The sequence below is a fragment of the Homalodisca vitripennis genome, chromosome 3 (genome assembly GCF_021130785.1).
Source record: "Homalodisca vitripennis isolate AUS2020 chromosome 3, UT_GWSS_2.1, whole genome shotgun sequence".
Taxonomy (NCBI): domain Eukaryota; kingdom Metazoa; phylum Arthropoda; class Insecta; order Hemiptera; family Cicadellidae; genus Homalodisca; species Homalodisca vitripennis.
Genome location: NC_060209.1, coordinates 78717442 through 78789530, shown reverse-complemented (window position 1 = coordinate 78789530; position 72089 = coordinate 78717442). Strand labels below are relative to the sequence as shown.

The window sequence follows — 72089 nt, the reverse complement described above, 5'->3', positions numbered from 1 at the left end:
TACAGAAATGTTGGAATTTTTCTGAAAAACGGATAAAATATTTAAAAACTGAAAACTAACATTTGGATGCATTATGATTATATCTAATATGAAACTACTACCAAACTTTCACGATCCATAAGGGCGTTAGTGTTTGAAGTTTTAGCATTGTTCTTTGGAATGAAAACAAGATGGCTGACAATACAGCCGGCCCTTGATATTGGGGCTTAAGGTAAAACTGCTGTTAGTCATTAACAGAATCTCATCTATCTTTATACTTCCAAAGCGTGAGATGGAATTATGTGAATGTTTTTATAAAAAAACACTCTCTGTTCATGTTCCAGGTGATTCCCCTTTTTCAATGATGATAGAGGATAGCCTGTATAGATTGTAGCTCTTATAAATTACAAGTTTTTAGTTCTTAAACATATCAATAATATGTCTATATAGACTAATTACTTGATCGACGGGGCACCACCTGAAATCCTCGTATTGATCAATCACCTGGCGAAGGATGATCAGGAAGAACATCTCCATTTTTATTCGGGAGGTCGTTCCTTGTGCTGGGGTTCATTGAATCTGCCTCGCGGAAGTTTCTTTATTTGTTCTTGACGAAAGCGCTTTTCACTTTTATAAGCGCAGAAATATGTTTTTGTTTCGGGGTAGAAGATACTCAAAAAGGGTTTTCTCTTTTAGATGCTTTGATAACTTATGAAAAAGATGAATCTCGAAACACGAATTTAGTGTAAATATCAATTTAAAAGACACTCGTTTCCTTGGAAATAAACCAAAATACAACAAATATTTCATAATTCATCTTTATTAGTTTCCATGGATTTACTGACTGTAGAGGGGCAATGCCCAGATTTTGGGTTTCACAACAAATTATGAATAGCTTAATAATATTATATTGTTGTAGTTTTTAAGAAGACTGCTTGCTTAATTCACATATTGAGAGATTTATGAACAATGGAGAAGAATACGAGTGGAGTGTTACACTTGCATTTCTGCGTTTAATTATAAATAATGATGGAGATATTGTTTTACCTGGCAGTGTTACGCCCCACTAACATTTAGATTTTAAGTAATCAAATCTCAGAAAGCATTTTACCAAAAGTCATAAAACAGAGGCAGTCTGAAAGAGAAGCTCAACCCGTGCAAGAACCCTCCCCCCGAATCAACTACTACCCGCCCATTCTTTTATAATCCCACCATCATAATATTTGTTTATACGATACATTAAATACTTTTTCAAGGATACCTGCTCCATAACGATCACACCACCAAACCCTCTAACAGATAAATTAGTTTTAGCACAATGTACGGGTACACTGTTTGTTATTCATGAAAAGTGGAGAAAAAGTTAATAGCACGTAATACACAGGGCCGGATTTCCGCATATGCAGTATGTGCATCTGCACAAGGCGGCAAATTGTCTCAAAATATACCGGTAAATTTTTAGCTTTAGAGTGGTGTTATTTCGGTATTATTACGAATGAAAATAAATAAGTGACGTCTTTTTTCGGATTGTGTAGAAAGGGTAGGCGTACACTGAGTCTGTGCTACTCTCTACCGCCCGCTCATAACAACGCAACGGTAAGCAAAGCATTTTGTTTTTTTTTTTTGTTTTTTTTTTTAAGCAGAGGGAACCTTCAAAAGGTACCGGCGTCCCGGTTATGTGGGATTCTTACCGCACTAACCCAGTCTGCTGCCACGTCCTTCGTGGCCGTACAGCACCTGAACTCTAGGTCCACTGGCTGTAGATTGAAGCGCTGTAACATAAAATTTTCTAGAGTCGCCTAATTAGAAGTCGATGTTTTTGAAAACAAAGTAATAATTTAAAAAGAAAAAATTGAATTTTAACAACTGCGTCTTAAGTTGTGATCGCAGGCTCTCTCCTATGGTTGAATTTTGCTACGGTGGGTCGTCCAGGATGGTGATGGGGCGCCGCCTGTAGTCGTCCGGACCATCGTACGGCGCTGTAATTGCTGCTATGTGTTGATGTTCCGATGCTGCTGCTGTCTGGAAGAACTTCTCAGCCGATGTTCTCGCAAACACTTCTAAGGTTGGAACTTCTAAAGATTTTCTTATGGTTTCGTTTCGCACGAACCATGGTTGCCGGGTGATGGATCGGAGAGCCTTGTTCTGGATGGTCTCGAGTGTCTTGCGGTTAGATCGGCTACAGTTGGTCCACCAAGCTGAGGAGGCATACATTATGACCGATCTAACCACAGCGAAGAAAATTGTGGCCTTTACGCTCATAGGGAGGGACGAGCGACGGTTTATGAGTGGTCCTATTGACCCTGCGATTTTCTTCGCCTCCTCCGCCTTTTTCTTGGCGTGGGCTCCAAAGTTTAAAGTAAGCAAAGCATTGCCGCGCCAAAACAGAGTTGAGTCGATTAGCCGCTCGCTGGCGTCGCCGCGCCTGCGCCTCGCCTGTATGCTGTCACAATGTCCCGCGCCCGCCAGTCGCGTTGTATCGTCGCAGTGGGATGAGTCATTATGTAAGCTTCAGACTCGGTCCCATCAGTTTTTTACTCGCTGTCTGTTGTATAGCTGTCACTAGAAGATTTTTGGTTATCATTGAATATAACTGCTAGTATGTGTTTCAGTTTTATTTAATGTGAAAGCATTTGCGTGTTTGATACTATGTTTTGATAAATCAATAGAGCAGATTTGGTTTGTTGTTTCCAAACATAGTTGTCTGATTTTTCTGTTTCGGACGTCATTGTTAAATATTTTGTGCTATTAATTATTTGAAAATGAAGTATGAAGGTTGGGGAAGTTTTTCCGTATAATTACCAAATGAACAATTTAATTGAATTCAGTGGGGAAATGGATGGAAGAAAAACACGAAGTTGAGCGGCATACCGTAAAATAGCAGACGAAAAAAGAGAAGGAAAATGAATTACTTAAAAAGGTACCAAAACTTCACAATTTCTTTACTTCCACAGAAAGTAAAGTAGTCTTAGACAAACTTAGTAGTACTATTGGTGATGAAAGTGAAGGTGAACATATTGATATTGCTGTTGTAAGTGAAAACGAGTGTATCAGTGACTGCAGCTAGACTCAAACTAAGCACAAAGAAGACGAATCACATAAAGATACAATATTACCAACTCCAAACGTACTTATTGATGATAGGCCCTCATCATCATCTATCACTACCCACCCAACTGATTCTCTATTTATTCCAATTAATGATCCATATAACTGGGAAATGAATGATGAAACAATTAATTATTTAGTTGGTTAAAAATGACATTGTACAAAACACTGAGGCAGGGTTTTCTAAGTCACGAGCTTGCACAAAGAGCATGTTTTCCAGAGAGTTATTGAATGGAAGGACAGTAAAAGTATTTAGTTTATTCACAATCCCAAGGCTCCATATCCTGTGCACCTTGCAGATTATTTAGTGGTACGGGTACATCTGCATTTTCCAGTGAAGTGGGGTTTAAAGATTGGGCCCACGCAGGGCAGAGAATTTCTGAACATGAAAACTCTAAATCTCATATGGATTGTTTATTAAAGTTTAAAATGAGAGGAGCAGAAAACAGTGATTGACCATCAACTTCTTTTCCAACACGAAGTACAATACTGGAGAAATTTACTACAAAGAGTAGTCTCTGTTGTGAAAAAAACCCTCAAGAGGGTTAGCTTTTAGAGGTGAAAACGAAGTGTTCGGGTCAATTCATAATAGGAATGTGTCTGGAGCTTATAGCAGAATATGACCCATTTCTATCTGAACATATTGCTCGACATTGTAACCCTGGCAGTGGCTTGACCTCATACTTGTCATCAACAGGCTGCGAAGAGTTAATTAAAGTTATGGGAGAGTCCGTTTCATCAAAAATTGTTGAGCAGGTTAAATTGTCTAAATACTACTTTTTTATTATTGATTCCTCCCCAGATATAACGTATTCTGATCAACTAAGTTTCTTTTTACGTTATGTGTGTACTGCCGAAGAGAGGTTTCTGTGATTCATAGAAAACCCAGGCCATACTGGAGAAAAATTGTGCTTTCCAAACGCTGAGCAAGTTTGGGTTAGACATTGAAAATTGTAGGGGCCAGTCTTATGATAATCGGTCAAACATGGCCGGTAAATACTCTGGCTTACAAGCAATGGTAAAAAGTGCAAATCCACTTGTGTATTTTGTACCCTGTGCTGCTCATTCAGTAAACTTAAGCGGCTCTAAAGCAGCGAGTTCTGATGAATCTTGCAGATTTTTTTAATTTCTTCAAAGTTTGTATAACTTTTTCTCATGTTCAAATGAAAGATGGAACTTTTTGTTGAATTTTTTAATAAGGATAATTTAACTTTGAAAACATTGAGCAAAACTCGTTGGAATGCCCGGGAGGATGCTTGTAAAAGCCTGAGCTTGAATTGGCAAGCAATCTGCTTTGCTCTGGAAAAGTTTATAAATGATAACGGGCAGAACAAAAGATATATACAAGAACTAAGCCAAAGCACTTTTGAAACAGGTTATAGAACCTGATACCGCATTTATGGCTATTTTTTTTTTTTTTTTTTTTTTTTTGTTCTCTTAGGACAAGAAGCTTATAAATTGCACTTAGTCCTGTAAGAAACTTTGCGCTGCTTCCGGAGTGATAGGATATTCAGGATGGGTAAGGTTAGGGAGTAGGGGCCGCCTCCTATCGAGATCCATGAGGAAGAATTAGGGCACTACATCTCAAAGTCATCCCGGAAGAAGGGGAGGCCAGCTCTGAACCAGCCTCTCCAGTCAAAGTAGGCAGGGGGTGGCACACCCTTGTTGAGGTTAACAAGAACCTCTGAGGTAAGGGAACAAACCCCACCAACTCCAACAGTCATCTTCCACAGTAGACTAGACCTATCGAATTGCCCATGAACCCCAGAATCTCAACATTTGCGGTTAGTGATGTGCCGCTACTGGACATCCATAAGGTTGCCCAGATTGATGTGGTACATCGGTTTTTGCTGTGCCCAGTGGTGGGTTCAACTGGTAGGTATAAACCAGCCAGAAGTGATCCCTGCTGGGTAATTTATGGCTATAGTATGGAATGCTATTTTTGCACAATACGGGAAGACAATGACCAAGTTACAAAAAGAAGATGTGGACGTCTCTCAAGCTGTGTTACTGTGTTGGTCAGCCATATTGAAGAATTGAAAGAATCATTTAAGGAGTACCATGAGAAAGCAAAAAACATTGAAAACACAAAATGTGTTCTTTATAGAAAAAAGTGAACCAATTCCAGAGAAAAAACGAAAAAGGAAGAGGTTTTTTGATGAATCTTCTTCAGAAAGCGAAAAAAACATTAGAAGGTACGACAGTTCCTAGCAAGGGTAGGACGTTTGAAGAGCAAAATCTGATTAATGAACTAAAAATGCATTCAAGTTTCAACCTAATAACAAATGTATTATTTAAGGACATTGGAAAATGTGCTACAGTCTAAAAAGCGTTCGCAACGACTTTTTAAACAAAAATAGAGACCATATACCTGCCAAAATTATTTAAATCAGCTAAAACCCTGTGTGAAACGTACAGTAGAGACATTGCAATTAATTTGTTAGAAGAGTGTCTGCACTTGAAAGGATGTTTAAAAAATTTTAAAAATGAAATCACCAATAAAAAAGGGGAAAACCTTGTAGTGCCGTGGACTTTGCGACCTTATACAAGATGATAGTGGAGAAAAACCTGCAAGACATATACCCGAACATTTGCATACCCTAAAAATATATTTCTCCACACCAGACACAGGTTGTTCAGCTGAAAGGTCTTTCTTAGTTTTACGCAGGATTAAGAATTACTTACGATCAAGTCAAGGACACGACAGACTAGTCAACAGTGCAGTGTTGTGCATTGAAATGGACATCACTGAAAAGTTGGATTTTTGATGATATTATCAATATCTTTGCTAAAGGCCGTTCAAGAAGAAAACCTCTTACTTGAACAAAAACTCATTTGAAGTAAAAAAAAATCAAATAAGTTAACAAGGTATGTTTTAAAAATAAGCCAAATATTAGAATACTGTGTCTGTAAATGTAAACTGTACAACTATACTGAACGTTGCTTTATTTCCAATATTATACTATTTTGTAAAAGTATCCTACTTTGCTTTTTACCACGACAAAGTTTCTCGTTAACATGGTTTTTCTTACAAAATAAACTCTTGATTATTTGGGGTACTTACTACATTTAAAAAAGAAACAGTAAATTAAAATGAGTTCGAAAACTTTAATAAAATAGTTATTTAAATAATTTCACTTTGAAGGGTTTTGAATATGAACTATAATGTTTTCTAAGTTATCAGAATTAATATAAGAATAATCTCCAACGTGTAGGCTACTGTACAGGTCTTTGGTATACGCATTTCTTGCTTGGAATACTAGTCGAGACCGGTAGAGTGGTTGAGGCTGTTTGTTTGCACAGCGAACATTCTGTTAGGGTGAGTTATCCACGATCACTATCACAGCCTGTCCGCCATCGCCACTACCGAACTACAGTACTTACTCAGTCATCACAACCACACCAAATGCATTTTTACGTCAGTTTATTTAACCTAAATTGATGGTAATTGTTTGTTGGTTTTTTGTACCAACAGCCACCTTTTAGCCATTATCAGCAATTTAGCGAAAAACATACTAAATTCGCTTATATTTATATTCGCGGGTAAACTTCGTGGATAATCGAGAGTTTACTGTAACAATGTTTCAGTTTAGCTAGTTCAATACGTCAGTAATTATATGCATGTACTTCACACACGATTAATCACATAAATGTCAACAAATAACACAATATGGTGAAAGTTCCTTGGTCGGAGGGGGGGGGCGGGAGCGGCAGAGTTTCTTTTGCACAGGGGTATCAAACACCCTAAATCCGGCCCTGGTAATACAAAAGGATTATATTTTGAGGGCTCAAACCTATTATTTAAGTTTTGTTATGAGAGGGTAGTTTGAGGCACGCATGTCGAGTGTGAGGTACGCTTGAGAATGTTTACAACTAGGGCCTGGCTAGAACCTACAGTCAGTGGTCCTACGTACTGGTGAGATTAGGTAGACTCTATAATGTTCATAATTTAACATATAAAAGTATCCTTTGTTGCCGAGATATGAGATAGTTATTGCACAAACAGATAATTAATTTTAAAATAAATTTTTTAATCAAATAAATTTGGTCCATAGCTTGGTGCAATCACGATTGCATACTGCACAGGAAAACTGAGGCAATTTGCTGGCGCAATTATTCACAGCGTTTAAGGACGTAAAGAACAGTAGTGAAAGGCATTCTTTGTAAATAAAAAAAATTGGATTAGATATCGATTGACTAATCATGTTTCATAATTCAAATAAACACGAATTTCTCAGCCTCGAATGTTACTATTTGTTTCTAATATATAAATTATAGATGTAAATTATAACAGTTGTGCTACGTAACTACACGAAATGTAGTTCTATATCTTTGAGTATTGAGTTTTCCTCATCGAAAAGGGTCAAAGGTCATTCACTTTCTGCTTAAGCACAAATACCCTTACTCAACTACAAACATATTAATGAACACGTACGCCGTTAACCTTACCTTAATATACTACAAGCTGCGAGTGTGTATATAAAATCTCTCAGCGTTTTAGCACTCCACTTTATAAATTGTATGTGAGGTCTGTTATCAAGTTTATGACTTGTTTTGAGCCATAGTATATGACGATATTCTTCTCCAGGACTTAAAATTCAAAAAAGGAGTTTGAAAAAAATTATGTCCTTATCACCAATCATGAAACAAACATCCAATTCCGAGACATTGATAAAAAGACTTCAGTTAAGATTACTTAATTAATAAAGATAGAGGACAAATGTTTTAAGAGCCTGTGATAAGTAGGGGAAGAAAGCAATTCAATCTTTAGAAAAAAAGTTCTCTTCTGGCTGGTCCATAGCTTTTTGTTGAACCGGGTGCAGCAAAAACCGATGCTTCACTTACATCAGGAGACCTTATGGATTTCCAGGAGCGACATATATCTGACAGAAAATGTAACAGATATTTGGGTAGAAGGGCGAATTGATAGGTCTAGTCCGTTATGGAGGGTGACTGCTGGAATGAGTGAATCTCTACTGGTGTCAGGGAGAGGGACTGAAAGTAAATCCCTCTAAGACAGTAGTTGTACCATTCACTAGAAAAAAGAACCTAGAGTCTCTTTCTAGGCTGAAACTCGCATCCACTCAGCTGGAGTGGTCAAAGACAGTCAAATATTTAGGACTGACTCTAGACCATAAGCTTACGTGGAATGATCATCTTAATAATATCCTGCACAAAGCAAAGTGGGCGCTCATGACGTCCAGGAGACTTGCAGGAATCTCATGGGGCGTAAAACCCCATATAGCACTATGGCTTTACAAAGCAGTTGTAAGGCCTCAAATCACTTATGGTTCATTAGTCTGGTGGACAAAGGTGAATCAGGTAACTGCCAAAGCCAAGCTTGAAAGCTTACAAAGGCTTGGCACAATCTTTGTAACCGGAGCATTCAGGAGCAGTCCCTCAGCGACCCTCGAGGTGGCTTTAGGACTTCTACCTCTTGATGTCCATATAAAAGCTGAAGCGCGTAAGTCAGCTTATCGGCTGATGGTTGCTGGCTTGTGGAGGAATGGCGCGTCTAACGCGAGCCATGGCGTCATCACTGAAGCTGTAAACCCAAGCGCTATTCTCGAAATGGTCTCCGACACAATGAGAACGGAGTTCGTATTCAATAAGCCATTCTCTGTTGACTTTTACTCCAGAGATGAGTGGAAATCGCAAGATAACATCCCAACAATAAGAAAGAGCTTTGTCTGGTACACGGATGGCTCGCTTATTAAGGGTAGAACTGGATATGGAGTGTTTAGTCAATCCCCTAGAACTGCCCTTAGCGGCAGTTTGGGTCGGAACTGCTCCATATTTCAAGCCGAAATCTATGGTATCCTAGCCTGTGCCAACCTAGGCCTCACCAGAAGGTACCAGGGAATGAACATCTGTATAATGTCAGACAGTCAGGCAGCTCTTAAAGCTCTTGACTCCAACAGCATTTCATCCAGGCTTGTGTGGGAGTGCTTTAACACTCTCTGCAAGCTTGGATCACGCAACTGTGTGCGTCTTGGTTGGGTACCGGGCCACACAGGCATAGGTGGCAACGAATGCGCCGACAGGCTTGCCAAAAGCGGAGCAAGCATGCCATACACCGGTCCAGAACCGAGTTGTGGTATAAGCAAGTCAGCCGCTTACCAAAGTATAAACAAATGGTCCAGGAAGACACACCGCTTGCGGTGGCAGAGTCACCAAGGACAAGCACTCGGCAAAAGACTGCTTGCCGATTCTAGCTCCGGATTCACCAGATGGCTGATGGGGCTGGGCAGGGATCGGGTTAAGCAAGTGATTGCCTTGATCACTGGACACGGCCACTTCAGGAAACACCTAAACACTCTAGGTTTACGAAATGAGGACTCGGAGTGTAGACTCTGCAATAAGTCTGAAGAGACTGCAAAACACATAATACTGGACTGTGAGAGACTGGGAGCAAGGAGAAGGGCTCTTTTCGGTGATAAACAACCAGGCGACGAACCAGATGCTAGTATCGGGGAAAAGCTTCTTAGCCTAATTAAGGGCACGAAGATAGGCTTACCCCTCTAACATCAAAGGGGCACACAATAAGCTCAGGTTGACGTGTGAGGATCTATAAATCCACCCCAATATCCCAAAGGAAAAAAAAAAGTGTTAAAGATTCTTGCTAGCCTGATCATGAATGAGTACTGTCCCCTGCCCGCTTTGATTGCAGCGGCTGGAAGAGAGCTGGCCGACCCTGCTTCCAAGATGACATGATTAAGATATGATACCTTCTCGAAGGATATCGACAGGAGGTGACCCCACCTCAACCTTACCCATCCCGAATATTCTCTCACTCTGAAAGCAAGTACATTTAGTTTATTTAGGCCCTGCTTCTTGATCTAATAGAAAAAATCAAGCAATTATTATTTTATAGACAACTTTAAACTCAGCTAGACTCCAAATTTTACAGCCTTACCAACATGAGTGAAATATTTTTCTCTTTAAATCCTTTAATGAGAATATTTTCAGCTCGGCGATATTCCATATGCTTCTCAGCAGAAAGAATTACAATAAAATTGCTAGAGTAGGGTAACTTTTTATGGTTTTCATTCAGATCTTTACTTAACGTGAAATCACATAACTCGCTAGCGTAACATTAATGGTCACTGATATAGCCGTTGTGCGATATGATATTACTTTATTCGATGAGGGTTTGGTACTTTTGGCAGAGATAATGTTTATACATATCGAAGTGTTTTTTTATGAACAAAAAAATACAAACAAAATGAATACCTGTATATCGCATTCACCCTTGAATTTTTAACCTTTTTGTATATATATAACCTTTTTCCAAATTTTTTTATTAATGGGTCAAGATAGAACAGATTCGTTAAATGTGTCTAGCTATATTTTACGCTCAAATGTCACCCTTAATACACCTAAATATATCAAACAACACTTTTTGAAGATACTTGTTAGAAAATTTTCATTTACTCATTACAGTAAATACATTAACTTAGTAGTAATGGAATAAAGACCATATATATAGAAGTGATAATAGCTGTCGATATCTGGAAAAGCAGTTTTCCTTACAATTCTGATCATAGCCTTATGAGTTATTGCTTGTGCTGTCATGTTGGCGATAAAGAGTATAAGTAGTACAGTGTTCTAAGGTGAACTACTGCATGTTATTACTGCTGTATAAACGTTGTGTTAACTGTTTACAATATCAAGGTAATATATATATGTGTGTGTGAGAGATCCGGGTTCGACTCCCGGCGGAGCAAGTACTTTTTGTGATTCAATTATATACATGTATATATATATATATATATATATATATATATATATAAATATACATAAATATATATGTGTATATATATAAATAATTATATATATATACACATTAAATAATTATATATATATATATATATATATATATATATATACAGTTTTTATAATGTACTATATAATGCTGCTTGTGAAAACGATAAATGCATTACAAAAGCGCATACAATTATAAATTTGGAAAAAGGATTGGTCTTATAAATATCGCGTCCAAGTTCATTGGCCAGCTAAGTACGTAATTTCGTTTGACTATGGCGACCGCTCAAACGTAAAATATTGCACTACTCAACGAATTATGGGCCTAAAGAAAAAAGTTTCTGAACAAATGTTTTTGGAATCTTGTGCTTCTAAAATAAAGGATATTAATATTTCAGATTTCACCGTATGCCTGGCTGAACCGGAAGGATAATGTCTGTCATGGAACCTGATTGCATTAAAAATTTCAATGTTCCATACCGCAATGACAGAACTGGTGGTGTTCCAGTTCTCGTAGTAAACAGGTGAATTTTATTACTTTGAGAGCAGTAAACGCGATACTTGTAAAATATGCACCTAAGAATGGAGAGTAAGTGTAATATCTTCCGTATTTTAGCGTCTTTCTGCCAGTTAGCAGTCTTCATTAGCAGTTCATCTAATAAAAAATATAATATTAAAGGCAATAATAATTGCAAATCAAACAATTTTATCTACCAGGTGATCTTTAAACGTAGTCCAAAAGATCATATTGTAAAACTATTAAAAAGAATGAGGATAACTAACTATCGCTTTGCCATTTCCCATAAAAACTCTGAAAGGCCTTTGTCTGCACATGGTATTGTACACCAAGAAAAGTTGTTTTAAAAATAGTTTAAAATTGAAAGCAATTTATTGCAATTAACCTAATTCAGATCCAAACAAAATTTATCAGAATTCATAAATATAAAAATAGCATGATCAGTTGATATTAAAATCAAGACATCCTGATGGACTTAGTATTACATCAATTTTACATTATTTCCCATGTCAGCTGTTTTTTATTTATATTTTTTATTTTCTTATTTATACTTTTTGCATTTAGTGTCGATGTTTTAAAATTTTTGCTTTTATTTGTTTAGCTATGAATAAGATCAGAATTGATCAAAATATTAGCTTAAACCAGTTTATTTGTCTTTTCCTGAGTATATATTATGTATTATTTGTAAATGCATACATTTATTGTTTGTGCTACTACACTTGCTTCGGAAAGTCACGTTTCATAAATAGAATACAAGTATGTAATTCCGTACGGGAAAAAGACAACTGATAACTAGTTTCATTAATAAGTTAATAGAAAAAACAAAGATCGACGTTGGAGTTTCAGTTGTACTGTAAAGTGAAAATCAAAAAAGATAAATAATTTTTAATTTGAATATAATTGGTAAATATCATTGACATTTCCATGTGATGGTAGAACCATGCATTCAAATAATTCAATTAATTAACGTATATTACGTATATTACAATGGGCGATGTGTCGCGTTTTTATGCACACAATCAATTGGTTTACCTTCACTAACACCAAATAAACTATCAATATACTCGTATATCATTCTGTAATTTTTGCAGCTGGTACTTCAAAATATATCTCCCATATGATAGTATTTATCATGAAAAAGTAATTTTACTACTCTAAATCGTCAGTTCTTGTATTTAACATTTAGTAATAATTATTATTAACATTAATTGTATCAATTATTATTTTAAACATTGTACTAATACTGTCCGTTCTACTCACTTTTTAATCGTTAATTATATTTTCATTTAGTACACAGATAACGAAAACGTAATTCTACACCACAAGCCACAAACCCAATTAACTCTTTGGTAATTGGACAGCAGCCAATTAAAAAGACATGTGTAAATGTAACAATTAATATCTGTCTCCGGTCAGTAAGATGAATTGGATATTTTCTAACTTTGGTTTCCTGAATGAATTATGTAAAATGGGTTTACTGTGCGTGGAAAGGAATTAATTTAATTAATTAGGGTAATGGGAAGGCTTGGAACAAATATAGCTTGTTTCGTATCAGATTACTATTTTAGACAGTTATTCTGAAATGAATCTATAATAATCTGTACTATTTTGTTCAAAATTACCTTTTCAAGAAGCTACGTTTAAAATGTGATAAATGTATTAGTATTGTCGAAGATGTTGCAGGCCAGATAAAACAGGTTTGTTTTTATGACGCTTATTTCAAGTTTGTTACAGGTTTCGTAAAAACGCCAGCAACCACACGGTAGGATAAATCAGGGAAAAGCCAGTCTCCATGAAATAATTGTAAATTAAAATGATTGTAGAGGTTCAGAGCAAGCTCAAGGTGAATAATGCAAGATGATGTTTTGCTGCACTGAAAAACACGGATGACGTCTGAACCGATATGATAAGAACCTGAGTGCAATGAGCTATAAGAAGAAAGAGATTTGTTGAAATAAAGCGGAGTAGTCATATACTGTTTCTAGGTAACTACTTTAAAAGGTTGAAGTTAAATGAGCATTAAAAAGATAGTCAATTTTATTTTATAATTAGCAAAATCTTCATTTCTCAAATTAAGGTACGATTATATCAAGGACAGTTCCAGAATGTTTACTTCGCCTTTTTGCACAGTCAAAGAACACATATTAATGTAAGCCAAAAATAAAAATAAATAAAATAAAAATAACATAAACTTTAACAGCGAATTATGAACAATATTAAATAATAAAGCTTTTTAAATACATAATAATTGTATTATAACTTGCCAGGAAATATCCACTAGAAATGTAAACTCTTAATTCTACTTAAAATGATAAAAGACAAATAAATCTAAACTCGGATTATTTAACATGACTGGTATAGATAAAGGCTGGTGTGTTAGTGTGTTTTATTCGATACATGAAAATCGATTTCAGCCATTTAGATCATATGGAGCAATCATTTATGTATTACCTGTGATATTTTCAAGCGAACTTTAAGAGAATAGAGTGACTTATTAAACATGTTTTAGCGTACCTGTTAGGTCTACTATAACCGTCCATTGAAATTTTATAATATAAAACTTATCTCTATTTTGGTAACCGTTAACAAAATATACTTAATGTAAAGAATACACAAAATTAAATATAGGTAGTAATAACTCTTTACAATATTATTTTAATTAAAAAAAGTCATTTTTATTGCTATTATTGTTATTACATATAGAATAATTTATTTCTAATTGTTCCAACAATCATCAATGCACACATCATTGCAGTTTGTATTTAACTCAACAAAAACAAAGGAGGTAAAAAGTTGTTCTAATTTGTTATATTGTTACCATTTGACATTCACTAGGCATAGAAGTGGCGGGTCTAAAATTGTTCAATGGTCCAAGAATTTGATTTGGCTTTACTACTACCACCATCCTCTGCTGTTAACTAAATGTATAGAACTAGTTATCTTTTACTCCATCAATTAGACGTTTGAGGGTAGTGATGTACAACTCCTGGACATCTATCGGTTGTCTAGTTGTACGTGAGATATCGGTTTTGTTGCTGTAACTAGTGTAGATTCCACTGACAGATTTAACTCAGCCAGATTCGAACTTTGCTGCGAGATTCCAACAAAATAAGTGGCACAAAATGTTTAATTTCCATGAATAAGTATGTTCAAATCTCTAACTACTAACGCTGGACTCTTCGTCACCGTCAATGACTATTTTTCAACAGCAGCAGGAAAACTTTGAAGGTCACGTGGGAATTCTATGGCGAGACGATGAAATACAATTGATTGCTCAATTTCAATTCCTATACGAACAGACGATGCGTGAGTCAATCCACCGCGGAGAGTTTTCTACATAAAAACCGAGCATTGAGGCAAATCGGCACATCTTTAAGACTTTTTCGATAGCATATTCTACGGCTCATAACAAACGGTACAAGTATTGGCGGCTGGTAATTGGCAGAGGGGCCGACAATTGGTGCAAGGGGAAATTGTTGGAATGAAAGCGATTCGAGACTTATTGGCAGTTTTTGCCAGTCGTCTGCGATGACAGAGGTCTGCTAGGTGAGAGATGCCTTGTAGGTTTTTCCCAATGGTCGAACTACGATAATGCCTTGCACGTGCGGAGGGTTTCACGTGCTACAAGATGGATTGAGTAATGTGTAAATATGACCGTACTCTGCTCTTCATTTACGTCCTTAGCTCTGCGTCCTTAGCCACATTTGACTTGTTTGAAATAATCGAAAATAATATACTGAACTTATAAAATGGCAAGAATGTTTAATGTGTATTTACTTTAACTGTATTGATTTAGTCTGGTGCGCATAACTTAAGAATTTTTATTTTGCCGTTAGAATTAGTAACCCGTGAGTTAACAACATATACGATTATTTAAGGAAAGTAACGCTATCTTGATGGGAGAACATATTTTCGGAATAGTCGACCAAAGGTTCCTAATTGGTAAGTGATGGCAAATCGTAGTAAATTTTTGTTTTATACGTATGGGCTTTTTTTAAATGATTAGATTGATATTTTGTATGTCATATTCGAAAAAAAATAGTTTCAAAATATGTATTCAGCTTTAAGCTGTTCTAATTTAAATGGTTACAACGTTTAGGAATAGTCACACTACACAGGGCTCAACAAGCACATCTATAGGAAGGTACGTAAAACCTCAAACCAGAAATGCTTGTCGGGGTTGTATTAAAATTTATTCTATTCATCAAGAAACCAATAATTATTTGACAAACAACCGAGATAAAATCCATTACGTACATTGAAATATTTATGGTAATATTTGAGCAATTTATTCGATACTTGTCAAAAACATGCCACATAGCTGCTCTTACTTAGTCGACCATGTCAAGAAATATCTTAGTAAACCATCAAGTTTTTTTGAGAAGCATATCTTACATAATCTTGTGCTCCTAAAAATGTAATGTTGAACGATAATGTCAATTCAGTGTCGTCAAAACCAATAAAATATAAACATTTGTGTAGTTAATAAGCCAATGTTTCAATTTATAAACGATTCTTAATTATCAATAAATAGATGTCAACAAATATATTCTCCTTAGAGAAGTTATTAATGAAAAAGTAGAGAACAAAAGAGGATTCTGACCTAAGCATTGAGAGACACCATCTGAAATTAATGTAATACATACCGCATGTACTATCTGTGCTTACAGACTGAGCACAAGACAAGTGTTTTTTGTAAAAATTTCTTACATGTAGTTAAGATTCAATCCTTCAAAGATCTATTCCTCTAGGAACATAATGTAGAATATATAAATTGTGTACACGTGCAGGAAATCCGGTTGTACTATATGTCGGATTTTATCTGTCGTGTTGTGTAAATAAATGCAAGTTTTATTAACTTGTGAAGAGTATTCACAAGCAGAGGAATGTAATCAGAGAACCGTTACTCGATGGTTTCCTAGTGTACGCAGCTCCTATACCCCGGCGGAACCACTTAACTCGTTATATTCCCTGCACTTGACAGTGATCCCTGGCTCCTCACGACACTGGGCGCTGCATGGGTTCTCCCTCGCCCTGCCCCACTTACCTCTTCATCTTGGACCTTGCGTAATTGAGTATAACTCCTAAAACTGGAATGGCAATAACCTAGTCCTACATCCTTGAAAAGCAGACCATCTGGCTATCTGGAGACTCCTACTTCTGACAGCACACCTTACTGCTTTATCTGGTTTTCAATTTGCTGGCATGCTAGATCCACTATGCCCCAGCTGGCTTCATTTCTGGCAGAATTACACCTGCCAGTAGAAACTACACTGTGTGCAGAAAAAGCAATATGTTACTTACATCTGGACAGCACAATGGATGTTTATGAGTGCCATATTATTAACCATAAATATTGAAATCTTGGGGTAAAATGGTTTATAATCTATAAACCTAGTTTACTGAGTTAGGTAGCTGTTACAGCAGGTGGATTTCCCGCAATATAATTTTGTTCTAATTGAAACAAGAAGCTGTATCACCTTCTGGACACTTTGACTTTGAGAAGGGGAGACCAGCTTTGTACCCAGCTCTTCAGTCAAAGCGGGCAGGAGACAGCACTTTCTCATGTCGAGGTATGCTTCAGCCTCACTAAGGGAGCCCCAACCACTCTAGCAGTCATTCTTCGCAGTACACTAGACCGATCGGTCCACCATTCTATTCCAATCTCGACAGTTGCGTATAGTGATTTGCTTCTTTTGGACATCCATAGAATTGCCCAGATATACGTAAGTAAGTCATACATTGGTTTTTGATGTACCCAGTGAAGGTAAAATTAGAAGGTATAGGCCAGCCATAAGTGAACTTTTCTTCTACGCGTTAACCTTGCCACACAGATTTCTTCAGGTCATTTACAGAGGCAACGGAAAATCCCGCTGAAGCAAATAGAGATCCTTTAAACGTTCCTTCCCAACGACAAACATCTCGAGTCTGCCACCTTAGTCTAGACCTACGCACTCCTCTTTGTTCTATTTTAAAGGAAAAGCTAAGTTATATCTATTAACAAAAATGCCCATGAACAAAGAAAATTGTTTATTAATATCCACTTCTAGAAAAGACCACATGTGACCAATCCACGAGGGGCGAGTCTGTAGTCATTACAATACACTATTGCAATAATAATAGTCTGTATAATACAAATATATACAGACTATACACCATTTCAGTCGTATTTTTAGAAATATTTTTCAGCTGTCTCTTGAATTGCTTTCCTTTATTGAATTATGTGTAACACGTTCATCAAACTGATTGATTGTAATTGGAAATATGTTGTATAAATAACAATACGATGAACTGGGAACTAAATTATTAAACTAATAAATCTATTTTTCTAATGTGCACATAATATATGATTATATAATCTAAGATTAAAAGTGGTCTGAGATAATACATAACAGTACCGAAACTAATCAAGCTCTTTTAAATGTTTTGCGAAACGTTTACTGATATAAGTCTAGATTTTCCTGTCCAACCCTTCTCATGTGCCTGAATGAAACGTGAACTAATACACCATACCGGTCTAAATAATAAATCAAACTGTGAACGAAGTGGACGAGGGATCAGGACAGGTACTAATTGTTACAGTTGGTATTTGATTGCGATTCTTATTGGCCAGTGACAGGTGTTTAATTGGCTCTATGACGAATTGAGTTTGGGCCGGAAAGGGGGTGAGCGTAATATTAAAACTCTCCACTCAAACGTTCTTTATTACATAATACTGATGGCTATATATTGAAATTCCATTAAATTACAATGTGCCAAGAAATAAAAGTTATCAGTTTGTAATTATATTGTAAACCTACTGACAGAACCGATAAATGGTCACACAAAAATATTTTTATATTAATTATACAGGGTGAAAATTAAGTCCTGATACGCCCGGACATTTTCTAAACGGATTGAGATATCGATGTACAATATTTCCCATACCTATTAAAATACTTTTTTGCACTTATTGAAGGATAAAAATATTCCTCCCCTTTTCAAAGGGGGGTTGAAGGGGGAGACGTTAAATTTTTAAATCGCAACCACTATCTTGTGACAGGTAATTTTAAAGGTCTATTCAAAAGAAACACAATTAAACTAATAAAACATATCTACGCCGTTTGTAGCAAAAGTTATGGGCAAGTAACTAAAAAAATAATAATCTGTAGGGGCAATGCCAATTGTCAATATCAAAAAAATGCATGCGTGATATCTTTTAGTACGACTTTAAGGTGCCCCCAGTTTATCTCTTTACGTAATATCTATTGTTTCTGGTGTGAATACATTGTGTAAGACATGTTTTTTCTCTTTGCATTACAATGTAAGGGGTTATTTGCCCATAACTTTTGCTACGAACGTCGTAGTGGTGTTTTGTTCATGTCAATGTGTTTACATTAAATAGACCTTTAAAATTACATGTTACAAGTTAAGTGCTGCAAAGTTATCGCTCCCCTCTGGCCCCTTTGGAAAAGGGGGGAAATATTAGTATCCTTCAAAAAGTAAAAAAGTATTTGAACAACTATGGTGAAGATTGTACATCGATACCTCAATCCGTTTGGAATATATCCAGTACCAGGAGTTAATTTACAGTCTGTATAATAGAGAGAGGTGAGACATTGAAATAAACGTATTCCTTCAAAATTTGAATAAATATTTACCCATATGCATCCAAAATAACTGTATTTAAATTCAGATGTACTGAAACTTGGTATAAATAAAAATATTGTATTTAGCTAATAACTGATTAAAATTTGCTCAAAATATTGTAGCATATATAGGTATTGCTGGATTGCAATACAACTAGAAAGGGTTTGTATGGAACTGCTCTCATTGCGGTATTTTAATACAGTCGCAGTTAATTTGATTTCAGTGGCATACTTCGTGTCTATAAAGCATCGTAAAAATGTATATGCTTATTGGTAATAAATATAGAGATATTCTCGAGTTATTTTAATAATCATATTACAGATTATTTAAAGTTATTTCCTAAACCAAATTAGTAACATCCCCAAGGAAGCATATTCTTCGCATTATATTCACAACAGAGTAACGTTTTAACTTTAAACGAAGAATGTCATATTTTACATTAGCTCATTGTCAAATATTTGGACTCTAGAAATATTTACTACTCAATAATACTATTAAGGTGGCGAGCCAAGTTAAAGAAATTAGCTGCGTAAATGTCTACAATGTAGCAGAACACATTACATGTACAGTGTAACAGGCTTAGTTAAAGATTTATTAAAAATTACAAGTTTATAAATAACTTTGTTGCAAATATCCTGTGAATAGTATTTAGCTCAAACCGTTTTTGGCATATCTTGATGAAAGGAGGACTTCAGTAACGCAGAACCAAATCCCAATGGAGAAAAATATATGAAATCAAACTCAAATTTGCTTTTAAAAGTAAAGTTTCATGCAAAATTTTGATTCTATATCTTGATTAATTTTAGGGATATTGTATAGAAAAATAGTCATACAGTAGATAAACTTTCCCTGAGTGATAGATAAAACAAACATAAATTTCTTTAAATTTATACCCAAGATAGTATTTATTATTAAATATATATATTTTACATTAATTTAAACAGGCATATACAAAGTAATGCTTTGCAATTTTTCAAGAATTCCTAATACCAATTTTCCAGCTCTATAAGGAAGTTCTTTGGTTGATAGAATATCAAACTCCAGCGAAGATTCAGATTCCTTGTCTTGTCGTAACTGCGTTATAAAAGATGCATAAAGTAAATAAGTTAGTTATTTTGATCAAGATACACTCGCTTAAGTTTGCAAAATTTATTTGCAAGAGTTGTTGAAGCGCAGTCAAAATTACACCAACTTTACTTTGTATCTCTCAATCATATATCAAGTAAGAGGATATATCCTCTTGTCTGGATACCTGCTATTCAGCAATTCCCCTAAAATAGAGATTACTTCATATGGTGCAGGCGAGCTTTGGAAGTGAATAGTCTCTTAGGTAGACTTTAAACACGAATACCTTAAAACTGTATTTTCCAAGTTTTGTTTATATAATAGTTTGAATAAATTTGTAACTTCTGCACCTATTGTATTAGAATCCTTACTAGGTGTTTTTAATATGGTACTTATGGTTTATGTGTGTATGTAGTCAACACAATATCTCCATAACTACCAGCAAATTACAGTGTTTAAAATTAAATAATTGATTTTTGTAGCAATTTCTCTTACTACAATAAAGTGTCTCTAAAATTGCAGATACTTTAGATACCATAACATCCATACAGAGAAAGTGAAATTGTGTTATTTTATTGTGAATTAGGGCATAATAGCATTTAATATTTGGCTCAAAACCAAAAACGTTATGTATAAAAATGTTTGTTTTAAAATTTGAAAGAAAACTATAAAAATAAAAGGATTATAAGTTTAATTTTTGAATGCCATATTATTAATATCATATCTCTGATTTATTGAGGTATCATTAGAAAAAGTAAGTTTTTCTAGTAAGTAAATTTAAGAAAATAATAATCATAATCAAAGTTAGAAAGTAGTGTCGTATCCCCTTGACAACAGAAAATACATACACAAGTATAGGAACTGTAATCCAAAACATAATAAATGAATTTAGATAAAACAAGACCAAATTATGATTTGTGAGCTATTATTCGATTATCTAGAATCATCGATAGTTCTTTGCATAAACAATAGTTATTTAATTAGCATTACAACTAATTAAGAGAAAGGCAATTATATTAACAGCAGAAATGTATACGTGACAAAGAGATTTAACCCTATAATGATATACGAGTTTTAAATTAAAAGAGCAAAGAGTAATTTTATTGAAGTCGTTGAGTTAAACAATGTGAATTTCCCTCCTAAATTAGATTTAACAACCAACTAAACACACAGAGGTTAAATCCTCATTGACAAATCAATTATTAGTTATATGAGACTGACTAAATATTTTATATGTATTGCTGCAGGCTATATTTATTTATGATAAACTATACGACTAAAGCTTTCAACGTAGTATATGGTTAAAATACATAAAACATTAATGTTGAACGGGTTTGCCTTAAAATTTATTACAATAAAAACAAATGCAAAAGACTTGACATTTTGTTATGAAACTTTATTACTCCAATCTCAAAGTTGGAAGAGTCCCATATTCAAACACGTTGTTGTCCATCTAGAAATAGTCAAATCCCGTAGGAAATATACTACCCATAATAAAACATTGCTTATGTAGTAATGATGTTATATAAAAATAGCAATACTGTTCCTCGAGTCACCCTGAGTTTTAAGCTTTGTTAACGCTCAGCAAAATTCCATGTTTAACAAGTCTTAAGAAACTAATCCAATATTTTTTTTTATTATTTGCCACAAGTTTAAAAAAAAAAAAAAAAAAAAAAAAAAAAAAAAAAAAAAAAAAAAAAAAAAAAAAATTGAAATTTCTAAAGATTTTCATCAAGTTTTGTGCTGCGATTTTCTCGTGGTCATTGTGGGCACACTTAAGACCAATGTGAAAATGTCCGCTAACGCTTAGTCAAAACACAGAGCGTCATGCTTACACCGTCAATACAATCGATGTTGTCAGTGTATATAGCTCTATTAATAGGCCAGTTCTTTCTCGACGCATCATGCGGATAGACAGACAAAAAATATATTTTACCTCTCCTCCTGAGCGATAGGCTTCGCTGACGCTCAGCCAATTAAGAAAATTTAATTTATGTCACTGTCAGTCCATGGAATTTAGGTAAGTTTTATCCAGAATGTTTAGATTGGTCTTATGGGTAACCATGATAGCAAAGAGAAAATCTCAGAATAAATGCATTTGTAAACAAACTCATTACACTTTTAAGAGATTCAAATATGTGACATATTAACACATGTAGCCTGAATATCCCAACACATACAACATCATATTTGTATAGTGACTTGGTGTAAAGAATCTTATTCATTTTAATGAAACAACGATCTGTATATACGATGTGGCAAGATATGTTAAAAAATATAAACAATATATTTGTAGCCTTGAAAGTTGTTTATGAACCTTAATTTCTACCAGAATAAGAAATGTCATTTTTTGTCAACTCCATTTTTATGATTGCCTGTCTGTCTATCTGTCAGCAGAGAAATGAACTGTAGAGTTAAAATTTTGCATGCAATGTCACGAAGCCTAATACGACACGTGGTGTGGCTTATTTTTACCTTGTATATAGGGTGATTGAAAAGCAAGTTTCACCCCCTCTTAAATTTTTTGTTATTTTAGATGTATAAAATCTGTTTGCGGCAACATTACTAGCTACAAAGGGCTACACTAATAACGATAGCTTTCAAACTTTTAACCATCAGGAGACGGTGGGGTGGGGGCAACTCAACATTTTCAAATAGCACTTATCTGGTCTTGGTTAATCAATACAAAATACACTTAAATAATTGAAATCGGACTATTCTAAAGAAAATTACAACCACAAACGCAACTGAGCATTATTGTGATTAATAACGTAAAGACTAAAACCTAATTTAACAAATAAATAATGAAAATTCAATTAAGACAAAACGTATTTGGGAAATTGCAGATAAGTACTGTCGTATAAGGGAGGAGTAGTTAGAAAAACTAATGCCCTCTTGTTTATCTGATTCTTAACTTTGTCAAATTTTGTTTAATTAAAAATATCAGTAATTTTAATCATAAAACTTTAAATTTATAGAGTTAGAATCTAGTTTATAGGCAATGACAATGTTGGCTACTATATTAATGGATAATATTTAAAATGTTTTAACAATTAATGTAAAGTTACTATAACGTAGTTCATTGAAGTGTTGTATAATTCCGTGTTGATTTAGAGCGGAAGGTAGATCAAACAACACTGTCAAGCTTATATAGGTCTCCTATATAGGTTGTATTAGGTCTCTGTCATATTAATCCTCACAATAATTGTGATTTAATTTTAAATTTAGATAAAAGAGTTGAAAACTCTGTGGAGCTTGAGAGAATTAATTGCAAATTCAAACACAAAGAGATGTTTTAGAACAGTTTTCATGGCACTTTCTAATAACATTTTATAACCAAATTACGTAATAATATAAAAGTTTGAAAATCGTCTTTATCATTCTTCTTTTCTAAACACTGGGATTAATTATTTCACGTTAAATTGGTGTTGACATTAAACAAGTTTTTGTATTATTATTATTTTTAAATAACTAATTGGTTAATGAATTTATATGAATCTATTCAGTGTCCAGAAAGATTCACCGACAAAACAAGGATGAAGATGAGAATGTATTGATGGACCATGTGATTGAACCTATACTTGTTTGCCTATGCTGACAGCCGTAATGGTAAGAAATGGCACTGGTATCGTAAAAGTAAATAACTGATTAACAAAAAAGCATTAAAATATCTTGTCACTGAAGTTGCTAAGAGTTGTGGTAAGAATATCACAGATGTCTAAGGTAGACTTTGTTTCAACATAAACGTTTGTGTTTAATGTTATAGTTAAATGGGAAGATTAAACTTCAACAAGTATCATACAATTGACAAAAGCTTAAATTGCATACATGTTGATAACGCCTTCACAAATAAAGAAACACTGAGACCACATGCGTGAATGTGTATTGCCTGATGATGTAAATACAGGCGAAAGGTTCTATATAAAAAAGGTGCAGTTAAGTTAGAGTTTAAGTACACAACATTTTTTAAGAAATGTATGTGTTGATGTAACTTTATAATGAATTAATTGATAGAAAATATTTTGGATTCACAACATTACCAAATATTTTACTAAAACTTTCAGTGATTTTTGCAAATTGTATAGGTATGTGCACGATTGTGGGTCAAATCTCGATTATCAGTTTCACGAAGTTTGATTCAATCGTATATATTTCTTTCTTTGTAATTCAGAAATCCTTTTTTGTCTTAACAAGCTATGTAACATTCGTGGAGTAGGCCTACTTACATTTTCTTTCATCAAGTTTTCTTAATCAAGTTTTTGGGTTTAAATCTATTCGTTGGGCTTAAATTTCTAAGAATGCAGTAAATTTTAAAGCATTTTTATAATGGAAGTAAAGTAAATAGTACATTCTTGTCAAGAACTGAGTCCATGTTGTAGTTACTATGTTTGAGAGTTGACGTGTGTAAGTCATAATGTCGACTAATATTAATAAACTATTAACCCAAATTTCAATTTAATTTATAGGTTTTTAGTTCATAATGTTTTGTACGTGAATAGCGTGTGAAATTACTGCCATTTTATCTTTAAAATTTAATCACAAACTGTGACTAACCATTCTGACATGGACAGAATCAGATGGATACTTAATGTCTACAACTTGCGTTAGCATTATTCGACGTTGACATTTTATAGCAAATTTGCTTTAAGGTTGAGTAAATGTAACTGTTATGGAAAAAAGGAACCACAGGGAGCCGGCTAAGGCCTAATACACTGGGCTTAAAGTTGTCCATATAATGTAGTCCATATGCCGGTACTGAAAGGCATATAAACAAGTGAGCGTTGCTAACCAGGGCTGGTCTTTGAAGATGAGAGGTCTACTCCATTGATGTGGTCGTAGGTTATATGTGTTGAACGTTTACCTATAGTATTATCTATAATTGGAGCTCACAAAAATGGCAAATCGCCGGTTGTTGCTGGTTACAACGTATAACTGCAGCTCATAAATGGTGAAACGCCGGATGTTTCTGGATAACAATTTGCAGTAGGAGCTCACAAAAATTATGAAACGCCGACTGTTGCTGGGTTACAATCTAAAATTGGACCTCGCATATGGTGAAGCGTCGGTTGTTCCTAGATAACAATTTGTAGTAGGAGCTCACAAAAATTATGAAAAACGCCGACTGTTGCTGGGTTACAATATAAAATTGGACCTCACATATGGTGAAACGCCGGATGTTTCTGGATAACAATTTGTAGTAGGAGCTCACAAAAATTATGAAACGCCGACTGTTGCTGGGTTACAATCTAAAATTGGACCTCACATATGGTGAAGCGTCGGTTGTTCCTAGATAACAATTTGTAGTAGGAGCTCACAAAAATTATAAAATGCCGGCTGTTGCAGGGTTACAATCTAAAATTGGACCTCACATATGGTGAAGCGTCGGTTGTTCCTAGATAACAATTTGTAGTAGGAGCTCACAAAAATTATGAAATGCCGGCTGTTGCTGGGTTACAATCTAAAATTGGACCTCACATATGGTGAAGCGTCGGTTGTTCCTAGATAAAAATTTGTAGTAGGAGCTCACAAAAATTATGAAATGTCGGCTGTTGCTGGGTTACAATCTAAAATTGGACCTCACAAATGGTGAAGCGCAGTTGTTCATAGATAACGTTTTGTAATAGGAGTTCACAAAAATTATGAAACGCCGACTGTTGCTGGGTTACAATCTATAATAATTGGACCTCACAAATGGTGAAGCGCAGTTGTTCATAGATAAAATTTTGTAATAGGAGCTCACAAAAATTATGAAACGCCGGCTGCAGCTGGGTTACAATCTATAATTCGACCTCACAAATGGTGAAGCGCCGGTTGTTCCTAATTTGTAATAGGAGTTCACAAAAAGTATGAAACGCCGACTGTTGCTGGGTTACAATCTATAATTGGACCTCACAAATGATGAAGCGCAGTTTTTCATAGATAACATTTTGTAATAGGAGTTCACAAAAATTATGAAACGCCAACTGTTGCTGGGTTACAATCTATAATTGGACCTCACAAATGGTTAAGCGCCTGTTGTTCATAGATAACATTTTGTAATAGGAGCTCACAAAAATTATGAAACGCCGACTGTTGCTGGGTTACAATCTGTAATTGGACCTCACAAATGGTGAAGCGCAGTTGTTCATAGATAACATTTTGTAATAGGAGCTCATAAAAATTATGAAACGCCAACTGTTGCTGGGTTACAATCTGTAATTGGACCTCACAAATGGTGAAGCGCAGTTGTTCATAGATAACATTTTGTAATAGGAGTTCACAAAAATTATGAAACGCCAACTGTTGCTGGGTTACAATCTGTAATTGGACCTCACAAATGGTGAAGCGCAGTTGTTCATAGATAACATTTTGTAATAGGAGTTCACAAAAATTATGAAACGCCAACTGTTGCTGGGTTACAATGTATAATTGGACCTCAAAAAAGGTGAAGCGCCGGATGTATCTGGATAACAATTTGTAGTAGGAGCTAACAAAAATTATGAAACGCCGGCTGCAGCTGGGTTACAACCTATAATTCGACCTCACAAAATGGTGAAGCGCCGGTTGTTCCTAATTTGTAATAGGTGCTCACAAAAATTATGAAACGCCGGCTTTTGCTCTGTTAAAATCTATAATTGGACCTCACAAATGGTGAAGCGCCGGATGTATCTGAACAGGTTTCTATGCTATGTTTATTGATGTAGCTCGCCTCCAGGTAGCGTTGCCAAAGATAATAGATTTCAAAGCGCCTGCACATTATAAACTGCAATTACGAGACAGTTACGAATATTTAATAGCCAAACATTATTTGAAGGCGCTAAGTTATGATGTATATTTGTCTTGAAGATAAATTTCTGGTTGTTCTTAAAGCTAGAGTGTTAGACCACTTTATAATAAAACACATGTACGTGTAAAATGGCTATAAACATATACAGATTTTCTTGATCGTGGAAACAAAGCAAACTCTACATCGGCGTTGGAAATATAATTTACTTGAGCCAGAAGTGCACTTACACGGGTAACACTTACGAAAAGCGTGCGAAGCCGCGGGAAACAGCTAGTCTCATAAAAAGATTAGTTGAATATTTGTTGGAATATACTGTAAAGGTATAAACTCCAAATCGTTTTTAACACGAGAAGAGGAGCAAGTTATGCCACGCGCTGTTATTCATTACGAGCGATAGATTATTTCTTGTGTTAAGGGCCTCAGGTAGACAACTCAAGTCATTAACCAAGTGTTTTGCTGCTCTCTCATTCAAAACCAATGCCAGATTGCTAAAGTTTCTGAAGTGTGTATGAATAATTATCGAACCATTTATCAATACCTAACCATAAACCAGGGATAAGCCTACCATGTGATTTTAAAAAGAGGAGTTTCTCTTTGTTTGAGTCCATTTAAGAGTCCATTATGTTTAACTTGATTCCTCACATCTGAAACAAAAGGTTGGATTCCGAAGAATTTAGAACTAAACAATACTTATGTGTAAAAATAAGGGTTTCGAAATATATTTTTATGTGCAAAAAATTTAATATACGCAAAGTGTTTGAATGTGTTGGGTATATGATATGTGTATTTGTTTTGACGATGAATTTACAATATTTATAATTAATGGCACAATGTGAGTTTTTTTATACTAGGCTTTTTTATACTTTTAAATTACATTTATCTACTATAATAAAATTCAATAATGCTTTTATGAAAATATTATTTAAGTAAATTATTTTTTATAAATAAGGAACATGCTATTACTTTTAGCCCTATTTAATATACATATACTGTACAAATTCTACATTATTATCTTCAACCGACTTCATTTGCGCCATAACTAGACAATACAAAAATTCAAATCAAATTCCTATTGTGCAATCTTACAATTTATATAAGCAGATTTAAAATTAGTGTTTTAAGATAAGGTAATTTGTCAAAAATACCTTTTATTTACAAACTCATTACGAGGTTAACTATTGTGTGCTTACACGATATCTGGTCATTACAATTGATTTGTAAGTGCGAACGTCATGATACATCGTATGGGTTAAAATTAGAAATAATTAGAAATCTCACCTTACAAGATCAACGAGAATTATCAATTCATACACCATCCTTCTCTTACACGATAAGGACATTCTTGTAACATCGTTAACTACCTAAAGGAATAAAACTGTTTATGTTGCCTACTCTTTTCCTGGGAGAAGGAATTTTATGCAACACGCTGTAATTTATACAGAATTATTCAATTTAATTCAGAATGTTCAGAAAAAGGGTGTTAAAAATGTATGTGGCTGATAGTAACTATGGTTACAAAATGTAGTGTAAATACGGCTCGAGAAATGTGCCGTTTAGCAACTAGCCGCCGTTTTGAATTTCGAATAAAAATATTATCTCTAAAACTAGTAAAGATCGAAACCAAATTTTGCACATGAGTTATGATAAATGGTATGAAAAATTATATTTTGCTTCGATATTGAAAAATGGCGCTCGTAGACAAATTTAACAATATGAATATACATTACGATAATACACAAAATGTTGAATTATTTCTGGGAACATGAAAAATAACCCTAAAAGCTTCTACAAAATATATGTTTAAACATCGTAGAACTACAATAATAAACTCATGAAGTTGCTTCTTACTCACATCGTTCAATAGTATGCAAGATGAACAACTTATAAAATATACCTAGAATAGAATAGAAACAGTACACATCGATTGGGTGCTTTGTTTAGGAAAACGTTTTAACAAAGTCCATCATATTAAACACAAGTTTGCAATAGCACACAAATAATATGTGGTACATGTGCAAGTAAAGATTGACATCCAGTGTCGAAGTTTACTAAAGTAGATACAATACGTGAGCCAAGTTAGAGAATACAATGCACGTCTGGCGGGAGTGTATAGCCTAGATACTTGTTTCTTCCATATCCAGTTAACCCTGAGCAAGAACAAATTAAAAAGTAATTATTAAAAATTACGGTTTAGATATCCAACAATAAAATACTATAACGTGCTTTATACATGTAATTGCATTTTTATTTTACTAATAAAATAATATTTAATAACACAAGCTAAGCGTTAATAATAATTATTAAGAGAATAAATATAAAGAGAATTTATTGAAGTATAATAGATGGTGCAATGTCTAGTAAGTTTCGTTTTTAATATTCAAAATTTGACAGTCAATAGGTTTTCTTAACAGTAAAAATAAACCACATGGAAATCAACACGATAAAGGTACGGATATACTTACAGTATTAATATTTTTTTATGCGGAATAGAATGTTAACAATAGCGTAAACAAACCTGGCTTTGAAACGCCAAAGTGAGTTTCGAGATAATTGCCGTAATGCTGCGCACCCTTGGTTTTAAAGGTGTTCAGGAACTATTTATCTCCAACCACTGGAATATTTGTGATAATATACACGGTTATATAAAAATCTAACGGTGTATCACTGTGTATTTGTAAGTGAGTTACTCAATCACGGAAAAACTACTGAATCGATTGTACTGAAATTTAACTTGGGCATTCTTAATGTCTTTGGTTAAGATATAGTTATATATTTATTTCCAAAACACACCAGGCAACCAACACCCCACTGCTCTCTAAAGTTGGAAAAATTCCATCTTAGCCCCCCCCCCCCCCGTAAAGTTGAATAGGAACAAAAAATATTATTAATTGAAAGAGGCTCTGAAATGTAATCAACTGTTCCATATAAACATTGTTTTATAACATTGATTTAACCACTATTTTCAATTTGTTTAAACTAAATTTATGTTTTTAAAGTATAGAGTAAGCTTTATGGTAGCAGCACTTCTTCTTTCAAAATTTTTTGCAACCGCTGTTGAACACAGAGTAAGAAAAATATCCAGGTAAAAAAATTAAAGTTTTCAGTAAAAATATAGTTTTAACTGTACTTTTAAGCAAATATGCAGTGCTTGAGTACTATAATGGATATATAAAAGACAAAGTTATTATCTAACTTTTACTAAATACTGTTATAAAACCCAGCGGGTAACTGCTGCAGACATAAAAAAAGTTACTATCTAACTTTTAGTATAAATTTACTTTGTTATAAAACCTATCTTAACAACAGTCTTAACCAATCTTACAGTTGTCTTTTGACAGAAATATGCTTCTAAGAACCTTTGAATATATTTTCCTGATCGGGTAGCAGGGTAAAATCAACTATGGAACAAAAACTACTAAGATCGGAGTAAATTAAAATAACCATAAATATACATTTTTTGAAATAGGTATTTTCTTGATCGTGGCAACAAAGTAAACTTAAGTGCCATAAGAAATATAATTCACTTGAACCACAAGTGCACATATACATGCAATGCCTACGAATTGCGTTTGATGCCGCGGGTAACTGGTATTTTCTGATAAGACTATTGTTTTTTCGTAATGCAGCAAACGAGTTTGGTTCTTAGAATCCATCTCAGTTTTTAAGAACTGGTGTACTGTGGTTGTATATTGTTATGATGATAAAAAGGAGCAATCGAGGAATTTCTTTCATTTCTATCCCTCTTTTCTGGGACTCATTCTAGGGATGTTATAATAGTTACGCTGAAGCTATCACTACAGGGCTTTTCACTGTTCAATATACCAAAAAGGTATAAAAGAAAATAAAAATATGTCTGATAGGTGGCGCCGCGTCACTCCGGAACTAGCTCGTTTGTCCGGCGACTACCATATCCGCTTGTCTTGGGGAAAGTGACTTGTCTGGTAACAGGAAATTGCGTGCAATCTCCGTACATCACTCAACAGAAATACAAATATATCACCAGGACCAACGAACAGATAAAGACATACAACTAATGATCTCCATCCTCAACCCGAATGAATCACAATTGTAATTAAGCGTTTAATTTAACAATATTAATTTTATAAATTCAGATTAACAAAAATTATCAAATTATGTATCTAGAACGGAAGTTTAGATTTCTTTATTAAGCAAAAAAATTTCTGAGAGTTTCACAATTTTGAACTTCCTCTTATATTACATGGTGACTTATTGGCTCCTACCTCCTTCCAAAAATTTGTATTTCAATAATTCCCTCCTTGATTAAAAATTCCATTCCAAAATAATATTGATTTCTAGATGTTAAAGTCAAACTTCAAGAAACCAGACGTCAAAGCCAAAAATACTTCAAAAACATATACATATACGAGTACATAGCTTCAGAATTATACAAATATTGGCATTTTATTTTTAAAATTGATTCACAAATTGTATTTTTATTCATAAAGTACAAACAATGTAGCCTATATATCGTCAATAGGCATGTTTAATATTTATAGTAATTTAAACATTATTAGTTTAATTTCTTTTTTTAGTATATTTTAGTAAACCCATACCACATATTTTATATTTATATTTTTATAATTTCAAAGTTAATTATTAGATTATTAATAGACATTTGTGCCGATATTTTGTGAAGTTTGATGTTATACTTTTGTGTACAGTACCGGAATCTACGTGCAAAAAGTAAAATAATTTTTATAAACCACAGAAATGGCAAAAAATATTTCAGTGAGTTCCGTGGTACCTAGTACGTAATTAAATTGTCCAAATGAAACAAAATTCTTTATGGAAAATGTGAAATGAGGTAAGAATGTCAAGTATTTTATTTGTTATGGCAACAGTTGATTTTAATCTATTTAAATACTTTATTTACCATGTTAGTCATCTATGTTCCTTTGGTTCATCTGTTATTGTGTTCTGCACAAGCCTGAACTAATATTAATTATTTTTATATTGCCAACCGGCACAGGTGGCCAACAGACCATGTTGTCTAGCTAAGTGCGGTGCAGATATAAGGCTAGTAATATCATTATGTTGGCTTTTATCTATACTTGTATATTTGCTATATATTTTTATTATTTGAAGTATAAAAAATATAATGTATGGACGATATGGATTCTAAAAAAGTTTATCCTAGACTAAGCATTATAATTTATGACAGCGAATTAGTATCTATAGCAAACAGACGAACACATTACTCCCATCCAGTTCCATATTTCAGTGGAAATATCGGTTGACGTTTTTACGAGAACTGAGGTTGGGCCAGAGCCAAATTACTTGCATTGAAAATAACACAACCCCCTCACTCCTGGATAATATATTATGTAGTATGTACGAACATTGCAGTTAATCAGTGAACGCTGTTTCAAAAGATAGCTTGATTAAGAAATATGCTTACAGAAAATCGCTTGATTTATGTGTCATTCATCTCACTATTACTAAATCTATACCTGCGAAAAAATTATCAGTCTAAAATCACAATTAATCACTTTAATATTTGAAATGCTGTTACATTTGTTCAAAGTTTGTTATTGACAGTGAATAATTTGAAATATAGTTAAATTTCACAAACTTTAAATCGTTATATGTCGAACAAATATAAAAATACGTTTCGAGGATTAAAATCTAGCCCCTTCTTGAGGTGTCAAAAACTCATATGCACATAAAACTTAAAAAGTGCGGGTAGATTGGTACACCAACACCATTAAGTGCAGGCTGTAGAGAATGAGCTCAAGCGATATCACTGAACAGGAACTAAGAGCACAAAAAACACGTCACACATGTATTAGCGAAGGTGAAGATCAATGTCGGCATTTCCTGTGGTATCGCGGCGCGTCATATCAAAGTAAGAGAACAGGACGCCGATGGTCGGGGCAGGGAAAGTTAAAGGGCAGCCGCCTGCGGCCTTATTTTTGGAAACAAAATAGGTATATTTCTTGTTTTATTTGTTTGTATCGTTGTTAGTATTGTAATGAATAAGGGTTTCTGCAATTTTTAAAATTTGATATTAACATTGGTGTTGTGTATGAAGAAAAATCATTATATTGTACTTTATTAAAATTATCTATAGATATTCTTTAAAGGCGGTATTCCCGTAGGTGAGAATTATGTACATTGTAAGCAGTACCTTAATAATGTTTTAACGTTATTCAGTTATACTATTAAAGTGGTTCTTTTTAATATAACAAAACCTCAAACCTGTACTTAAAACTTCATAATGAACAGTACAAACAATAAAACAAATATGTGAAATATGCGTTCACAAGAGAATAAATACATATTATGAACAGCTCATAACTAAATGTTTAATGCTAAATGCTACGTGCCGAGAGATCGTTGTTTCCACATTTACATAAACCGTTTGCCGCGTTACAGCAGTTCTTTTTGCCTCAGGTGCCCCTGATGGTGTTTTGATATCCTTTGCCTTCACGTAGCAACTGTTTCGAGTTTGTTAGAACTTTGTTTCCAGTTTGTATTTTTAACTTACTACCCGTGTCTATTCTGTTTATTGTTTGAACAACACAATTTTTCTGCGAATAATTTACTCCTGATATTAAGTTACAGAGATATAAAACACTGGAATGAGAGAATGGGTTTGCCACTCGAGAAGCTGTTATATCAGTTGAAAACTCGTTTAACCAACATGAACCCACAGTATAATTAATTTTAATATAAAAGTTCATTGTGAATACACATACAGATGTGTTAATGTGCCCGTTACAAAAAAATACCAAAAGTCAACTTAGCCAAATATGGGAGTAAGAATGTAGTAGGGTGTGGTTTATATCTGCAGTCCTTTACTACTAGGCAAATTGAACCTTACAAACGGTTCATTATATTGTTTATTATGTATGGAATAATCACATAATATTTCATGGAAGCTTCAATTCTCCAACCAGTGTAGTTTGGACTGTAGACTTCGGCATATTTAATCTATTAAATGGTATGTTGAACGTTTCATGAATGAATGAGCGATTCATTTAATAAGGCGAACATGTGACGTTATTTTCACTCTTAACACACATTAGTAAAAGTATTTTACCATTGGTAAAATTATAACTAAAAAATCTTATGAGAATAATAATAACGTTAACCTACTCGTAATTAACAACACTATAACACTACACAACGTATAGTAACAATAAATTACCTAATTCAAAAGGAAGTCGTATGATTGCAAACCCTGAATCCAAAACTCACATTGTAACGTCTAGAACCAAAAATTTTCAAATTCAACACTTCAATAGTCTAAAGAGTTCAAGTATTACTGATTTAGTGTTGCATATGTATGATTTAGATCGTGTTTTACTCCGATGTGCTATCTGTTCATTTGTCAAGTAACTATTTTCTTTTGTGTAGTAAAAAATACAGTGAGCATTTTATAAAAATTGTCAGCGTAAGATAAAAACTGGGATTATTATAGAAGAAAATGTAAATTGCTAAGAATTTATCCCTGTGGAACTCCAGATATAGCATGTTTAGAAGAATTATCTCTAATATTGTATTGAAAACACACCTCTGGCAAGAATATAAGCAGAGTAAAGATATTTTTAAATAGTTGAAAAACGTCTGGCTAATGTTTTAATTTGTTAATCAAACATCTGAACCTTATATAACCCAAAATTCCAGACTACATGTAACTGAATTACAGTATTAAACCATCAATGTATAACATAAGAATTTATCATATATTTAAAATAATTTCAGCTTATTTAGCTGCAAGTAATATATTTTGGTAAGAGGTTAGTGACATTCGCAATACGTCTATGACAAAGTGTAGATAATACTAAAAAGATAGGATATAATATTTTCAACAAATAAAGTATGATAATTCTTAAACCAAATATAAAATTCGCTGTTGAGCCCAAATATACAACCGGAGATGCTCGCTGTTGAACCCTCGTGTTTCTGACAGACACTCTGCATCCAAATAGTCTCATTGCTGTCTCACGTATTGGTTTCAACCCCAATAAAATATCGCTCCCGATACAGTTCTATGTAGAACACGATAGTCTACTGATTCGGTTTGCAACACAAATGTATATGGTTTCATACTCAGGCAGAAAGTAGTCTCAACAACGGAATATTATGCACACTGTTTCAACGATTACATCATACTAACTGAAATACACGGAGGAACATGTTTAGGGATGGCGATGGTGTTTCAGAGAGTATGATTGTCGAATCAGTAAATTAATTAATGCAATGTAAATGACATTTATCGGTGTAGAATATAAAAGTGAAATCCGATGTAACTTTAAATTAAAATTCTAATAAGGATAAAAATTTTAAACAGTGAATTTTCCATTTAATGACTCTATTGAACAAGTTTATAACAAATTTCAATAAATAAGTTCACAACAAGTATAGGAATATAGAATAAACACATTGACTGCGTCGGACGCTCACTTATACTATCCCAGCTGTCCTAAAATCGGTTCATGACCAGTCGTGTCGAGGGTGACCAGACGGAAATTCCTAAAAGGAGGACTTTTGGGGTTGAAAAGGAGGTCATTACAGAAAAAGTAGGACAGAATTCAATTTTCTTACAAATTTGCACAAAACAATTTATTCATACATTATTAAAAAACGGAAATTATAAATTATTAGTATATTTTAAGCACACAGGTATTATAATGCAAATAAAAAAAACTCAAACTGGATGTGTTTTCACATATAAATTGAAAAATGAAATATTATTAAAGAATATATTGATAGATGAACATATGATTTGAGGCTATTATTTTATATGTGGCATAAAATTAAATTAATTATTGTTAGAATTTTTCCCTTAAAAAACTGTAACTGATTTGAACCCTAACTACAGTATTTAGAATTATATTGAAAGTAAATTTTGTGACATAACTCATTGCGATGATTCATTACATTACTAGTAAGCTGTACTAACAGACATATATAAGAAATAATCACTATAATAGACAACACTCATCATAAAACTGAATTTAACAGCCATGGCATTACGTGTGCGCTGCAATAAATTTTCATTGTCTATCTTCGGAAATCAGAATATTTTTTACTGCAATGCTACTACTTTACAACATTTAAGCGTTCGTTAAAAATCCGGACAGTTTACATAATTTTCAAAAGAATGGAGGAGAAACATTATAAAGGAGAGCATACTCTTCTAAAGCCAGACGTTTGGTCCCCCTGCTCATGTAACAGTGAAGGTGTTTACAACATATATTATAGCTCTAGACGTATAGTAGTTCAGCTACATGTAATTTAGCTAGATATGTACACTAGTTTAACAATATGTAATATAGTTAAAGATAAATAATAGTTTAATTACTTGTAATATAGTTAAGGATATATCATTGTTTAACTAAATATATTATTAGCTAGAGAAGTATAATAGATTAACAACATGTAATATAACTCTAGATGTATAATAGTTTAAAAATAATGACATATAGCTCTAGATGAAGAGGTATTCTCATTCTCTTATTAGGTGCAAGATTGAGCGCACTAAGATTTTTCGATTTGTAACAATCGAGTCATGTACACATAACGTAGCTGTGGTTGGAAGCGTTGTTTCAATGCGAATATTGACCTAAGCTCCATTTCACCGAGGTCAATCAAGTGACGCCGTCGTGATCTGGGATCGCTTTGCACCTGAGACAAAGGTAGTAAATGTTAAAATCTGGACTGCACTGGAAATCTGCTAGGTAACCAGACCGAACTCCCTTGTAACCTACGTGTCTCTGATTTCGAAACAATGCAAAGAGTTCATTTGAACGTCTTCATCGTCAATATTTTATGGATCTCTTCAAATGGACGTGGACTACAGATTCCAGGAGTCTATTTGTAACAGTGTCACATTTTTTCAGACTGCATTGAGTGGAGTTGAATTGGACCTTAGCTCAATATTCGGATTGAATCAACACTTGAACACACCATAGCTACGTTATGTGTACGTAATATGTTCTTGGATCTCTTCTATCAATAAAAGAAACGTTTTGTAGTTCATGGGAACTGTAACTGATAATAATACATCAAATATTTAATTTAAAAGAGTACAAAACCGACATGTTTTACTAGAAAAACTCAATAACAATCAACAATTAAAATATTCGATACGAAATATTGATAAAATATACGTAATTTATGCCACAGGAAACAACAGTTTTCACTTTTTTGCCTTAACATAGCGATATTTGCACACTGAAATATATATGATAGAATCTAATTATAGCAGCAATCAATCCCTAGACTAACCGCCGCGCTACGCTGCCATGGTATGCTGTGCAAACAGAATAAATTTGTGGTTGCGCACTCATTTAAACTATATGCGCTCACTGTTCAGCGTTGTGATAAACTAATTAATATTAAAATATAATGAATTATTGCTGTGAAATATTTATTTGATGCATTATTTAGATAAGGTAAAATTTTTAACAAGTCTGTCAATATCTGTAAATAAAATTAAAAGTTTGTAAATATTCGTATTTTCATAAATTGTGTTAATTATTTTTTACTAAATTGGTTTTAATGAAAGGAAAATTAATAGTGCTGTTATGAAGTGGTAGTGCTATATTCAAGCCTTTAGAGAATAGTCACTACATTTACTAAACTTAAACAGGAAATGCTCTATATTATTTCATTAATATAAAAACACTACATCACAGGTTAAGAGCCAATTTTTTTTAGATATAATGAATACGCATCCAATCGCGTTTTGCGGTTTCTTATGCTGTCTATACGTTATAAATATTTAAACAATAATCCACACATACTATATTAAACAAATACTATCTATAATATTATAACAAAATTGAATCGCTCTCTCTCTCTCCCTCCCTCTCTCTCTCACTCTCTCTCTCTCTCTCTCTCTCTCTCTCTCTCTCTCTCTCTCTTTCTCTCTGTGTGTGTGTGTGTTTTACTCAATCTATTGCAGCAACTCCATTGTGGCATAAAAATTATCTTAGTCTGGAAGTACGAGTAAATTAAAATGGCTGAAGTTGGCTTATCAGACCTATGTATGTATACATATGTATATGTTCTTGAACGGGGAATCAACACAAAATCAACTATGGCACAAAAAGTACTAAGACCGGAGTAAATTACAATTGCCAGAAATATGTTATGTTGGCCCTCTTATTCACCTCGAAATTGGGTACGAAGGCGCGTGTAACTGCTAGTTATGTCTAAAAATGAACATAATTTTAAAAATCTTTGATTTAATAATGATTTTAAAATAACTGTAACTCTGATTCAGTTATTGTATTCTTTGTGGTTGTAGTCGGGATTAAGTTTTAAATTATATTAAAGGAGATATACCTAACAATACTTCGAGGACAAGAAATATTGTTTCATGCGTTGTAGTAGAATAATCCGAAACGTTACAAGAATATTTTGTGGTATTGTATAATACATTTGAAAACGTTTGTGCCAGTTATGCGGTACAATTTGTTTATTGTTACTGTCGTTACGGGTGGCGAAAGGCGAGGGTGGTTATCAGCTGACTTGCCACCCAGTCAGCTGTTGGGGTTGTTCCGAGCACGTCAGTGTGACAGCGGCTACAGGCTGGAATGTACGTACACTCGCCCGTTACCTCCTGGCGTGACGTCATCGTAGTGTCGTGCGTATCGTGAACATTTCTTGGGATTATCATCACAACCAGCGTGAGTGCATTGTAATTTCACTACAAAGCTACTAAAGATTTTAAATTATTTTATCGAAATGATTATCACGTCGATTATACTATAAGGAGGAGGGAGTTAAAAAAATACAATTGACAATTATGTAATTCCAAATTACTGCTATTTCATAAAAAATAATACAACAATAAAATACATCATACGTAATTTTTTGCAAAACTAGTACGCTATAACGGTACTTACAACTAAAACTGTTAGAAACTCTGTTTGATATAACTTCACCATTTTAAATTTAAGTACCGGTAGGGTCTATATCCGATCCTTTCTTCGAGTGTTTTCAAAATCATTGTTAAACCTAAAATGTTTTGTTTTTCTTTTCTTTTTTTTTCTTCCATGAGATGTAGAAGAAGAACTGAATTCTATTTATTCCTTTCGTTTTGTTTGTACACTTGTATTCTTGAAAATGCTATGAAAGTGATTAATAAAATCTTTTCATAAATCATTGAAAATAGTGCATAAAGTCCTTATTATGAGATGTTTAGGTCCATTATGTTTTATTTAAAGAAGTAATTTTTAATAATAAATAATTTAAATAGCACTTTTTGTGCTTTTTGACTTTATTGTAAAGTAGTTTTATAAGTTACGCCGTAAACTCACATACCCGACGCAATATGTGAATATACATGTGAATAGTACATCATTAAAGCTGTTTCTCTGCTACACAATGTGGGAATATTCGTCATTGCAATCATTCTGGAATTAATTTTCTTCATTATGAATTCCAATTAAATTTGCTATCAATTGAAATTGTGAGAAATTATGACTATATATTATTCCAGTGGCTGTACCCTCAACAACAATGTCGTTTATATAATCTCCACAATAGTTCGGTATGCACTTAAATTTATTTAATGTTGAATACAGACTAATTCTTTTTTTATTAAAATAGTTTTAATGTTATGTATGTATTTTGAAATTGAATTCTTGTAGATTTGGCAGTTTAATCATATTCATAATTATTCTGAAAAATTTCCGAGTACTCTAAAATAATATTATTATGAAACTGAAAAATGATAAAAGTTTAAAAATATTTTAAATACAAATATTTAGTCATTAATTTAATTAATATTCTAAGTACATCCACATGATTGGTTCTCCACTCGTAAATATATGTGGTACCCAAATATATGTTTTTATCGTAAGATCCACAATTTATGTTTATCTATACAAAATATCAATGCCGCTCATAAAACTTTATACAAGTATAACACAATCTTTGCGAACCAGCCATAAACTTCACCGTCAGTAATTACTCGTACCTAAACATGGTTCAACGCAAGATTTCACTTTTTCTATCTCAATAGGTTTTTAAAATAGTATGATACTAACAGACATTTATGAAGAAAAATACAAGCACTACAAAATACTCCTTGTTTCAAGTTGGTTTTAGACGATGGACGGGTTGTGAAAGAAACAGGATTTCCCGGACAATTGCCATCGTTCAGTGACACAATACAATCAATAACACTACGTTTCGAGATCTGCAATCTGATCTCTTCTTCAGGTAAAGACTAAACTAATGCATGACTACAACCTAGGTTAAAGTAAACAAAACATATCAGAATGTAGTGACACGTTTAACTCAGGAACCACAACATGGCTGTTATGTGTCACTCCATGCATACCAACTCTAAAACATCCACTTAATAAAAACTAAACACTAATAATTATTAAAACTGAACTACAGAAAACCCACTATCAGGGTATTAGTGATTTTATTGTATCACTGAAATGTCCGGAAAAATCCTGTTTCCTTTAAAAAAATGCTGATAATAATTTGCATACATGAAACATACTGTCGTAATACGGCTGCTGTGGCTGCAGTTCTCTCCATCTTCAGCTTGTTTGAGCGGTAAAACAAATTCCAGCTGTCTTGTATAAAATAACTAATAATGAAACGTATGAAATGGAAAAAATTATAAACTTTTCATATTTGTGAATTTACTCATGGTAATAATCTTAACACTTCCGTAGTTTCGTGCAACCTCTAAAAATTGTAATTTTATTTCCTGCTGTTCAATAAAATGTTCAAATAAATGAAAAAAAATGTCAATAAAATGTATAGTTTTAGTTTGTCCTGCTGGGGAGATTGTTAATTGATAATGATTTTGCACTTTCTATTCAACAGTGTTTTAAATATTACAGAATATTGAGAATTTGCAAGGTTAACTCCACATTGGAATGATTGTTATCTGATTATTTTAGAATGTATTAGAATGTATGTAAACCACCCGTTGATAATTAAAAAAAATATTAATTATTCACACGTACATTAAATCACGTACACTTTAACGAAAAGCCATTTTGATTTTGATGATGACAATAAAAGGTTTGAAAAAGTAACAAGATTGTCATCGATTGTTCAATATTCAGGCCAAATGATTGATTCGTTCAAATATTATTTTTACTCCAGGTAATATGCTGAATCGACCCATGCGTACTGTAACTTCGTTAAGTTGGCTGCACATCTGAGCTGAAATTAAAATTGTCGTGGAACTGACCAATAATGAAAATAATACTGCAGTTTTCTCTAATAAATATGTCTTACAAAAAACGTTCAAATCGATAATCGATGATATTTAGATTAACAAAGATGTAGTTAAAATCTAAAAATAGGTATACTGATTTATTTTTTTATTTTTTACAATTTAAATTTTTTAAACTGTATTAATTCGTGTTCATCACTGTAGTGTTGATTCATCCTTTTTATATATTTAAACGTATTAAAAGTTCAGACAACAGAAAAGCTGTGTCCTATTCTAATAAAAAAAGGTAAAGAGTAGAGATTTGTAAGTTGGCTCCAATTTTCAATAACGAATTTAAGTATTAAATCTTTCATTGTTCCAAGAACAAAGCAGTGAAATATGATGCTGTTCTTGCTCAGGCACAATAGCAACGATGCGAAGTTCTGTAGAATACGGACGCTCAAAGCATTTATTATTAGCTCATACTGGATATAATCCATGTCTTAACAACAAGGTAAGTAAGGTTTAAATAAAGCCTATCAGTATTACTTAACATAGTTATGAAATTAAAAATAATTTTTTTAAAATTCTGCTTTTAAGACTAATACCATGTCATATGCTACTTCGGACTTCTTTCTGTCCCGCTACTAGTAAGCAAGCCTTTCGTAAGGAGCAGCTCGACTTGAGCATAATTTATAGTTAATCACCTTTTGACACTAATTTGTTTATGTCAGTTTTATAAGTATGACGCATGCGCTCTTGTTACGTGTTGTAAGCAGGCGGATGGGCACACTGACAAGGCTAGGCCACTTGTGGGCTCTACTGTCCGTCGCAGCCGCCGTCCTCTACTGCTCGGGCTTCTATCTTCCCTTCTGGCTCTACATTAAATTTATAGATTATAGCAATGAATATTACTGGCTGTATGTTGTGTAGGCTGGCGGATGGACACACTGACAAGGCCAGGCTACTTGTGGGCTCTACTGTCCGTCGCCGCCGCCGTCCTCTGCTGCTCGGGCTTCTATCTTCCCTTCTGGCTCTACATTAAATTTATAGATTATAGCAATGATTATTACTGACTGTATGTTGTGTAGGCTGGCGGATGGGCACACTGACAGGGCCAGGCTACTTGTGGGCTCTACTGTCCGTCGCCGCCGCTGTCCTCTGCTGCTCGGGCTTCTATCTTCCCTTCTGGCTCTACATTAAATTTATAGATTATAGCAATGAATATTACTGACTGTATGTTGTGTAGGCTGGCGGATGGGCACACTGACAGGGCCAGGCTACTTGTGGGCTCTACTGTCCGTCGCCGCCGCCGTCCTCTGCTGCTCGGGCTTCTATCTTCCCTTCTGGCTCCAGGTTAGCAGTACACGTATCATGTAGGAAATCATACTGTATAGCGATATAACTTAGCCATACATTATGATTCCTTAATTAGTTGTATTCAAATGCAGAGTTAAGAGGATTCGGAGTTCCGACACTGACATGCCTGTATATATACGGGAGTTATGTACTTGGTCGTCTCATGTTCACATCGCGTGACAATGTTGTGAACTGATTTCAGACACACGTGAAGTAGACTTGTACACTAAATTTCTCAACCTGTGGGGCCGATGTTTGGTCAGATCAAGGGAAAGTCGGTTAAACGAAAATCAGCAATATACAATCCCTAAGCTATAAAATATCATAATGACCTTTATGTCGTTTATAGCTATTCGTGTTTATTGGTAATCTCTGCAACTCGTTTACTGTTCATTCCGTTCTGTGTGAATTAATACACAATTAAATACACGTCTAAAACAATTTCGTTGTTATTGCACCGAGTGTGGCTAGAAATACAGAGATAATTCTCGCTTTTAGGAACGGCAACAGTTAATCCGAGGTTGGTTAAGAGAGCGGCTACAGTATTGTTTCCATTCGGTGGATGTACAGCCACATGATTCAAAAAACCACCTTCCCTAATTTTTACACAGTTGAGATGAAGTTTGATTTTTATATTTAGTGTGCTTTACTTTCGAATTTATTGTCCAGTTTTGTTTTAGGAAATCAATTTTTTCAACTTCTATTTAAATGACTTCATATAGTTTCCATTAAGATATGAAAGAATTCATTGTAACATAATATGTTACAATGAATTCTTTGTAACATTCTCTAGCTGTTCAACACTATCATATTATGATAGTGTTGAACAGCTATGCAATCAAATTTGTACCTGTAACTCGATTTTTAAATCTGTTCTAAAAATTTCCCAAGTTTCTCCCAGTACAAAAAACGCATTAACCTGGTAAGCGAGCCGTATATCATCACTGTCAAATAAATCTTGCCCAGATCGTTCCTATATTTTCCGAACATAACGAGGCTTTTGATAAAAAGAGCTGTGGCTGGCCCCAAGCCAAATTACTTCCTATTGTACATTGTATAACACTGCATGGCCATGACACTGTGTTTTGTCCCAGAGCATATTGGGTTGTTTTTTATACTGAAGACTCGTTCACATATTATGGCATAGACTTGCATTGTTAGCGCCACCTCATTAATATTTCGTAATCTGTTTTATAAATTTACAACCGTTAACATCATATAATGTTTGATTTTAAGGTTGTAATAGTTCTTATATTAAATGTTATACTATATACGTGGTCCTTATCTGTTGTGAGTACTAAATGTATATTTGTATTCTGCAGGGAAAGATGCTGGGGAGGATAGATGCATACTTTAACAGTTTCCGACGCTGCAACTACCCCAAACTCAGCCCTCTGGGGACCGTAGAGGTAGTGATGCAGTGCGCCAGATACTCCAGGTATCATATATTTATTTTTAAAACATTTTGGTTAGTCAAATCTTATTGAAAAATTGGCTTCTCAGCCGATAGTTTATTGTAAGATTATTGTGCCTGTTAGACTTTAATAGCTAGCATTTTATTTTATTTCCTTTCCTCAACGGTAAAACCATTACACAAACTTCATTCATGATGAACAGCATAATATATGACTACTAATAGTAACTACACACAAATTTAAGCATTACTCATAAATAAGAATATGAAATGTACTTTATAGTCTGAATATGAAAGTAAATGAAGAAATATGAAATATCTACATAGTGTTAAAAATTAAACTTTAACATAAAATAAAACACAGAAAATATAGAAATTAGATACAAATATAAGTGCTAACATTAGCACCTTGAAAATGACTATTATTCATTATATGTGTTTACTATTATTATTATTTTACTTTCATAATTGCCCAATAACTAATAAATTGTATTATAAATACTTGATAGTGGTTGCTGAAAATATGGCCAAATATATTTGATCTAATCCAGTAACTTTTAATGCACTTAATAGTTGAAAATTAAAATATATACCAACAATATATTATAAATATTTAATCAAATTAATTTATATTACCTTTAGGAACGCTTAAAATGATCATTATTGTATTTATGTACAATGTATTTTTAAATTGATTATAATGTTAAATTTATTTTAAATCTTTTAACAATGAACTATTGATCAGTTGCCTCGTAGATTCGAAGCCTATCATACGATCTTTATTAAATGCACAAAACTATATGTTTAGAGAGATTCTAAAAACCAAAAGATTCAATAAAATAATCTTTATCTACATAAATATTAAGATTTAATCACCACATGCAGACACAACCACCTTGTCTTGTAAAAGTTTTCTCAAGAAAAGGATTATTTGTTTTACATAAAGCAAATTAAAGTAAAGTAAACTTTCTTAAAATTTCTTATATAATTTAAATAAAATAAAAATCTGGAATTTAATTCAAAATAAAATGTACTTTTCTCTATCATAAGAGAATCTAAGTAAACTAGATTACATAGATGCAAAGAGAAAACTGTAATAATTATACTATATTCCTCCCAAAAATATTTACTTTATATCTTGATGTATTAAATGTATTCTGAATATTGTACTTTTAATTTCTATTGCAAGTAGCCTTTAAATTATATTAAAATTGAACACTTTACTTTAAAAATTCTTGCACACTTGTTCTCTCTTGCAAACTTTGTATCAAAATAATACAATATATCATGTAAAAGATAGATAACATTAGTTGAAAACAAATTTCCCATACAAAACTCGTAATTCAACTATAAAATTTCTACTTGCGCAAAATCCCACGCAGATTGTGTAAGGAAAAAGAAACAACCAAAAATGCACAAATTAAAACCGCTGATTATAGATCACTGCTTTAAACCGTTAACTGGAAACCGCTCGAAAAGGAAGCCGAAATAGGTGCATGGGAGTTTTTATACCGACCCCTTCCCTAACCGAAATTATCTTATCACCGACGCTCTTGATACGCATCCGACTATCCAATGAAATCTGCCAAGGTTAGAGAAATTAATTTTCAATTGTTCAACCCCTATTGTAACCAGTTATCAAAGTAGTCTTGCAGGCAAATCGCTGTTTTACTGTACCATATTGTACGCGGACCATTTTTTGAGAAATTACATTTTAAAATTTATCTATGTTTAGACAAATCTACCTGTATTCTAAAATATTTTCGTATGTTTTCTTCCAAAATCATTCATTAACAAGGTTTCAATTTCTCTCCCTTCCCTCTGTTCCGAAAGCTTTCCTCAAGAGGGGTATTTAAAACCACCTATTTTCAATATCTACTAAACATACATTGACAAGAAAACATTTTACAAACCTATCCTTAACAGTCATCACACAAAAATCTAAACCTATAAAATGGAGTAACTTTCTCTGTGTTTAAGTGGTGTCAGTAGAACATTGTTGACAGATAGCTACGTATCTAAAGTCTAAGGTCCACGTCCCTGCCATGTAACAGTTATAATTTAATTACTATTATGCCCGATAAGACGAACACTCGTCCCAGTGTATAATGGTTTGCTTTAAATGGTCACCAGTTATTAATTTTTTCTTTAAACAGCTGTCGGGAATTCCAAGTGGCCTGGAGTAGGAGGTCTTTGTTGCAGAGATCTTTGCGCTAGTGACACGATCCAGCTGCAATTAACATTGGACAATATCATTCTTTTAAATGTATTGCCTGACCAGATCTCAATGATTTTGATGTAATATTGTATCACTTCAAAATAATTTTAAATTTATTCAAACACTTCTTCCTAACATTGAAATATGTAAAATGATCCATTACATTTTATTCAACTTTATCGTGTTTGCCAATCGGTTACTAAATTTAATACCTAACATTTTGTTATTTACATGAAACAGGGAAAACGTGGGTATTTCCTTCATTCGTTTAACAGAAATACATGGAAACCAAGTGAAAACAGCAGTTTAGTTACCGCATATTGTGTATAAACAATCACTTGCATTCAATTAATATTCACAACATGACCATCACCGTAAGAAATATATACACAGTAGGTATTTTATTTCTAAACTATCATCGATAATTGGAATATCACATTATGATTCAAATAATAAAACTATTTTCCTATGCCCCAAATTTATCTTCATGTTATCATTACTTCCAATTCATGTTATCTGTGTTAAATGTTCCTGTAAAAAAAACACAATAATACCAAATGCTTGGGTCTTGGCTTTATATCTAGATATTTATACATTTCTTCATAAGAATTTTTTAATTAAACATTTTTGATCCACCCTGAGTAACAAATTTAAAAGATAGTAATAATTTTCCATTTTCCTTTGAATAAACTATAAACATTTAATTTTATTAAAATCGTTTCAAATCCTGGACATTGCAATATTTTATTTTGCTTAAATCGTTTTTACGTTGTACTATTAAACTACAATCAAATATTACCAGACAAATTTAAACGGTCCTTCATATTTATTCTATAATTTAAATCTGTGTCCTGGAATCCTGAAGTATACAATATCTTCCAATTCAAATACTTTGTGATTTCTGATGCTGTTGATTTTATAATACATTGGCAATACGTTTAACTCTATCTACGGTTAAATATCAAATGTATACGTTGCATATAACTAAAAAAATCAATTATCCATCTCCTAATCGGCTCTGTATATCCTATATAATATTTGCTTTTTCACTCATCGGAAATATCTATCAATGAATTTTATACTATAATATAAAATATTATATATATACTGTATAGGCAAAATGCGCTATACAGTATAATTTTATAAATAAGGATAAAGTTTAATTTCCTGTATTATTTTATATTTATACTAATCGGTATTAATAACCCAGCAGGGATCACTTCTGGCTGGTTTATACCTTTCAGTTGAACCTGCCACTGGGCACAGCAAACACCGATGTATCACTTAAATCTGGACAACCCTATGGATGTCCAGGAGCGGCACATCACTAACCACAAATGTCGAGATTCTGGGGTGCAAAGACAATTCGATAGGTCTAGTTTACTGCGGGAGATGACTGTTAGAGATTGGTGGGGTTCGTTCCCTAACTATCAGAGGTTCTTGCTACCCTCAACAAGGGTGTGCCATCCCCTGCCAGCAATGACTGGAGAGGTTGGTTTAGAGCTGGACTCCCCTTCTTCCGGAAGGACATAAAGTTATTAAGATTACGGCATGAGATTAGTGCCCTAATTCTTCCTCACTCCCTAATCTTATCCATCCTGAATATCCTGTCACTCCGGAAGTAGCGCTTAGGTTCTTACAGGACTAAGTGCAATTTATAAAGCTTCTTGTCCTAAGAGAAAAAACAAATCGGTATTAAAGTTTTAAAAAACAAAACGATTGATAACCATATTCTAGTGTTGTTAGTATAGTGCCACTTTTTACAAGGTTTTAACTACTGGATACGTTTTGAATACAGGTGGAGAGACATTCCAAGTTGGTGGTGGCAGATCAGTACAGTCCTGCTGTCCCTAGCTTGTGTCCTCACTATCATAGTGGCAGTGATGGCGGTGTCTGCCTGCTGTATAGATTACGTCATTCACACAGCCACAGCGAGAACAGCGGGAAGTCTGCAACTGCTAGCGGGTATGTGGTGTAGATGGCAGATCACTACAGTCCTAGTGTCTTTAGACTGTGTCTCCACTATCATAGTGGCAGTGATGGCGGTGTCTGCCTGCTGTATAGGTTAGGGCCTACGTCATTCACACAGGCACAGCGAGAACGGCGGGAAGTCTACAACTGCTAGCGGGTAAGTAGTGTAGATGGTAGATCACTACAGCCCTAGTGACTTTAGACTGTGTCCTCACTATCATAACGGCAGTAACAGCAGTGTATAACCGCAGTATAAATTACGTCATTTACACAGCCACATCGAGGACGGCGGGCAGTCTACAACTGCTGGTGGAAATGTGATGTAGGTGGCAGGTCACTACAGTCCTAGTGTCTCCACTATCATAGTGGCAGTAATGGCAGAGTCAATCTGCTGTATAATTATATATATACATATATACATATTACCTCTTATGTAAGAACATGAAACATATTTTTGATAATCAAATAGAAAACACTAAGTTCGTAACGTGTTTTAAACCCAAAATTTACATTTGAAAGAAAGATGAGTTACATAGGACAGAGGTTATCACACGATTGGTGTCTTCAGATTGTATCTTCACTATTATAGATCGTGACAGTGTCTACTTCATGCAATGATTTTCTTTAATGTTTTCATTTATGTTACAAGTACTGTAGATTGCTTTACAAATTTAGTTTCGTAAAATATTTCATGTACTTTCATACAACATTTTTTGGTTAATGTGAAATTGAACTATGTCTACTAGTACTAAGCTCTTACCAATAGTGCACGAAAACCTTATCCTTTCAACATTATTTGTTTAGGAAACTTGTGAAACAACTAGCAACAAAATAACAATAACAATTTAAAAAATCCAGGAATATACGCTATTATATTAAATTTCCAGATAATGTGACAACTAAGACAAATAATACTTCACATGACGAAAACAATGAACACATGTATGTATGTAGAATATTATAATAATTCTGGGTGTATAATTGTGGGCCGTATCACCTCACACAATAGTAGCGGTGGTCGTAAAGGTGGATTACAGCCGTGTAGTTAATGTTATTGGCTATGAGGGAGTAGCGGTGACTTGCAATGGGATTATGGTAGTTCAGTGTCGGTTCACAACACAAAACCATTCTATATATAGTGCGCGAACATATAAAAGCAATTAAATATACGCCCATACCACTTATGAATAGTCTTCAATTAATTAACAGCTTAAACATTATTATTCATTTTCATGTGAAAATCAGTTATTAATCAGTGAGGAATCTTTTTAATTAATTTCAATTTATAAACCCCACGTAACAGATTATATAATGTTCAATTGGTGAAATATTTTACATTGAATTATCAATGTGCATATATTAAAGTACATTTACTGGTTAACTTCAGTGCACGTCTAATACAGTTGTCTGTTTGACTAGATTTACATTTCGATAATTTTAATGTAAGACTGGAAATAATTTATATTTATAATAAAATATAATTCTATCGAAATCCAACTAAGAGATAGAGATGTGATATTCATTTTTCGGCCGGAAATCCCTACAAGAGTCGATGTATATAAACTGAACGATACGTTAAAAGTTAAACTTTCTAGAAAGTTTTAAGGGAGCTTATCTTGTTGTTGGACACGTAGACACACTTTGTAACTTTGCCAAGAGTTGATCTTCTGAAACAAGTTTGGAATTCAGCTTCAGAGAATGTTTCACGGCTTGAATAGGCACACTGATCTTATTATTAAGCTCACAAAATTGAAATATGTTTAGACTTAAAAAGAACACGATCATCAGAACTGAGTATTTACTATAAGATATGTAGTAGTTTGTTTTATATGGTTTCATATATTGTTTGTACATTTAGTTTACGATCTCATCCTTATACATTTGTCTCATGTTTAGGTTGTATACTTCAGTAAAAATAGACAATCTTTTATTAAATCGCTATTGCTTTATGTGTCCCATACAAAACACTTGGTGGGAAACAGTTCTACAGTTGAACAGTTCTGAAACAGTTCAAGATTCTGAGAGTCTATTAATACATTGTGGTGTACTGTTACAGGAATGTTGGTGTGTGGAGGACTTGTTGTTTACCCTCTTGGTTGGGACAATAAAGAAGTCAGAGATTGCTGCGGAAGCGCTGCGCATATTTATACCTTAGGTACTTAAAGTAAAGTAAATACATTAGAGTCACAGTATAGTCTTATTTTAGTAGTTCTAAGTGGTATTGTATTATTTACCCATCATTCAGGGTTGAGGTTCTCACGTTTCTTAGCCTGTTGACATGACTATAATTCACTCCGTGTCGAAACATTGCTACACCAATTAAAATCTTGAGATATTTCCACCCTCTTCGCCGTAAGAGCCATTTTCATACATACAATTCATTCATAAAACTAGCAGCGTCAGTACAGCACTCCGCTTATTAAGCTGGTAGATAATAATCACAAAGACATAATCAAGAAGGTCTATAAAATAACAAAAAAAAAAAGGAAAATATATATTACCAAAAGTTGAGCAGTCTGCGATAAACAATCCATATCGATTATTGATTGGTCATATTCATTGTGGATTGATCTCTGCCAGCCTTCGCTCACCTTTATTAGTGGATATGTATTACTGGATCTGTTAGTTATTATTTATGTTGGATGAATATGATTCTCGATAGCAAGGTTGAAGATAATCAATAGTGTTTCGACGCAATTTCATCCTGCAAACTAAAATGATAGTCAAACCAGATCTAGTAGACTGGAGAGTTTTAGTGTCATATTATTTATAATAATTTGAAATTAAACTCGTGTTAAATATGAAACGTTTATAAACTTATACTTAGTTTAAATCAATAAACAATGAACGAATATAAAAATTTATTTAAATGTACGTAAATAATATCATTTAATTAGTAAACTACGTAAAAACCATCTATATCATTCCATAATAATTTAAATTTTTAAACTAATAATATAATTTTATTATCCTAGACTATTGTTATCGTTAATGGGATTTTTTTTATCAGACCATATTCAGATATGGTCACTTTGGATAATACTTAAGACAAACTAAAGTCGTTAACCAAAGTACTGAACTTTTTAAATGTGCGAACAGTTAGTTGACTTTACAGCTCTCACTTCAATTTAAAGTTTTTTTTGACACTTAAAATTATAATTTGAAATGACCTATTCAGCACATAGGTATAGTATGTTAACTTGTTATAAAACTAGACAGAAATAATTCATATCATTCAATGTTAAATACTGTATTGCCAGGAGATGTTTTTAAAAACACATTTATTCTCATGTCAAATTAATCCTTACGTTCTCACTATTACGTTCAAAGCTGCTAAGAATTGTAGGTACTGTCTTAAGTATAAAGTTAAATTTAGTAACATAAGTTAATTCAAACTTATAATTAGCAGCAGTTATGATTCGTATTAAAAATAAATAATAATACGTTATTAAAATAAAGTATGAAATAGTGGAATTGCTAATTATTTTCAGTATCTTATTAATTAGAAATTTTTAATTATATTTTATTACAAATATAATTTTTAATGTTATATTTTATATTTATAGGGTTTTTCAGACTATTGTTAGGTATTCAAAAATGGTATTACACAGTTAAAGTTGTAGTAATAATAAACGGAAATATCAAACTGTAACATATTCCTAAGTGTCTGCACACAGGCATATAAATTGATAGTATTGTTATATAAAACAACTGTATTTATGTTCCCATTGTGCTAGCATAGTTGTAAATGTTGTAAAATAAAGTAAAAATTTTGTCACACGTTTTACGATCCTTACTGTGTCCAGAGTGATCTACTGTATCTACCATTCGTTACACTACCCCTTTTAGATTCTCCCTCCAAACACTTGCCAGAGACCTTTACTCAAGTATAACACTTGTATTTTTCAGGTAATTGCAAGTTGTCATGGTCGCTGTACCTCCTGGCTGCCGCGGTGGTCCTCCTGGCAGTCTGCTTCACCTTGAGCCCGACTGTGTCCAGAGTTAATTACTGTGTCTACCGATCGTGACACTGCCTCTTTGTCGATCCTCCCTCCAAGCACTTGCTAGAGACCTCCACCCAACTCTAACACTTCTATACTTCTAAACAGACTAGTAATAAGACTACTGTTATCTGCATTAAACTTTTTTAATCTAACGAAGATAAAATATGTGGTCTGTATATAGGTAATTGTTATCTAATAAAAGATTAAAACTTTGCATGGTGCTTAGAGTTATCAAGATTGACCTCTCTCTGACTTGTCACAAAACGGTGATATATTATTACCAAAAAGCAAACATATGAAACAGAAACAGAGGAATCTCAACTATAAAAATAGCTACACGATGTAAATGTGTGTGTACTTCGTGTGACTATTTTTATAGTTGAGGTTGTCAAATATGCTGAGATTTTGATTTCTCAAGATTTTAAGTGTTTTGACTCCTAAACTTTTATTCATTAGGCAAACATATTTTCTAGCACTACTACAATTTGATTTTTTGTTTTTGTTCGTTTTAACTCTGTTTGTGCTTCCTATAAACTTGATATATTTCTATAATATCACTTTTGTGCTCATTTTTATCGGACCTAGCAACTTTTATGCACTAATTTAGAGCTTTTATCATTTTATTACGAAGTATTTATGCCTCATATTTCTAAATCACTTGGTTTCTTCATAAAATTAAGAAATCCATGTGATCTTTGAATCCTTTGAACACCTTTGGTTACTACTACTCGACCTACTATCTAGAGTCTGTTAAAACGTTCAAGTTTACGTTGTTAAAATTTGTAAGTTTCATAAAACTTCGTAAGTTTAGGTATGATAACAAATAATGTAAGTGTTACGTACTGATTGGTCTCAACACTTTCAAAATTGGTAAATGAATGGAAATGTTATTTTATAGTTATACATACTCTCATCCCAGTTCTTTATTATTCCAATATTAACATAAATATTGGTCTGAGAAGAGCTACATCAGAAATATAACAACTGAAAAAGAATTACATAAAATTGTGATTACTTAGTTTTTAGACTTTTTTACATATCTGTTAAACCTTACAAACATTAATACGACTTAATGTTGCCTAAATATAGTTGTTAATATATTATAACATTTAATCAATAGACTATTAAACTGTTTGCATCTATGTTTTGTTTTAAAATCCCAAATGTTCCTTTCCAAAACTTGGTATCTTGTAAGTTATACTTTTAAGTTTAAGTATACTTAAAAATTAACTTGCAAGTCAATGTAAAAACTAATTAAATGAGCAGTAGGCGTAACTTAACGATTAGGTATATTTAAAAGTTTAGTTAATTTTATACTCAAATTGAGTTATATATTGTTACCAACTGATAACCTTGAATTGTATGTTAATTGGCAATTTTCGCTAAATAAAATCTTTTACAAATAATTTAGTGAGTTTTTATTTATACGTCTTGTCAAAAGGATTATCAGACTTTATAGAGACTCCATCCTGAGGACAAAGGCCTTTGGAAATATTTTTAGCTCCAACTAGAATCTGAAAATCTCTGGTTTCCAGCCTCTAGTAATTTTCAGCATTCGCAAAAGCCTGGAACGGGGGCCAAGAACCCGTTCGGCCTGTACTATTAGGAGCATCCTAAGACACTTATGTTTCCTCTAATAGTCTTCGGCATAAATGTTCACAGATCGCTTTTAAATCTCTGATACACTGGAATATCTTAGAAAATTGAATTCTGAGGACGTGCACGATTAGGACTCGACCATTAAATGTCATTGGCCACAAATAAAATATATATCATATTATTGTTTAGCACTATGAAGCAGCTCTTTACCTGAAGTTACTTTTCACCAAAACAGCAGTGTAGTTCAAGTTTGATATAGTTTACAAGTATCACAGAAATATATAACTTACAAAAAAAACAAACCTACACAACAGTAGGACGCCAAAACGAACGATTTGTTTGTTATACTTATAAGTAGTCAAATAACTTCGCTCAGTAGCAAATTATCAGAATTTTTATAAAATAAAATAGTGGTGTTTACTATTTTTAGTTGCTTAATGGCAACAACTCACGAGAGTGTCTTTTTCAAACAATCGTTTCCAACGTTTTAAGCACTCACTGCAGGATATATCCTTAATGGTTGGTACAAAGAAAATCTCTAAGCTCTTCAGCAAAAGCACAGAACAATTATCTACAGTTTAAACAGATGTTATACTACTGGACTTAAACGTTTTAATGAAAGGTAACGTAAAACAGTTATAACAATACTTAAAACAGTTTTACTGCATTAGCAAACTCTTAAAAGGTCTACATAAAATAAATCACGCAATGTTTGGTCCATCAGCAGTAATTCTGTTTTTCAGTGACACAAAGAATTAATCGTGATTTGAAACCTGACGTCACATGCAGTATTCGTTGATCGTCATCTCCATAACGATTTATATATATATATATATATATATATATATATATATATATATATATATTATATATATAATTGTATAAATAGCAATAGCCTTATTTAATTTCAATAAACATTGAATCACAAAAAGTACTTGCTCCGCCGGGAGTCGAACCTGGATCTCTCACTTGCTGGGTGAATGTGCTACCATTACACCACAGAGCGCTTACTTTTTCCGATTCAATTATTTTGTATTTGGCCGTATCTGTCACATATGCGTTTAAATAAGCAAACTAACACATGATCGGAAGACCAAATACCTGTCAAACGACTTTTATTTACATTAAATTGTATAAATGGCAATAGCCTTATTTAATTTCAATAAACATTGAATCACAAAAAGTACTTGCTCCGCCGGGAGTCGAACCCGGATCTCTTATATATATATATATATATATATATATATATATATATATATATATATATATATTATATATATATATATAGACATATATATATATATATATCAGTGTAGTTTTCATAATACACAATTATAAGCAAGAAATGTAATACAGAAAATGTATTACTAACTTTACAAAAAATCACTTCAGACTCGGTCATTTCAAACTCCATATAAGCCCTCTTCCTACATTAAATTTAATCATCTTGAATATGCATTGTGTTTACCTCCATAAAAATGATTTACAGTTACTATAAATTCTTTTGCAGTTAATATCGCTCACTATTTATATTTTACCCACTTTCCATAGGGACATTAAAGGTTAACATAAATATATTCCTAGAATGCGTTTGGAATGTTTGAAAAAACCTATAAATCCTTTTTAAATTTCGCAGTTCATTTTTTTTAGTTTAGATTGTAATAATAATTCCTCATAAATAAATATAAACCAGTCCGCAAGTGGTGAAATCTGTTTGATGCGAAAGATAAATATAAATACGTTAAGTTTTTTTATTAAAAATTAATAAATTTTGGAAACTTTTTATGTTAAAAAATCTATAAAAGCATTAATAAGTATTTTATAAGGCCAAGCTCATCTTTGTATCTCAATCAATTATCGGCAAAAATAATTACATTTTAAATTGTCAGAAATATAAATAAATTGACAGTGTATTCTGTAAATTTACTTTATAACTGGTACAGCTTTCAAAACAATAACACTAGCAATATAACTATTAAGTTAATTTTAAGCGATATAATATAAATAAGTTCTAACAATTTTACATTGGTTTCAGATTTAATAAAAGTACCACATCATTTTGAATATTACCACTCATATGCAGTCAGAGCATTCACATTGTCGGTTCCTAAATTTTTAGCATTGAACGAATGATATCTTGTTTAACTAATACAATAAAATATACAGCTTATTCAGATGTGGCTAGTTCACGCTGATAAATTACATGCAATTCTGTGCGGTTTAAAGAGGCATCTCTTTTTGAATGACCTCCAATTGACATCCATACAGCCATTCTTGTCAATGTCCTTATCCCTTTCTGGGAGCGCTTCTATGGTATACAATAGTATATTCTCATTATATTTTTAATAAGGGGTATGACATCTTAATATTACTTAAGACTAAACATTTAATTGAAAATCTGAACTCAATCGTACAATAATGCGTGATAAAATTACAAGCGTATGAAATTTAAAATCTGAGCGTCAACGAAGCTTATTACACGAGGGGTCGAAAAATATAATTTCTGCCTGCATCAAGGTACCACGAGAACAAACTGACCTACAGACATGCATGAAACTACATTACTATAGAGCTAACACAGTTCGATGGAGATGCATGTCACTTGATGAGTTTTGGCTTAGTCACCATTTTGACATTTGTCTTAAGAGTAACCATGAAGGTAACTAGGAAATAAATTTCTTCGTACACATACCAAATCGTTACTTGGTGACTTAGTATGATAGATTTTTAATAAGTGATCACTGATATGAAACCCAACATAATAAACAAAATTGGTAAGATATCTCGAGTAAGATTTCCATCCATAGACTTCACATTTTGAATGAAAATTCATTTCGACGTAGCCAAGACTGTGTTCTATGGCGGTACATATCCATTCATTGACTAACAGTCATTGTACAGAAGTCTTTTGTAAATCTGATTCTATATGACCTTGTTTTATACTTCATATTCATTGTAGTATTGTTCTATTGTCTTAGTTTTAACCCTAGAAAGTATTTTTATTTACTTAGTGACTTATCTTTCATTACGGACTATTGTACTTGCATGATTCCTCCGACTTCAAAATTACAGAAAATGACTTATTGCTTTTTTATTTTAAGAATTGTTACCTTTAATAACAACAAAGTGCATTTTAAGTATCTTACATGGACATATTTAAAGTTTTCTAAAACAATTTTGAAGTATTAAACATTTTAAGCGATATCCTAAAATCTGAAATGGTTAATTGTCAATGGCGAGTTTTATATTAAAAGGTAGATAAGTTAATATTTTTGAATCATTATTACTTTCTATATAGTGCTAACCAAGATTTGTATGCTTAATATTTTATAAAATATGAATTTTAAAACTTCTTTCAACCATCGCTGGCAAACATCCGTCTGTCTAAACTCTGCGCTCAACTGTAATTAAGGAATGGGTTTAGAAGTGTTACTTTCAAGTCTTTAAATGTAAACAAGTGTTTCAGCCTCTCCCGTCATTAAAACATCTCCAAGCATTTAAATTGGATTTTTAAATATCTGTGGTAAGAATTCATATTTGAATTTAAACATTAAATAGACCTGTGTTATTCGGTATTTAATTTAAGTTTATAAAACATTCAAAGTTTCATTGGTTTTTATATCATGAAATTGTTAAATAAATTTGAAAAAAAAATTTAACACACGTTTTTAAATCGAACTGAAAAGAGAAAAATAATTCTTCCTTATAACAAACAGATTCATGATCCCAAGCAGATCTTACTAAAAATGTACAAAAAAGTGTAATATCTATAAATGTGAAAATACTTGATAGAAAACGTGGGACGTATGAAAGGGATAATGAGTACTAGAATAATCACAAACCTAGCATCTGGGTTTAGGGGATGTGCTGACCTTAGTTCGGGTGATACCCATTGAACTGGGAAAGTACCTCCCCAGGGGAGACACTAAGGTGCCACAAAACACCAATAGGAGAACCGAATCCAACCATGGTTGGACTAGGTAGTGGCCCGATTGTGCACTCTGCGCCGTGGTGACCCTCGGCGCCACGCAGTAGTGGTACCAGGTTATGGCGATGGTGATGTTGGTTGATGAGTAGTCTGCAGCGACTCTTGAAGTGAGGAACTGGAGAGTGTTCATTGTTGTAGAGCAGGTCCAGCTGAGGACGTGGAGTGGAGCGGCTGATCATGAGGATCAAGGTCTTTCAGGTCAATCTCCAGCACAGTTAGGCAGCAACAGCTTTGTTCTGCAGACGCTTTTTTGTGGAAGATTTTCACGTGGCTCTGATACAGGAATCCTGAATTTGTAAGGGTAAAATATCAGGGCTTTCCATGACCAGGATCAAAACATTTAGCACCCAGGTCAATAATGCCAGAGCTTATTGTTGTAAGTCCTTATCCCACAGACTTTCAGGCAGAAGTCGCAGCCATTATGAAGTGTGATCGTGAGAATCTTCGTCTGCAGTACAGGAGTAAGACGATCAGCACTTTCAAAGATAGTCAGGAAGTAATGATGACGCTGGACAACTGTGTGGTACAATAGTCCAAAAATATCTGGTATTGCTATCAAGTCGATTCTCCCCTTGCTAGAATCAAATATATAAATGATTGTTGAGTTTCTGATCATGAGTAGATCCCTGGGAATGGTAGTGCAGATACCCTGACGCTCAGCGTCCAATATAATGGGACTTAAAACCTTCTGTGGCATTTCTAGGTATGCATTCTTTTGGACTGTCTCGAAATGTCTTCGCACTGAACATGAGAGAAGGTAGAAGCTGCATCCGAGTCTGAGAATGAGCAGAATGGTTCTACAGTCACCTTCCCCTAGGGTGACGTTTGACCTTATCTCACTAGTAGATTATTGTCTTTTAGGTTATGTGTCTGATTGAGAGACATGGCCACCTGAGGAAGCATCTTCACAACGTCGGCATCCTTCGGGAGGATTCGTGTGAACAGAATGTGTGACGAACAGGTGGAAACTGCTGAACACCTGCTCTTTAATTGCCCTGCCAGAGCAAGGGAGCGGTATGCCATCTTTGGTATTTTGGACAAGGGTGGTGAAATTCCCCAGGAGGACGTAATAGATTTTTCGGCGGTTTTTGGAACTGCTGAAATCATAGACTGGTAGTCCTCATGGTGTGCTTCCAGGGTGTCCAAAAAAGGCCCTTAAGGTTTAAGTGCTTGGCAATAGTCCGCCCCATAGAAGAAGAAGAAAGACAGTGCATTAATTTTGTTGCAGTGAATGTGTTGACAAAATATAACATAGCTAGAGATGTTTCGTAATTTAACATGTTGACTGCGGTGGACACAGCCTACTACTATTCTTGTTGTCTTAAAATCTGTTTAACACCAGGGACCCTTAAAATGTCTAAGTAAAATTTCAGTCAAACTGGTTGAAAAGTTTACGCGTGAAAGCGAAACAATAAAATAAAAACAAAATACATATATGCAGATATATGAAAAGCCTACATGGGTTTAAAAACGTATACAACCGGCTCTTGTAATTTACTTCTGCTCTAATGTATTTCAGGTCCCTTACTTGTTTTTTCCGTTATTGACTCGATTAACAAAATGATATACATAAGTAGGTCTGATAATACTACTTCGGTCAATAAACAACTAGGTGAACAGTATTTAAATCTGTAGTAAAAGTTAGATAGTAGCTTTGTCGTTGATTTATGCACTACACTAGTCAAATTAAGCATTAAAATTTTATAAACATTCAAATTTTACTATCTGAATAGTATGTGCTCAAACGAAATTCAAAGAAAAATTGAAGTAAGAACAGTTGTTAATTTTAAATTTACTCTATGCTTTCAAGACAACAAATTTAAAATTGTACTTGAATGAACTAAATATATAATTTTGTAGTGATTTTATAACTTTACATAGAACAGTTGATTACATTTTAACAGAATCTTTCACATTAATATAACACGTGTTTGCTGCATTACATTTCTTATGGGGATTGTTAAAACTTTGAAAGGCATTAGGGCTAAGCTTTTTGATGGCGGAGAGAAAAGCCCTCCTTAATGCGCCTATAGGGCACATGATAAACAAATGTCGTGTCTCTATTTGTCATTTTTTTTGCTAGGCGTTGATAAATCATTAGATTGAGCAATTATATTTAACGAATTTTGTGATTCTATAAAAAATGTCATAGTATTATTACTATTTACAGTAGTAAGCTTTAAACACTTCTACAATCCACCATCTTGAAACGTGATATTATAATATAATATTTATTTTCTGTTGATTTGAGGCTGGAAGAAAAGAATTTGTATCAAATTTGAGTTTTGTTTTTCTTTACTGGTTTAAGATATAAAAACTAAAGAACACACACTGACAGACAGACGATAAAAAAGAGATAGACCATAGGATCCATTCGGTTTTTAAATTCTCTAGGCCCATGGAACAATATCTTGATAGACTTTGTGTAGATAATTTTGTTACACTCAGAATGTTATATAGTTAAAACTAGTTTCTCACAAATTTTGGTAACAAACTCGACTAAATAATGTAAAACGTTTAATAGAAATTCCAACTGCCTCAGAGAAATGAAAAATTCTTAGTCTCTAATTTCAGGCCACCATTCACTTGCTTTAAATTTATACCGAAAGTTCTTTCGGAGTTGATGATATCTTTCAATGTCCGTCTTTTATCTCAGGAGTGCTATTTACAAAGAATTTTCTATGAAACCAAAGGCTTAAAACGGAAGATGAAAGGAGTATAAAGCAGGTAAGAGTGAGAGACCTTGTGGGACAGTGATGTATGTGGGACCTTGGTCAATTACTTCTTCAAAGCTTTCGAGTACGATACAGTGTTTTCAGGGGAATCCCACTTATAGTAAACTGATTACTGAAATTGTAACTGGGTTTAAACAGAAAACTTAAAATAGTTGAACTTTAAAATTGATTATTGTACTGTAGGGGTCGAAATTAACCGAAGCAAGATGGACGACTTAGTTCTTGCAATATACATGGCCATAATAACAAACAAAACGCACGCACGCACGCACGCACGCACGCACGCACGCACGCACGCACACACACACACACACACACACACACACATATACAGGGTGTATATAAAGTCCTGCACAGGTATAATATTTTTGAACGATAACAGATAAATCAAAAAGATTTGGTACATCAACACTACACCTAAAATGTACTTTTTGAAGGATCTATCAGTTTTCTGTAATATCATGGGGACGTCCCGCAAGGAGTCAGAAGGAAATCTTAAATAGGAGCATAGGTCAATATGCAAATCATTTTAAAGGGCTTATCTAGCAGAGTTTAATGCCGCAAACCGAACTCAAGAGGATTGATCCAGTACAAAATGGTGGCTGTTCAAAGGTTTTACTTGGTTTCATTTTATTAGTAGCCATAACCCCAGTAAAGCAAAATTGCAACGAAACGAATACTGCAGCTAAATACTACATTATGCTTGTCAGTTGTACAGAAGTGAATTATGATGTTAGTTATCCTCAAGGGTTACAAATTTGGTCCTAATATATTGATAACGGGGAAAACCTGATAACAGTAACAGTTAGAAAGCTCTTATCTTTGGGTCGCAGTTTGGACTTTCCTATTAGCCAGTCTATTCGTAGTAGGCTATTCTAGTTTTCTTGTTTTAGTAGTGCTGTCAAACCTTTTTATTAGTGCGCTTTAGTACAAGAGAGTTTGTCGTATTGCTTGTAGTTCTTCAACTACACTATGTCGCTTGACGAACGTGAAAGTATAACACTTCTTATGATGGTTGGTTGGGGAAACAACAGACGATCACACGAGGAAGCATTTCATTTATTTAATGACTACTTTCAAGAGACGCAGCCAATTTCTAGAACAACTGTAGGGAGAACTGTTCAACGCTTTATGGAAACTGAAAGTGTTTCTAGAGAACATTTCCAGAATATCTGGTTTCAAAGGACGGAGCGCCCCACACTACGGCATCGACGTAAGAGCCTATTTAAACACTGTTTTTTGGTTTTTTTGGTAACGGTGGATCAGAAGGCGGGCGACTGTAGAATGGCCAGCGCGTTCACCAGACCTGTCTCCATTAGACTATTATGTTTGGGGTTACCTCAAGGACAACGTCTACAACACAAAGCCTCAAAATTTAAATGAACTGAGACAAATAATACTTCTAGAATGTTAGACGATTCCTCAAGTTGCCCTGCTAAATTCTGTTTTTATGAGCGTCTTTCCAACTGTCAAATAACCGGAGGTGAACAATTCGAACATTTACTCTGAAAACATTTGGTACGTAAACATCTTTTTAAAATAAAACCTTTGAACAGCCGCCATTTTGTACTGGATCAATCATTTTTCAGTGCGGTTTGCGGCATTAAAACTCTGCTGGATAAGCCCTTTAAAATGATGTGCATATTGACCTATGCTCCTATTTAAGATTTTCTTCTGACTCCTTGCGGGACGTCCCCTTGATATTACAGAAAACTGATAGTTCCTTCAAAAAGTAGATTTTTAGGTGTAGTGTTGATGTACCAAAATCTTGTTGATTTATCTGTTATCGTTCAGAAAATATTATACCTGTGCAGGACTTTATGTACACCCTGTATATATATATATATATATATATATATATATATATATATATATATTTAAAATAATCTCATACCTACTATTTGGGAAATAAAGTTATTTTTATCATTATAGATGAAAAACAAATCAAAGTCCTATTTTGTATTATCTCCAAATTACATTATAAGGATTATTAATAGGTTCAAAAGTAATCATACACAAAAAAACCTATTAAGCATTTAAAATATAAAACCCTTAGCTCACATCTGAAATGCTGTATAAACCTAATTTTAATGTTAAACACGCGATTGATAACATTAGGTTTTCGGTATGTTGTAATTTATGTAATTTCGGCATACGTTTTTATGGAGTCATAGACATTAAATTACAGTGATCAAATCCTTTACTTGAGCTAAAACAGTGGGTTTATAAAAATGCTTTTTATATACGACAATCAAACAATTCATTAACATACGAAAATATTATTTTCAACGAGACTCGTATTTTAGCGTAAATATAGGATGACATTTTCACGAGAACTGTGGTTGGAACGTGGCCAAATTATTCATATTGAAAACAATGCAAAGCTTTTACTCCCGAATAATATATTGTGCTTTAAGTTGAAAACTCACAGTTGAACAGATATATTGATTGATAGGAATGCTTATTATGTTTACTATCTATTTGTTATGATAGTTTCTTGTTTCTAATTCTTACTTAGAATACCTTTCTTCTTCTAAATCGCTTTCTTGCATGTTTTATTTTAATCAATAATTAATTGAAATTAAACTCGTAGGATCTGAATATGAATGATAACCACGAAAAAGTCTACAGGTCAGTTAATTTTCGAGATACCTTGCGACAGAAATGGCTGAGATAGACAGACAGAATAGAAATATTTCCAGCTACTCAAGTGATGGGATTCGCTAAATCTCAGCCAGTAATGCTAGGTTTGATTACTGCACTTGTTAGGGATAGTGAGCATAGAGTTGACTCACAGATCATTTCTTGTTATTTATATATTTATTGCGTTGTATGATTTGTTTATTTATTATTTCTTTACATAAAAGGTTATGTTGAACATAATCTTCACTCTCAAAGAATACATCCTTAAAAAGTAGCATAGGATGTTCAGTATATTGTGACCTAAGATGTGTGTAATAATAATTCACGTAAAATTAAAAAAAAAACGAGTCTAAAGTTTATCTTTAAAGGAATAAAAGTGATCAAAATTAGATTCCAAATTACAAGTTTTGGGCCATAACGAAATGTGTAACAGTAATTACCTTCGAGAAATTTAGATAGCGCTGTTTTGATGAACAATTTATGACTTCAATTATGAAGCGCAAAATTGAGGCGTTGATGTATCATCGCAGACGATGCTGTTCATGTTCTTGTTACCTTGGCGTAACGAGTTCTGCACAAAATGTACCCGTTCATCAGTCACTGTCACTGTGACAGTTCCTAACATTCTGACAGTGTTCTTGTTACCTTGGCGTAACGGGTTCTATACAAACTGTACCCGTTCATCAGTCACTGTCACTGTGACAGTTCCTAACATTCTGACAGTGTTCTTGATACCTTGGCGTAACGGGCTCTATACAAACTGTACCCGTTCATCAGTCACTGTCACTGTGACAGTTCCTAACATTCTGACAGTGTTCTTGATACCTTGGCGTAACGGGCTCTATACAAACTGTACCCGTTCATCAGTCACTGTCACTGTGACAGTTCCTAACATTCTGACAGTGTTCTTGTTACCTTGGCGTAACGGGCTCTATACAAACTGTACCAGTTCATCAGTCACTGTCACTGTGACAGTTCCTAACATGCTGACAGTGTTACAGTTTATAGAATAAAAACATATTAGGATGGATATTAGGTCAATTTAATTATTTATCCTTGGTATAACACAAAACTAAATATATTAAAACGTTAAATATAGCTTTGTGATCTATAACTAAGTGTTCACAATAACCCTTAGTATAACCTCGTCCAAATTTTTTGTAAGTAAATGAATCTTAATTGAAAATTCTGCTTACTGTCTGTAATTAATCCTTCTTTTGTTCTCGTAATATCTTAACGAGACGTCTACTCTTTCTCTTCTTAGAATCATAAAGAACAATTTTCTTGCCGTTAAGAACACGTTAAAAAATTTTATTACCTACCCGAATGTGGGACAACACGTAAGGACCAAGAGATCGTTGTTTCTACATTTACATAACCGTTTGCCGAGTCAGTGGAGCTCGCTCGGCCTCGCCCAGTGCTCTCCTGATTGTGTTTTGATATCCTATACCATTGTAGAGCACTAAGATTCTTCGCTATTGAAACTATTGTTCAGCTTGACCAGTACTCAATAGATATAAATGTGTCATAAAACATTGTGTAAACATATTTTTTCCCGACATTAATTCAAGCCATACAAGACACGGGACAATTAGAAAAAATTGTGTTATCAGTACCGGTAATGAATGTTGGATAGAATACCCGTGAAGAGCTGTTTACTGCTTGTTTTGAATGTCTCGTTCTGAAGGGATATATGAGTATATCTTTATATTTTAGAGACACCCGTCAATTGCACATTAATACTGTATGTTTGCCTCAGAAGCTAATAAATGAGGTTCTTCTGTGGATGTGTGTGGATATATGTCAGTCCACGTTATCTCCATATCGGTTTGGCGAACAATGGAGAGATTTAGCACCAAAGTTGGTCTATTGAATACTACGACACTTCAGGATTTAAAGGCTATTTTACTTTCACCGCTTATACCGGAAGTAGACGCTTTTTTATCTAAACATCTTATCAAGCCAAAGTATGTATCTATTTTCTTTATGGTGGAGAAAAGGCAAATTAAACTAAAGCACATTAAATATAATTCCTTTAAACCAAAAGTGTTCTTATAAATTAAAATACCTAAAATAATTTAAATGTGGCACATATTAACCTACTGATGGAAATTGAAAGAAATTGATGCGATCGTCAAACAAATATGAAATATTGATAGTAAGTACACTAATTCCGAAGACTTTAAATGTCTAATACAAACTTTTATAAACAAAATAATGATACATATAAATTCAGTGAAGTTTTGTTCAAAATGTAAACAACAATTAATATAAATCTGGATTTGCTTCATCTCATAAAAATAAGGATGATAATACATCTGTAATTATAACACGATTGTCATACAATAAAAAAGTGGTTAAGTATATATTTTTATTGTATATTTTTTCCAAAATAAGTACTATTTTCTTTTATTAGTATATTTAGTGATACAAGCATTGTATACGTTATAATCCATTATAACAGATTATATAATAATGGCAGATTTTATTTAAAAAAATATAAGTGAACCAGCCAAAATATTTTAAAATCATTTAAGAAATTACTGTTGCAATTAAAATTGTTTGCGATTCCAAGGGTTGCCAGCGTCATTAATTAAGAATTGAACCGATTTTCAATAAAGTCAAAGGGGTAAATTCTTAACACCTCGGTAATTTTTGAGAGTATAAATGAATAGGCTTTTCAACGTTACTTTAATACACGCCTAAAAATTAAATACATCAATTATGTCCCAAAAACACGCTTTAAACTACCCTTCCTTAAAGAGGCCTGCAATTGCAAAAGTTTTATTTATATTCATGTTTACATACATAATTTTGGTAAACATTTATTGAAATAATTATATTGTGACGTATGACAATATTAATTTCAAGACAGACTTATTAACCAATTAATACAAAAAGACTGAGTATATGTGAGTAAACGAATTCGACTTATTCGACTAACTGTTGAATCATATAAACAATATACTAAAAATATAAGACAGTAAAAATAGGTTTTTAAGAAGCGAATGTACAGCAGTTAAAACTGAGATATTAATTAAAGGGAGCTGGATTTGGGAGAGTTGCAAAGAAGTAAAATATAGTTTGTAAATTAATCAATCATGAATGGTCTTTAGAGTAACTGTCACCATACCAGGGCAACAAGGTACACGGCGCATAATATAAAAATAAGGGATTATATCTAGAATGCCCCTCCTGTAACGACTAAACGAGTCTTACACCACACGAGTAAATATAATAAAAAGGGGCTTTTTTGAAACGATACGTTATAAGCAAACGAGAATCATGGTGGAGCGAGGAAAATATAGCCACGCATTATGAGAAAGAAATCGGACTAACTGTTTACAAAATTTAGCACGAGAAAAGTCCCAACGACAATGCTTGTCGTCAGCAGAGTCAGGCGTTTCTGCCCGCTTCAATTCAGCTGTGAGCGGGTACTGATATTACTACTATAGTGCAGTCATTGAAGCATTATTGCTCCGAATTTTTTTACTGTGAACCGAATTCCATACAATTTTGGAATGAGTTTCATCTAACCCTTAACTTCAAAAGTGAAAATGATTTGTACTCCGCAACTACCCTGGGGGTGGTTGCCACCCCTTCTCGGGGGTGATTTTTTGTTTTTTAAAATAACCTTGGATATCGATAGAAGGCCTAATTTTAAGCAAAAAAAATCATCTATTAAAGTTTTTCGAAAAAATCCAATACTTTTCTAATTATTGGCAATTGAAAATTCACAATTCTTTCACGTTTTTCATCGTTATTTTGCAAATATCTCCAAAATGTATACGTTTATCGAAAATTGTATAAAAAACAAAATTGTAGCAGGTAAAAAAATTAACAATTTGGTTATTTATAAAGTATTCTAAGTGCAATATTAAAGTAGATATTAAAGATCAAAGCCGTTTTTATTTTGTATGAAATTTAATCGATGTGGTCAATGCCATCTAGCGGCAAGCAGATGCATTTTAGGCATTCTAATAAAAAATGGTTTTGTAGTGCTTAAAATAAGCTTTAAAATGAGCACTATTAAAAGTCTTTTGCACGTAAAATAAGTGAGCCTGTATTGCAAATAAGAGGAGCATCTAAAGTTTTTTTCTTTTAAATCAATGGGTTTCATAAGTGCCATTTCCACCAAAATTAAAATTAATCGTATTCCGCCTAGAATTAAAACTTTATTATAAAGAGTTTGATAGATTTTATTTTTATCAGTTTAGCTGCTTCAGGACACATATGTTTCAAAAAAGTCACGATTAAAAACAGATTCAAATTAAAAAAACCACCTTTTTTCATAATATCTCAAAAATGAGGACAGATACGTATAAAATTGTTGGAATAAAAAAATTAGGTATTTTTCTGACAAACAATTTGGTGTTTTTGTTTTTTTTTCTGTCAAACAAAAATTGACGAAGATATGATTGTTTAAAGAGCGAGTGGTAGCGCAATCACAGCCTCTCTTAAGACCCTTTAACCTTCACCGTTTGAGAAAAAGGTTTTTTTTACTATATATTGCAATAAAGGATGTTTGTAGTTCTCTTAAGTACCTTTAGAATGGTTTTTTAAAAATTGAAGGAGTTATGGTCCAAAAACTTATCATATTTTTTATACTTAGTAACTGAAAATTTCGGAGTGTGAATATTTGGAGCAATGTGAAAGTACGCAGTATAATAGAGACCCAAAACTATTGTAATGTGTAAATATTATATACATAATATGGCTAATATATTTTGGATAACGTAGGCATGAATACATACCAACGTTCTTATATGTATATATAACACATGTGAGTAAATTTTATATAATTTGTAAATATTTTATTCAATAAATGGAAATTTTTTTACTCTAAATTAAATTATTTTTAAATATGTAATCATATATATTTACGGTTTTAATTTATGGGTAGTTTTAAGGGTAGAAAACTTAAGAATATGATAATCATTTTCGAGAGCGTGGAATAATATTTAAATCCTTTTTCATTTTATATAAAAAAAATGTTTAACAATTTTTTACCAAGGGGTAGTTTTCAAGGGTTGAAAGGGGGTTAATAATTTGATAATTATCATAGAGAATATAAAAAAATATTTTCTTACTCTATATTTACATCTTTTTTATGTCGTACCAAAGTAATTTTTTGTGATTTTTTCAATTTAGGGGTTATTTGCAAGGGTTGTAAGATTTTCAAGGGATTGAAAATGATTTTAATATGAGGTAATTGTGTTAGAAAAACACTTTACAATTTCACCACTTACTATTAGACATGTTTTCTAGCGATTAAATGGCTCAATGTCAATTTTTCCATTAAGGGGATGTTTACACCCCTAAAAAATAATAGGCGGAGTTCAGATCATTTTCACTTTTGAAGTTAAGGGTAAGATGAGCCTAATTCCAAAATTTCATGCAAATCGGTTCACAGTAAAAAAAATTCGGAGGTAAGACTGTATTTTTCGCTTCAATGACTGCACTACTATTTTATTTACGAAATAGACTTGAGCACTCTTAATTGGACAAATAAAACGTATTACTTCCGTCCCAACGGTGAACTGTGTAGCCACCTGACAGCAAGACTATTATTTTCATACAGAATCACATCGTTATGCATTAATACAGATCATAAATGCATACATATATATACCTGCTATATGTCAGTTTTATAACGCATCCGCTCTTGTGACGTGTTTGTAAGCGGGCGGATGGGCACACTGACAGGGCCAGGCTACTTGTGGGCTCTACTGTCCGTCGCCGCCGCCGTCCTCTGCTGCTCGGGCTTCTAACTTCTCTTCTGGGTGTAGTTTATGTGTACGTTTTCATTCTGAATGAGATTATATATGTTATATTTCATAACCCGTTATTTCCTACGAATCGACCTTTGTATTCCTTATTTTATCACATTTTTTGGTGTAGTTGTCAATGGAATATTATTCCAATTATATAGCATTACAAATCAGTACATGTATCCCCAACATGTTCCCTTACCAAGATACTGACGGTGTAGATATTGTGTTTCCTATGCTCATTGAAAGTTTATGCTTCCAAACCTGGTGCAGTGAAAATGAGTTGACGAAACCAATATCTCATTCAATGTTCTTAGAGGTATTGGAGACAGATTAATAACAATTCAGAATCAGACCAAATCTCATACTGCGAAAGAGACTTCACTAGGGATAGAATCACCTTTGCAACACAATTCTTTTTTTGATGTTCTGAAGACATATGGATATTTTTTCGGCCCACACCCCCCAGAGTGACAGGCTTAGCTAATGTTGTTAAATAGTTCATACAGAGATTTTAAACTTTCAATTTCAAGATTTCAAAGCTAAATTTATATTCTGATACCCTGTGGCAAACCGTCCAAACCCAATGGTTGGGACATGTACCGTCATCAAACTCGAGACGTCTACATAAATATGAAGCTTCTTGCAAAATGTCGTCTGTAGCTTAATTCGTTCTCGAGATATTCTGTGGATGAGACATACAACACATAAATTTTTGAGTCCCCTGTATTATGATCACTAACTCATAATAAATTAGTGATCTGAATAGAATGTCTGAGACACAAAGAGGTGTTGCAGTCGAGTTTTTAAACTTGTTAGAATTGTTATTTAGTTTATGATGTGAGTAAGCTCTTTGATTAAACTTCCATCAAACTTTGGCGGTAATAGTTTGAATGCTTTTGTTCTGTGTTTGACGCAAAAGTTATCCCTGCCTCTTGTCTAGTATAAGTGAATATATCTATCTCTCACCAGATTACTTAGGAGTTTGCAGTAGAGGTTTAATCTAAATACATAAACATAATGTAAAGTCAAATTATTGTAAAATAGTCTTGGTATAACCCTCTAAATCTCAGTTTCATGTTTGTGTCGTGACCCTTTATTGCGACCTAAGTCGGGAGCTCTATTTCTAACTCTTTCGCATTTGTACTATTTTCAGTACCTTTTCCACAGTCTTATTCCATAATCCCAAAGATATGATTGACCTTTATCAGACTTTTTATAATATGACGGTAAACATGATTTTATTGTTCTGTGTAAAGCGGAAATATAAACTTTGAGCAAACATTGTTAGTGTATACTCCAATGACCCCCATAGGTAAGACACTCCGAGGTAGTTTGTGTATCAGTGTCTGCTAGAGTACATTTTTTACGACATGTAAAGGGTTTCCTGTTGCAGAAAGAAATATTTATAAAATTCTTGTTTGTCTCTGTGGTGTTATTATCGAAAATGTTGAATATACGACACCCCATCAACAATTAAGGGGTGTTTAAGACACATTTGCTGTAGGTCTAAAGGCTTTAAAATCAAAACTATTTAATAAAATACAATTCAGTGTCTAGAGACATCACGTTATTCGGTAAAGGTACTCGATGATATTCTTGCAGGTTTATAAGGCAACTGAATATAGCGGATAGTACGATTAAGATTTCCATAACTCTAACCATAAATCTATGGATAGAGGGGAGCATGTTCCACAGAGCTTCAGCAGATGATGCAGAACTTGTAGGATAGGTGTAAGAAGTGAGATAATGCGCGGAGGTGGGGAATAACCAATAATTACATCAGGTATCTTATAGTGACATCCAATCTTACTGTATCTCGATATCCTGTTAACATTACTTTTGGACATTCCGGACTTTGTACAGTCTTATATACTGGGCCCTCAAAGATCTTTCCTATGTCCAAAACTGCGATTAGAGTAGCGCGTAAACTTATCCTCGCCGGTGAGGATGTCCTTTAATGTCACTACTTAATTTCCAAAGCGTTTTTCAAGATACAGTGATAGACATAGTATGGTGATATGTATTTCTCCAAACAAATTTTACAGATCTTAGGTTTGTGCATACAAATTTAAGATCCGGCTAATAAAAAATCTCAAAGTAACCTTTTTAATACTTTTTCAATGTTAGGTCAAGTTATATATAACAAAGTAAAATTAGTTAAAAATAGTATGAATATTGATCTATACTAACTCTCTTAATTAGCACTGAATCGGTTTTAAACATGTAATGTGAAAGGATTTTACTGCTTGTGGTTTTATTTTATACAACAACAGTATTGAAACTCTAATTTTGATATGCCTTACCTGTGATGCATGATTGAACATGTCACTTGAATTTATTTTTTTAATGAGTGTAGTAGGGTCATTTTTATTTGATTATGCTTGAAGGAGTAAAATTATTAATTAGTGGTGATCCATTTAATTTTCCTTCATTGTAATTTTCTCAAGTTTCTCCCAGTACAAAAACCCATTAACCTGGTAAGCGACCCGTATATCATCACTGTCAAATAAATCTCGCCCAGATCGTTCCTATATTTTCCGAACATAACGAGGCTTTTGATGTAAAAGAGCTGTGGTTGTGGCCCCAAGCCAAATTACTTCCTATTGTACATTGTATAACACTGCATCGCCATGACACTGTGTTTTGTCTCAGAGCATATTGGTTTGTTTTTTATACCGGGGCTTGTTTACATGTTAATACGCAGATCCGCATTGTAGCAGACACATAATGCATTTTACTAGTATGTATCTAACAAGATATCTATTATATGAAAATGAATCGCTAACTGTGTTGCTAACCGCTAATCTCGGAAACGAATGGACCAATTCGCCTAATCCATTTTTTAATATTCCTTGAAGTTTGAGGAAGGCTTATAAGCAGGGAAATTAGAAATGTCTCCAGAATATTTAAGAATTCGGGAAAATAATTAAAAAAATTTACGACACGTAATCCAAAGTGGACTGACACTTAACAGTTGTTGACACTATCAGCTAAAGTTCATCAAAGAGCAGAAAGATTTGTTTATACTGCAATTTTAGAATATATTTGAAATACATTAGTGTAAATCAGTAGTGTAAGGCTAATCATACAAAGACGCCGTTACTATCTGTTTTTTTCTTTTGATTTCACTATTGAATCAAGCAGCTAATGCATTAAAAATAGTATTTAAACACTGTTATAAAACCAACATTAACTCCACAAACTGGTGGGCTTCCATGACATTGTGATATGGCATTTTAACAATGGCCTAGGGGAAAATGGTAAAATGAACTATTCATATGCTTCAACGATCCATTCTTCTCAGATTGCCGTCCGAAGATATCAAGACTTCTATAACGCAAAACCTTTTAAACGATTAATTTGAAATGTTGGATGAACTCAAACGGAAGTAG

General features: G+C 33.4%; 2 protein-coding genes across 2 annotated transcripts; both read left to right on the top strand.

Annotated features, from left to right (window-relative positions):
* The first annotated feature begins 42216 nt into the window (after positions 1-42216).
* On the top strand, positions 42217-45982 carry LOC124358252 (LHFPL tetraspan subfamily member 6 protein-like). Its single transcript, XM_046810545.1, has 3 exons — positions 42217-42348; positions 43674-43789; positions 45922-45982. Exons 1-3 carry the CDS (start codon positions 42250-42252, stop codon positions 45980-45982), a joined length of 276 nt encoding a protein of 91 aa, XP_046666501.1. The 5' UTR covers positions 42217-42249.
* A 1811-nt stretch (positions 45983-47793) lies between these two features.
* Positions 47794-53226, top strand: LOC124358669 (LHFPL tetraspan subfamily member 6 protein-like). The gene is made up of 3 exons (XM_046810972.1): positions 47794-47948; positions 50011-50109; positions 51864-53226. Exons 1-3 carry the CDS (start codon positions 47867-47869, stop codon positions 51980-51982), a joined length of 300 nt encoding a protein of 99 aa, XP_046666928.1. The 5' UTR covers positions 47794-47866; the 3' UTR covers positions 51983-53226.
* The last annotated feature ends 18863 nt before the right edge of the window (positions 53227-72089 follow it).

Bases quoted from the DNA above. Each gene is read 5' to 3' on its own strand.
- LOC124358669 (XM_046810972.1), top strand. From the start codon at position 47,867: ATGGCGGTGTCTGCCTGCTGTATAGATTACGTCATTCACACAGCCACA. The intron at 47,949-50,010 runs GTATGTGGTGTA...GTACTGTTACAG, and splicing joins AAGTCTGCAACTGCTAGCGG to GAATGTTGGTGTGTGGAGGA. The intron at 50,110-51,863 runs GTACTTAAAGTA...TGTATTTTTCAG, and splicing joins TGCGCATATTTATACCTTAG to GTAATTGCAAGTTGTCATGG.
- LOC124358252 (XM_046810545.1), top strand. From the start codon at position 42,250: ATGGGCACACTGACAGGGCCAGGCTACTTGTGGGCTCTACTGTCCGTC. The intron at 42,349-43,673 runs GTTAGCAGTACA...TGTATTCTGCAG, and splicing joins ATCTTCCCTTCTGGCTCCAG to GGAAAGATGCTGGGGAGGAT. The intron at 43,790-45,921 runs GTATCATATATT...TTCTTTAAACAG, and splicing joins CAGTGCGCCAGATACTCCAG to CTGTCGGGAATTCCAAGTGG.